Source organism: Haliotis rubra, unplaced genomic scaffold (genome assembly GCF_003918875.1).
Source record: "Haliotis rubra isolate DU_JTF1 unplaced genomic scaffold, ASM391887v1 Scf47, whole genome shotgun sequence".
NCBI lineage: Eukaryota > Metazoa > Mollusca > Gastropoda > Lepetellida > Haliotidae > Haliotis > Haliotis rubra.
In genome coordinates this window covers 3074194-3131274 of record NW_025767157.1, presented here as the reverse complement: position 1 = coordinate 3131274, position 57081 = coordinate 3074194, and the positions used below count along the sequence as shown (strand labels likewise).

The window sequence follows — 57081 nt, the reverse complement described above, 5'->3', positions numbered from 1 at the left end:
ACTGCCAGAGACAATGTAGGTCACTATGACCCAGAGATTATCAACATTGAAGTCAAGCTTCTATGTGGACGACTGTCTTGCATCTAAGCCTACAGAGGAAAAGGCAATCCAAGTTGTAAAACATGTAACTAGCCTCTGCAGCCAAGGTAACTTCCGACTGACGAAGTGGGTCAGTAGCAGCCTCGAAATACTTAAGTCTGTGCCAGTTAAAGAAAGAGCAAGTGTGTAAAACAACTGGACCTAGATCATGACATACTCCCTAACGAACGCGCCCTAGGTGTATTTTGGTCTGTAGACGAGGATATTCTCAGCTTCAACATCATCGAAAGTGATATGCCAAACACAAGAAGAAGCATCTTGTCATTGGTGGGCCAAGTCTATGATCCCCTGGGAATTGTATCGCCATTTGCGCTGCAAGCCAAAATTCTCCTCCAGGATCTATGTACAGAGTACAGCTGGGATGAGGTAATAGACAATCAATCTGCCAAATTGTGGAGTGATTGGCAATCAGGTCTGCCTGTTAAAAGACATTTGCCTAGAAAGATCTTACAAGCCCCGCCAGTTTGGAACAGTCAGCTCAAGTTCACTACATGCTTTCTCAGATGCAAGTGACGTAGGTTACGGGGTGGTGATTTACTTGACAAGTCAACGAAAACGGTGATGTCCATTATTCAATTGTGATGGCTGAATCCAGGGTGGCCCCAATCAAGAAAGGGACAGTACCTCGGATGGAGTTAGCAGCAGCCACACTTGCAGTGCGCCTCGTACACATGATCAAGAAAGAGCTTAACCTCCCCATCTCAAGCGTCACATTTTGGACTGACAGCATGTCAGTACTTCGTTACATTGCCAATGAGACAGCGAGATCGAGGTATGAAGATAGAGAAGCTCTTGTTAACTCAAACTTGGCTCCATGGTCCAGACTTCCTGTGGGAGAAAGATTACACTTGGTCACAGCCTCCCCTCTGCCTGGACGTTATCCCAGAGAACTACCCTGAAGTGAAGAACCTGTGAACACAGCTATGATCGACGCAGACAAATCTACCCCCCATGCTATTGACGTGTTGCTGAATCACTATTCAAGTTGGACGAAACTTAAGAAAGCTGTTGGATGGTTCCTGACGTTCATGAAATTCCTGCAGCAAAAGTGTAAAAGAAGTTTCAAAGTTACCACACGGAGTGCACACCAGAAAGAAAAGTTGACCCTAACAACTCAAGTTCTCGAGGCAGCAGAGCAAGTTCTTATTCGACGCAGTCAAAGGCAGTATTTTGCAAAGGAGCTTAAAGCTTCGAAGATACAGAAACAAGAATAAGCAAATCAAGCTCTCTATATCGTCTCAACCCCTTCCTTAAAGACCATCACATCAGAGTGGGTGGTCGGCTGACCAATGCCCACATGAACTTTGATGCCAAATATCAAATCATCATTCCAAGACACTCGCCGATTGCCAGACTTATCCTAGAAGAGACTCACAAGTCTGTTGGTCATCTCGGAAGAAACGCCATGTTGTCCAAACTAGGACAGAAGTATTGGATCACTGGAGCGAATGCTGCAATAAGAAGCCTGATCTCCAGATGCGTCATATGTAAAAGGTATCAAGCCCCACTATGTGAGCAGAAAATGGCGGATTTACCTGAAGATAGGTTGGCAAGTGACATTCCTCCATTCTCACTTGTTGGAATGGACTATTTTGGTCCATTTCTTGTGAAACGTGGCCGTGCCTCGGTCAAGCGTTATGGCGTCATCTTCACCTGCCTGAACATACGAGTAGTTCACCTGGAGCTCGCAAGCAGTTTAGAGACAGACTCCTGCATAAACGCCATTAGGAGGTTCATAGCACGACATGGTTCCCCGCCTCTTATCCGCTCAGACAATGGAACCAACTTTGTCGGCAGTGAACGAGAGCTCCGTGAAGAGTTACTGAAGATGAACGCTGAAAGAATTAAGAATGGTATGCTGAACAAGGGGATTATATGGGTGTTTAATTCGCCAGCTGCGTCCCAGTTTGGAGGTATCTGGAAGCGCTTGATCCGCTCAGTGAGAAAGATTCTTACGTCTCTGTTGAATGAGCAAACCGTAAGATTGGGCGATGAAGGACTGTACACTCTAATGTGTGAAGCTGAAGCCATCTTAAATGGCAGACCTCTAACTGAGGTATCTAGTGACTAATCACATTTCGCCTCTAACACCAAATCACCTGTTGCTGTGTCATGCTGGAGAGAAGATGCCCCCTGGACTATTCAGCAAGGATGACCAATACTGTCGTCGACGGTGGCGTCAGATCCAGTACCTTGCCGATATATTTTGGAAGAGATGGGTGAAGGAATATTTACCCAATCTGTAAGAGTGGCAAAGATGGACTTTAAAAAGAAGAAATCTGAAAGTTGGCGATATAGTGCTGCTCGCCGACAATACACCAAGAAACTGCTGGAGTCTTGGTAAAGTTACTGAGGCTATGACAGACAGAAAAGGCTATGAGAGTAGTCAAAGTGAAGACGGCCACGTCTGAGTTGTCGCGTCCTGTTGATAAGTTGTGCCTGATCATGGCAAATGAACTCTAAAGTGTTATCAAATGAACTTTAAACATGTTGTTGTCAATATGAACTTTCAGTGATCAAGACGTTTCGTTGAAGTTTACATTATTTCAAGTGAGTTAGTATTGTGTGATTAAGTTTCTTGTCATATTCTGTCCATAAGTTTAAGAGGAAGAATAATTGTTCACCTAAATGTCACAATTAGGAGGCCGGTATGTAATAGCCAAAATGGGATTTTTCATTTAGTTGTATCTGTATTAAGTCTTCAAGTTCATCAGCAAGTTAATTTTTCCAGTAAAGTAAATTTTTACATTATTTTTCTAAGTATAAGTTCATATAATATTATTTATTTATTCTTCATCTTAAGATATTAATATTTTTCTATTTCATTTTAAGCTTGAATAGGTTTGTGCATTTGTTCCTTAAAAGTTATTAGTTAAAGGGAGATAATTTCCTATCATTTCATTAATTTTAAGTATTCCATTATTAAGGGAGGTAATTCAGGGTGGATTCTATTTTAGCCGTTGCTTTGAGTTATTGGAACCCTGGTTATTTCTCATACCACATATGACAGATCACATGACAGGGTGCACATGGCAGTTTGTCAATGTCCATGAAGTTTGTCAAGTTGAAGTTGAAGTTAAAGTTATCTTTATGGGAATACAGTAATGGTGAGCTATTTCTATTTATTTTGTAATTTATCATTTTATGTATAATAATTTGCTAGGGTGTTTTTAGGTATGTAAATTAAACTGTTCCTCTGTTTGCAATTCTTGGAAGTAACTTTTGATATTACGCTGAAATAGGGTTTTATGTTATAAGTATTAAGCTCAAGTAGCAAGTGTATACATATTGTCAGTCTATTTGTCATAAGTATTATGTTTGCTATTTTACTATTTTGTCAGTCAATTTTTTAAGAGAGTTTCATTTTATTGTATTGCAGTTAATCTGCTAGTTCTGACTAAGGGAGAAAAGAAGAGAATAAAAGTCAATATTAAGTTTAAGTGAAGTTTGTTGGTCCTACAAAGGGTACCCTACGCAGACACGTTATTCTTAGGCCATGGGCCGAAATCTGTAGGGCCTCTAGAAATAGGAGAGTTCTTCAACATACTTGGTAAATACAAGAACTATATATCAAAATGATCCCCAGGATATGCTTGTTAAGAATCAAAACTTTTCTTGGAAAAATAGTTGCACATTAATGATTCACAGCTCCTGAAAAAAGGGTACCCCTTGGCAGGATTCTGATTACACGGCCTTGACCTTGGCCTGTTGGTAACAGCCTTTTATGATACTTGTGCACTAGTAATTTGTAGAAACATTAGAAATGTTTTCATAATTTCATAATTAGTAAATATTTGTTAAAATTCAAATTTCTTGAATTAAAAATTTCACCAACTAAACTTTGTTCAGGGTGTTGATCATTACACGACCAATCATGTAAATAAAAAAGAGTATTGTCAAAGAACTATATGAATCTCTGTGATTGCACAATGCCATTTAGAAAGTGGTCAAATATAACATATATTACATTTGGGATTACACTTTCTTAGTTAAGTACAGAGTCTAGTACTTCTATTGGGTTGAGTCCCATCCGGGATTCGAACCCACACCCTTAGAGTCAGGCACCTAATCGCCAGCGCACAAAGTCAGCCGCCCAACCCGCTCAGCCACCACACTCTATGGAATATCATACATTACATTCGTCTTTGCAACTGATTTAATTAATTACTTAAATTTAATTGATATATATGATACAAATAACTTTCATGTATATATCACATGAAACTATCAAATTTGAATGGTAACAGGCCCAAATTTCTATCAGTTTCAGCTTTCTGGAAACAGATTTCATCAGACAAATAATATGACAGTATTTATACTTTTGAAATATCTACAGAATGGAAAGTATGAGTCATTAATACACATTATGCTGATGATTTGAATGTCAGAGTCAGAGTTTATTTCCAGTAAAAGGCCATAGGCCCAAAATACATTTAAAAGTACAGTGTCTTCAGGGGCACAGTGATCTTTCAAGAGTGTTTATAATAATCCTTTTATCATTAAATAGACATAAAGCAACATATTTTACAAGTTAAATTTACGTTAGTATTCTCTAGAAGATTAACTAAAAAATATAAAGTGTAAGGCTTTTTAACAAATTTTGTAATATACCTCTCTCAGAGTTGTGAATAGGATTCACAAATAAACAATACATGGAATTCATCTTCAATATAGGTTAGACCTTTATTTACATGATGTACAGAATCTTTGATTATAGTCAGTGTTGATATAACGCCCTGTTTCTACAGCTATCTTACAGCTTACTACACCTAAATTGTGCTAAAGCAGTTCTTAAATGGGTAGAAAGGTTAGGTAAATAACATGCAACATTTAATACTGCCTTAAAATACTGATAATAATTGCATTTGGAGGAATTACTGAAGGAAGTGTACCAAGACTGCTTTAAATTATCTTATAATCTTTGTTTGAATAAGCTTATAAACATTTTTAAATCACGAACATCTGGGCTCAACCAAACATATCCAACACCAAAATTTAAAAGAATACTTTTACCTTTTGATGCCCATGTTGTTCTACTACTATCATCTAATGACTTAACCATAAGGTAACTGTGAAAGGGTAATCTGTCATGGGGAAGTTGTATTTCTCTACACCAATATATGATTACATGGGTCATATAAAGGCAATTTTATCAGTTAATCATTTTCAAAAGAAATTTGGAAACATTAATTGTACAGATTTATTCAAAAAAGATTTTTTCACTGATCACACCAATTTTATGCTATGGCTTAGAGATATTGGGAACTTCTTATTGTAAAAGTATTAAATCTGTACAGCTTGATTTTTGTAAAAAGTATCTTAAAATAAGTAGGTCATATTGCAATTCTATGGGCCTGACTGAATGTGGCAGATTGTCCCTGCAGCGTAATTCTGGCTTGAGATGCTAAACATAAGGGTGCTCTTGATCAAATAAGTTTTGGTGTACCGTATATTACCGTCTATAAGCCGAATTTTGAGGACCGAAAAAAGCAGTCTGTAGAAGGGGGTCGTCTTATCCATGGGTTACGCTTTCGTCAAACTTTTTTCCAGGGGTAAGAAAACAACATCGTATCACTTCGCGTGAACAAACAACAGAAGACGACTTTGTCAGTAGAGACGTCAAATTTGCAATTAAACATCACTAGACAAGATTATTTACCTTTTAAGTTATAAGTTGTTTTTGCTGGGCATTGTATTATTTGCAGGGATTAAGATTACCGTGTGCATTTGAGCCGGAAATAGCAATCAGCTGTGCACATGTTTCCCGGCGATCAAGTTCAAACATGCACAATAATATAACGGGACGAATTCTGACGCAGTCATCAGTAACATATAATACAGAATACTATTATTTAACCCAAAGAAATATATCCTAGCATTGTGTGACTTTAATTACAGTTTTTGCTCTATAAGTTAATTAAGATTAAGATTACCGTGTGTATTTGAGCCGTAAATAGCAATCAGCAGCGAAAAAGTTCAAACATGCACAATAATATAACGGGACAAATTCTGACGCAGTCATCAGTAAAATATAATACAGAATACTATTATTAAACCCAAAGAAATATAATTAAGATTAAGATTACCGTGTGTATTTGAGCCGGAAATAGCAATCAGCAGCGAACAAGTTCAAACATGCACAATAATATAACGGGACGAATTCTGACGCAGTCATCAGTAAAATATAATACAGAGTACTATTATTTAACCCAAAAAAATATAACCTAGCATTGTGTAATTTTAATTACAGTTTTTATGTAAAATATATATAATCAACACTAAGGTTATACGGACCCTCATGAACTTGGTAAGCAGAAGTTGTACGTACATGGAATGGGGTAAAATACGGAAATATAATGCCTTATATTTAAAAAAAGGACACAGTTTCCAATTATTCCCCATTAATATACTACCTTTCAAAAGATCTAGGCCCTCCATTTCTAAATATAACAGCTTTAGTTTTCTTAAGATTTACTTCCATTCCTGTTTCTTTACAAAATAATTCAAGGGCAGTCATCATTTGTCTGCACTTGAATACACATGTCTGAAAGAGCTGAAACATCATTAGCAAACATAAGGTCATACACATTATTATAAACAGTGGAAATAGATATTCCCTTACCACCTTCATGTTGCATACTTGTACATGAATGATTGATAAATATTATAAACTTTTGTGGGCTAAAAATGCATCCCTGACGGGTACCCACATTACAAGAAAATTGTTTAGAAAGTCTCTCAAGGGTACTGACACAGGCACAAAGTGAATAATACATACAAGTAATAATGTTTAAAAACTTCCCATCTAACCCAGCCTTACGGAGAGCATGTAAAAATTCATCATGTTTAAGTGTCTTGAAAGCTTTTGAAAAATCAATAAAATCTACCCTATTTCTTAAATGAATATTTCTGTATGATAGCCTGATGTGTAAAGATGTGGTCTATTTTAGAATAGTTTTCCCAGAAACCAGCCTGATATTCACAAATGATATTATTTAAATCGCACCATACTTTGATGTTTTATTTAGAATTGATGTAAATAATTTACAAAGGGAGTCAATGAGGGATAGACCATTGTAATTGTCGGGGGTAGCCAGATTTTAACAAAAGGCGTAAAATGCCCTTACCCCAAATGGGAGGGAAATATCCAAAGTCATAAATTTTATTAAAAGAACAGTGAGAGTTGGGACAATGAAACTTCTCGACTCTTTCAGAAATTCATGTGGAAATTCCGCATGGATCAGGGGTTTTACTATTTGGAAAACAGAAAATAATAGTTCTTGTTCGCAAAAAAGGTTGGTTTAAAAAAGAGAGTGTTGTTTGTAGGTTGTAAAGGTGATGGTAAATGTTCTTGTGTGCTTTGAGGAGTATTAATGCATAAAAGATTTGAGAAGTGATCTATCCATTGTTCAATTTGTTGACATGATTGTGATATTGTTTGAAAGTGTTTTCCAAAATAATTTAGGGTTAGTGCTTGCTGCTACTAATTTATCTGTATGTTTTGGAACCGTCATCTTTTTTTGTTTAAATGTACATTTGAAGAGTGTTTGTAACTGTCTGAAGATATTTAAGTCTACATTGTGATCTCTATGAGCTCTGAGTGCTGCATATTTGTCATGCTTTATGTTTTCTAATTCCTGATCCCACCAAGGTGGTTATGTTAGTTGAAGCAAATGTAGCATCATATATGTTTTTTGTGTGTGATCAGCTGACTTCAACACAATTCCTGAAAAGGCATTAAAGTATTATTCTATTCTATTCTGAAAAAGTGTTACCAAGTGTAAAGTTTGTAATGAATGCACTGTTTTCATAGACCTCCTGTGTATTAGAGGTATATGTGTTTGAATGAGCTTGAATGTGCATGACAGGGGAAAGTGACACGAGTTATCTAGTGTGCCTACATTAAACTGTGTGGTGCAAGGAAATAATGAAGAAGGTAACATGTAGTCAACAGCACTGCAACCGTTATGAGTAAAGCATATACATTGGCCACATAAATCATTACCTAATCTACCATTTAAGGCATGAATGCCAAAGTGCAACATAATTCTGCCTGTTCTTTTTGGAATAGAATCTACCCATCCTTTATGCAAACAACCCTTGTCTTTTCGTTTCAAAGCTCTCTCAATGCTAGTCTTACCAGTAAATGTTTGGTAACACTTTAGATGGAACTTAGCTGTGCTTTTAGAAGCTGTATTAACTTTCTCAGAGACAGATTTTTCAATGCCATCTAGTTATTTCCATATTGCAACACATTCACTCACTTTTGCTAATGTTATATCCGTAAATGGAAATAAATCACCGATTTTATTGTCAGTAATGAGACATAAACATACCACAGCCATGGCAGCGGCCATGTTGTAGCACTGCACACAATAGCTGTTTCCTGTATTCTGATTGGTCAAAAATACGTTGCAACCATGGTGAATCACTGCTTTAGAATTTTTCATTCAAGGGCTTCTAAATAATTAATGTGCAAGTGATTTAACAAGAAAAGTTTTTTAATATGCTTTATAAATAACAGCCTTAACTATAAAACACTAACTTTGTATTCACCAGATATGTTAAAGCACTTTGACACAATTTGGGGCTTCGGCCCACGGCCTATCTGACTCAGCAAAACTTTAAAGTAATATTAATGTAATAATAATGATATCATAAGTATGAATACATATTTACTCAGAACAAGAGAACTTGTGAAGGCAGCTATCCCACACACACTCGCCAGCGCCCTGAACGCCATGTACACGTACACGTTGGGGACAAAGGCCATGCTGATGGTGACAATCGCCTTGACCACTGAACTGATCAAAACGAGGGGACGTCGTCCGAATCTGAAAATGAGTATGGAAGTGAAGCTTAATTATCGCGTTTGATAAGAATGCTTATAGGCAACGTTCTGGACAGAGCTTGTATTCATGTGGGAAGCAATTGTGCAGCTTACAAATTATAGTACTCTTCAAATTCATTGGTTTGTTGTTTAAATTGCCGGAAATATCCGAACCTAGATATCCATTTTTAAGGACATGGTTTTGTTTGCCAATATTGGGACAATGTACGTGGCATATTTCAACATGACCTTTTGTCCTATTATTAATATGTATTACTATTTGTAAAGTCTAAAACATGCACGATACTAATTGCTAAGTATTTGATTAACCGGGTATCATCTGCAGTTTGTCACTATTTACACGACTGTTTGTTCTCGGGTGTAGTATAACCAACCGAAATAGGACACGGAAATGCAATTTGGAAGCATCACATCAACCTTTATTTCGGGAATTGCATTTTTTGCAACCTTGACATTGACAGTAAATTCCAAAGACCCAGCGTCACATGTGGTCGTTGTGGACGTTGCCCTCGCAGAGCCTTTATGACCGTTTTCTTCTGTGGCTTAGGAGGTTGCCCACCATCTCTTCTTGTTGCTCGCTAGCACGTTTGTACTCCCCGACTGCATTGTTTCTGTGCCGACTGGTTCGTGCGATCAACTGCTCATCCACCCCGTTGTTGAATAGTCGTGTTGTACATGTTGCCCTCAATGAATGGTTTGTGAAGAAACCTGAAAAATACAATGCATAAGTACATTAATCTTTTCATTCAGCAATATTTAAATAATTTCATTAAAACATTAAAAATGAAAACCTGACTTTAACCTTTTAGTCTTGCATATGTAGACACTATTTCTTAAACTTTAGCAAAACCTCTCACCTTCTTGACTCAGCCTTCTGACAACTTTAGCCAAGGTGTGCTGACCAACAGGTGCCACAGAGTACTGTTCTGTGCGATCATCTCTTCATGCGTTTTAGGATCAGCAAACCGGTCTAGAGAAGAAAGAAAATATAGTTATTAGCGGGAATATTGACAGAATTACTTTCAATTTCATTTTGTCTGCTTTCGTTACAGATCTAATAAATACTGTCGAAAATGCTAGAAACAGATTTTGTTTGCTTCACTCAAAAATAACCACTAGTTGTAAACAGCGTAGACCAAAATACTTTTGAAGCTGCTGATAGAGAGTTTAAATTATATCTGGAAAGTAGTCGATAGCATTCATTGAGAATAAAATACAGGAGGGTATTTCTTGTCTATTATTATTAACATATTAGACTTCATATAATATTTACATCTTTCGGGCTTGCGTGCAATTTTCATACTGTCATCTTCACAGTTGGTAGAAGCGATAACATCCTCGCCATCTGATTAAAAGTCATAGTTGTCGACAAACATTTGATCATCGGCAATGACTTGAGACGAAGATATCAGTTCATCATCATCTATAATATCTGACAGAGAAAGATACGTCTTCTTTTCCTCCATTTTACCTAAGGCAAATGTTTTCGTTGAATACTGGCCCAGAATGACAAAGTGGTCGACTGAAAATGACAACCGTGCACGGACGATAAATTCGGCACATGACTACATGTCTATGCCGTATTACCTCTGGTGTGCGATGATGTAAAACACTTAACACAGCAGAAACCCAATCCCACATTAGCGCTGAACAACAAGAAAGACAGAAAACTTTATATTCTGTTGTAATATGATGGCGACGAAACTCCGATACTTACTTTCAGTCATAACAAAGAAATTCAGAGAACTAGTTACATGACATATTGTCATGTGTTTAATATAGAAATTACGGTCCATTTTACACCCGCGCAAGCATTGTGACACAAAAAGGTATTTGTCAGCATTAGCTTTTATTGATATTTTTCACATTCACATTAAGTTCTTTCTTCATTGTCGCAGAGTAAGTAAGTTATACGACTCGTATGTGCAATTTAATCCACGTACTGCTTGGTTATACTACTCGCCGCTTCGTTGCACTTATATTAAAAACAGTTCGTGAATTATACTGCACATACTAGTCGTATAACTTATACTTATTAATGTATCTATATATCTTGTGACAATGTATGATCATTTACAGACATGAACAGGGCGTGTTAGAGTCGTACAAAGTTATTGTAATACCACGTATTCATGACATATGATATATTGGTGAAGTGAAGTGCTTGTACTCCCTTTGGTTGTACTCACAAGTCTGATAATAGTCCCATGATGAGAGTTCCGGCCATCTGCCCAGCAAACCCTGCCATGTTCGAGTGGGATCGCAGAACAAGGTCGTCACAGACTATACTGAACTATGGCACAAAAAAGAAGAAATTATTCGTTCAACTTACTAAAACATATCGTGAGGAGAAGACATTCTATGGGACTGACATGGCAGAAAGCGGTTATGCATGCATCTGGCATGTCATTCAAGGCCACCAAGGCGCCAGCTTGGTAACTGCCACTTTGTTATCAGTAGGCTTATCCGGCGCTGCCAGCGGATGATTGCACGTTACGTGAGGCGTGAACCCGTCGCCACGAGCGCTCGTTTGAAATAACTCTAGATGCGAAAAACATACATTTGTCAACCATGACCGTCCCATGTCGCTTGGTTTGAAGTCCCGAAGGGTCCTCAGGCATCCAACTCTGACTCATTACTGCCCTTCTAGAAGTATGAAAGGACTGACACAGATCTAGAACAGGAGGGCGCTTAATTAAGTACTATGTGTATATTACCTTTTCCGTCAGTGTCGATTCATACGTGGACCGATCAAACACCCATGAGCTGCACGGAGCTGTCATATTGTTTGGTTGGCTGCCGTTTTGAGGGTACTGGTACATTTTGCAGGAGGAGAGCACCTGCTTGTCCCTTTCTGTCTCCCAAGGGATGGACATGTTGATGAGGGAAGAGTGATGCTTGTCCTGTACCTGATAGGTGTCGTTAACGCCAAGGGAGCACCTATACAATTAGATTGCGTGGTCTAAATAGAAGCGACCAAAACCCTTTGCACATTCATGCGAAATGTCTGCCAAAAGAGATGACACGTTTGTTGGAATGCCGATATGCCGAAGTCGCCGTCTATGCATTTACGGATGGATAGAAATATATACGGGTTATACATACCGATGATTTGGTGTATCCAGCTGGAATATAACTACCTGGCTCTGCATGGCCACCATAAACGTGAGTATACATAATACAAAGTACAATCTCTTTTGATACCGTCCAAATTCTCCCAGGTGCAACAGAACCTCGTCAAACTTCATTTTATCTTCACGAACAGAGAGAGAGAGTTCCTTTCTGAAGCCACAAGAATGATAGAGTCAATAAGTAAATAAATGTGGGTTAACGGATATGGTTTTCAGCCATATTCACGCAATACTAGTGATATAGACAGCACGTGGACACATGTTAAAGGCATGTTTACTACTACATTCAATAACAACTCTATTTAAAACGTAGAGGATATTCCATTTTAGTGTGATTTTAATTGAGGAGGAAGTGGTATGATTGTCTATGGATTTAGAAATTATTATTACTATGGGAAAGGTGCAAACACGTTAAATGGGTTCGAACCAGAATTATATATATATATATACGCACAAAATGTCCAAAGTAGTACAGGTGTTCAGTCATAAATATTGCATAGATAAATAAAAACAGAATGCCTTTTTCTCCAACATGTTTCGTTCTTTACTCTTCAGGGAGATTGTAGCGGTTACAGTATGACGTCATTACATATATATTGTGACGTCATAATAGGGACAACATTCTAGAGCGACAAGGTCACAGCTTGCAATGGTTTAACATTGGTTTGTACTTGTCTATGAAGTAGTGTTCTTTTAAAATTCGTTTTACTTTGTCCGAATTTTGAACTTGATAAAAAGGAAATATTGTAAATTTAACATCGTTTCCTTTCGCACAGACATCTAGATGTTCACTCAGTGGGATACATCGGGTTTCAGGACACTTTATTTGTTGTTTGTGGACACGAACCCGGGCTCTTAAATTTTCTGATTGACCAATATACTGTTCATTACAGCCTGTGCATGTTATGACATATATTATGTTTTTGCAAGAGCAGTCAAAATTCTGTTTTACATAGAATTCTCCGTGTCTCGTGAAAGTTACAGAGTGTCCTTCAACAATATGTCGACACGTTCCACAGTTACCTCTGTTGCATCTAGACACAGTAGGATTTGATAAATTCTGTTTCTTTAAAATAAATTTGGCTTTTGTTAGTATCTTTTAAGATTCTGATTTTGTCTTTTTTGCTATTTATTATTTTTCTAGATTTCAGCATTGATTTCAGTTTTCATCTTGTTCTAAGATGCACATATTTGTTTTTATGTTCTGGAACACATTTGGGTTCAACGGATTATAAGTAGATACAAAAGCAATTACTTTTTCCTCATTGGTTTGTTTCATCGTTCCTGTCAAAAGATCGTCTCTATTAAGCTGTAAAGCTTTATATATTCCGTCTTCAACAAGAGATTTTGGATATTCCCGTAATAGTAAAACGTCCTAAGTTCATTCAGTCTTTGATTGCGGGTGTCTTGGTTTGAAACTATTGTACATATTCTTCGTGCCAGGTTATATGGAAGACTTCTTTTGGTGTGGCTCGGATGACAAGATTTGAAGTTTAAATATTGTTTCGTATCTGTAGGTTTGTAGAAGATATCTGTGTCCAATTTCCGCCCCGATTTGATGACCATTGTGTCTAAGAAAGCTGTTTTAGTTTCATCTGCCTCCATAGTGAAAACAAGATTTTCGTCCATGCTATTTAATAGTTCGTAAAATGTATTTAGTTTCTCCTCAGAAAATGGCCAAATTATGAAGCAGTCGTCTAGAAATCTTTTCCAATTTTCCATGAAATAATGGGCAACATCCTCTCCAAGAATTTGACTGATTTTATGCTTGAACTTTTCCTCCAGATATCCTAAGACAAGCGTCGCATAAGTCGGCGCCATTTTGGTTCCCATGGCTGTTCCTTTAATCTGTTTATAGTACTTATCGTCAAAAAAGAAAATATTGTTTTTTAAGATGAATTCAACGCTTTCCAAAATGAATGACTTTGAAATTCGCTCAGGTATGTGTTCTTCACAACGGTTTAACCAATAATCCAACGCTTTAATTCCTAGGCTATGTGGGATATTTGAATACAAATTTTTTTACATCAAAAGTTACAAGTTTGCTTGTTTCATTAACGTTTTTTGTGGTAAAGAGGAAAGGAAATGCATGGTGTCACGAGTAAAACTTTTAACATTTGATGAGATTGGTTTCAATAAAATATCAATGAAATTACTTAGTCTATGTGTAGCACACGCTGTGCCTGCAATTATAGGTCGGAGTTTCAAATCTCCCTGCGAAAGGAAACGATGTTAAATTAACAATATTTCCTTTTTATCAAGTTCAAAATTCGGACAAAGTAAAACGAATTTTAAAAGAACACTACTTCATAGACAAGTACAAACCAATGTTAAACCATTGCAAGCTGTGACCTTGTCGTTCTAGAATGTTGTCCCTATTATGACGTCACAATATATATGTAATGACGTCATACTGCAACCGCTACAATCTGCCTGAAGAGTAAAGAACGAAACATGTTGGAGAAAACGGCATTCTGTTTTTATTTATCTATGCAATATATATATATATATATATATATATACTATCCCAAAAAGTGAAACGCACAGACCAGAAATCTGTTGCGAAAATGTTGTATTTTCAAACATGTATAACTCGTCAACAAATAGACTTTAGTGCATGAATTTTTACACCAGTTTAGAAGAACGTAATGTCAATACAACCAAGTGGATACTTTTAGATAACGGAGACGTTGAGCGTGATGGTGACGACGTAGCACGGTCCCGACGTCGGGTCTCCTGGCTCTCAGACCAATCTCTTTCAACCTGTTCCGTACAGTTTGACCGGATATCCTCCGAAGTCCAGGCACCCTAGCTGCTGTGCTCTCAGTCGTAGCAGTACGATCACGCAAATGTAGTACCCGGATATACCGATCTTGGGCTGCAGTGGTAACTCGAGGTCTGCCTGTACGGGGACGGTCATGTGTTATACCTGTTTGGTTGTAACGAGCTGCAAGCCGTGATATCTTGCTCAGACTAACATTCAGACGCCTGGCAACAGAAGATTGGTAATCTCCAGCGTGCATTCTTTCAATGGCGATGTTGCGTGTCGCAGAGTCAAGTCGTGGCGTGGTGATTTGACCTTGAAACGCCTTCAAAACGAATGCCAGTTTCCCGAAAGTAATGTGGGGTTTTATTGCAAGACAGTGCATGCTCTTTGCTGCACAATTTCTGTTGCGTTGTGGTGATGTCTATCTAATCCTTGTAAGAAATCTCATCAAAATCAACATTTTCAGGTAAAATCGAATTTTTACTTGTGCAATTGTGTAAAATCATGTTGTCAACATTTCTGTTACATATTTTGACGATTGTTTGAACACAATAGGTAATTAATAGAATTTTCAAAATACAAATCGCCTATGCGTTTCTTTTTTGGGATAGTATATTTGTATTTGCTGAATTATTGAAGTACAAGAATAGGGATTAAAACAGCGGGGTATCTGGGATTAGAACGCAGACGTGTGTCTAACGAAATGTTATTCAAATTGTGTAGTTGGCAGCTGTCGTGTAGTGCTGTCACTGATTCGTTCAGGTAAGTTCATAACTTTTTGTACATTTGTATGCGCGGTCTGTATAATTTTCTGTTTGTATGCGCTGCAATCACCCAATGACTAGGCGCACCCAAATAAACAGTCACACGTGTCAAATGAATTATAATGCTGTCATAGCGACTGATTCAGGACAGCAATCACCCAAATATTCCCAAGGGCCAAGAACTATGTAGCCTAGACTTGTATGACTTTGTATGCAATTATTATATCACCTTAACATCCATTCTTAATGCTTATTGTACATTGACGCAGCGAACCCGTGCCACTCTGACGCTTTCATTAATTATTGTGTATGACATTCATTACCTTAATTGGTTATCCCCTTGGCCGTGTTTGACATCAGATCAATTAGTCCAAGCTATTGTTTTTTTATCTGTCTATTGCTGTCTCTTCGTCTGTCCATTGTTGTCTATAAGTATATCCATGTTCACAACGTATTCTTCGTCATTGGCAATGTGTAATACTGAGATAGTTCCCCTGTCGACATATATATGCTGACACTATCGTACTGTATGAAACTATGTCGCGCAAACGCTTGAAATCCTGAAAGTTTGCAGATAGCTATCCAAATTTGATATCATGGTTCATCTGTAACAAACGTGTTTGTGATCCCAGTGTATGCTATGTTAAATTACAAAGAAATTGAAACTAACCTTTCCAGCCGTGAGACAGAACTCAGAGTGACTCAGTGGAGAGCAACGTGTGTAACATGATGACGTTGAACCTTATAGCCAATCAGATGGAATTATATAGCCCAGTCATATGATAAACAGTTTCAACTCATAATCAAGAATGAAATAAACCGATCCGGAATCGCTAACCTGGAATGATTTTACTTTGCATAAAATAAAAGAGATGTACATGAGGTATGAGTTAAGATACCACTTAATGTAATGTACTCAACATTATTGATGTTGCAACCAGACCGCAAGAAAATAGTAAAACAACGTCAGAATACTTTATTTTGATATTTTTATTAACCCTTTTGAGCCTTCTTAATCGTTCTCATGAAAGAATGTGAAGCAATTATACCAACTTACATGTGTACGATGTTTTCTGATCATCATTATTCTTCGGCACACAACCTACCTTTTCACAAATGTAAACAAAGAAATCCACCATATACATTTGATAACATGAAACAGGAGTTCATAACCAGGTAATGGTAAGGTACAGTGCTACTCACTACTCACCTCTACTACAAGTGTTCTTAAATGTGCTTTAAACCAATCTATACACGCACCTGGTCCACGTAGTTTGAAATGCTGTTTTTCTACAAGGACATATTAAGATAGTATAGGACACAATACTATAACTACAGCCTCTAACTCGTTGTCTGCCTCATCTACATTTCCAACGACACAACGCAAATGTATTCCTCTATCCAATTACATCTATTATAACAGTAACATTAAGACTAAGAGTACTTTGAGTCCAAACTTCTTTAGTTGGTTACATAATACATCATAAACAAATCCAAAAGACAGCAATGAGCGGATTTTCTGGCTCAGGCATAAATGAGGTGAGCGGAGGTCAAGGTGATGCCTTACATTTAATGGCTTTAGCGTAGACATTTGACATAAATTATTGACACAAAGTCAAGTTTCATGAAAGCTGAAGCCTACTGGATTACATAATTGTGTTGGTAGTTCATGAATGTTCCCTTTAATCACTCTATTTATTAAGTATGTGAGGGGATATTTCCTTATCCATATCCTAGTCCATACTTGCAAAGTGGCACGAGCTCTTTTCAAACAAATTCAAAAGATGTGTACTTGATAGAAACATATGGACATCTTTACGAATTGTGAATGGTTTAGCTTCAGTTACACCTTGAATAAAAAGTAACGATACACTTTGTTCAACGGTTTTATTCAACTAGACCGTGATCACGGTCTCGGATCAGACCTATTCTTAATTAAGTAGAATACTTCACAGTTACATCAGCTAAATTTGGTTCATGCCGTTACATTGGCCAAAAAATAGCTTGATTCCCATGACCAAAAACATTGCTAAATGTCATTTTCGGAACTCTGTAACCTAGACCTATCTCATCTTCAAATATATCACAATCAGAATCAGATTCCCATAAACAAACAGTTGGATTCATAAATATCAGTTGATATATTAATTTCATTCAAAACCCACGAAGATAAGTATTTTAGAGAAAAATATATTCAAAAACACATGTGAAAGCATTGCAGGGAGAAACAAAGAAATTGAGACTTAATATTGTTTGTAACTAATGCATGCGGCCTTTTACGTTGATGATGTTGCATCTACAGTACTACCAAATGATAATGTCAGCTTCGGAAAACACTTGACGGGTAAAGAACTCAAATATACTGGGGCAATATAATAGATATTATCTATTACATATTAATGCAACACCTGGGAACTAACGTTGGCTTGTGCTCATATATCGTTGTTGTAATACATCATCTGAAATCCAACAACAATTAACTGTTTCTGAAACTGTGATGTACTGAGCTCAAAATCAGTAATGGATATTTTTGAACTTTTATTGTTATAAGATATTCTTCTTGCTTCTTCGCTCAGGTATGTGCATCAGTTGGGATATATGTGCTGTGTTTTCCAGTACGACTTCCCATCATCTATAGTTTTACGCCTACTGATCACATGGAAAACCAGTGACATCCGATATACGCACAGAATATATGATGGTTAGGTTTCTCAGCAGGATACAGGCAAGGATAAAAGGGTATCCATTGCGGTCAGTAACAGATAAATATGCAATGATTAAGGGCTGTGAGATGCTGATTTCAGTGTTTACATAAACACTTTGCCTATAGTGCAAATCCGTCCTGACACCACTGACAACAGGGGTTCGAAGCACAATGTCGGAACAATACTTATCCATACCAAAGTTATTATCATATAAAATTCCAAAAATAATGAGATGGATGAGGGTGGGAGGCAGGGACGTTTTGAAATTGAATCTGAAAGTCAGAAGCAATATTAGCAAGAAACCCACTACAAGTTGACTCCATGCTGACGTTACACGTGCAAAAGGCACAAAGTAGCTTCTCTTTCACAGAGAACAGATACTCCAGCGGCATCGCCGTGAAAGGAGATGACTGATTTTGAAATGTAATGTGTAGGCAATTGTTCTTTTGGCTATATTGTAGTTATGCCACTCCAAAAAATATGTTTTATTTAGAACTATACCAACTAATCTGTCTAATCATGATCTTTGTTACAATAGATTCATTTACGGAAACATGGGCGATGTTTAGGAACAGTGTGTTTTGTTTGTTGTTAAACGCTGCACTCAGCTGTATTCCAGCTATATGACAGCAGTTTGCAAATATTTGAATCTGCACCAGAGATTCCAGTCATGGACACCATGAGCACTGAACTACGATGACGGGTGTCATCTGATCATCTTACAACATCTTACAGTCATCTCTTACAACAAACATTGCTTGCTGAAGACCAGTTCTAACCCGGATCTTCACGGCTAAGGGATAGAGTGTTGGAGATGAGGATACTCATTTTCAAGCAAGCTGAATACATCGTTTATTCTTGATAAAGTATCCCGGTGTCAGGGGTTTTCGACGATGTAAGACAAAAACGTATTATTTATCTATAATATTATTTAAAGGTTTTTACTAACCTTGCGTGATAAAGGATATGTTCATCTATTTCACATAAAAATCAAGTGTTTCCAACAAAAATAGCGTTGATGAAACTGTAGCCGCTTGCCATATCCGGGGATTTTGTATGGGTTTTCGACGATGAGCCATACTGATAAAAGATATAAAAACATTTACGAGTTCATTTTAAGCAATTTTCATAGTGACAAGGGTAAGCTCGTAGAATATTCCCAAAGCCATATTCACCCTCCTTGTTCCAAAGGTAAATTATTTGTCAAACTGAGACCCAGATATTTTGTCTTAAAGAGAAACAAAGCAGTCGTAGTTTTCAGTATATAATGAACTATATTTCAATAACATCGAGCCTGTTTTTATATTGTATTGCCATTTATACTTAAGATTTTTTAGATTTAATTACTAGCTTTAAATTTATCTCTGTGATAATCTAGTTGTTTTACTTCCTTTGCAGACAGGTAAGTATATTATCTAAAATTAATTTGTTTTTATTCATTTATAAATGTACAACTTTCTTAGACAAGATATGGAAATACTGCCGATGTGGCTTTAAATTTCAACTCACTCACTAAATATCTGCGTCCCCCAGTATAAGCAGGATAATGAGTGAGTGAGTGAGTTTAGTTTTACACCGCACTCAGCAATATTCCAGCTATATGGTGGCTGTCTGTAAATAATCCAGTCTGGACCAGACAATGGGGAACATTCCTGGAGTTGCTCCCCCTTGCCCGCTTGGAGCGCTGCGGTAGTTACGGTCAAACAGTAGCTGTCACTCTGATACTGGCCTGCCTATCAGCCAAGCCTAAACTTAATCGACCTTAAACCTACTTTTAACTCTGTGGTTCTTATATTACGAATTACGGAATCTTGAAGTTGTCCCGACTGACGACTGTTGTCAAAGCACGAAAAATAATGCTAAAAGAACGGTACTGCAGTTATTGTAATATTGCCGTTTCTCGGAATTTCTTATTGAGTAGGTGCTTTGTAAATTCGTCAAACCATTTACTCCCCATTATGTCACATTACACAGAGCATTAATGCGGTCATAATAGTTGTTAGAACATAGGATTAGTGTACACTGAAATTAACGTTAGCGCTGACCCGATTATGCGCACAACATAAGTGCTTCAGTTTTCGTTCACGTAAACAATCTATTCTCACAGCCTATAACGCTTTGGGATGCAATGGAAAGAGGAAATGCTATGGCAACGGATCGTTTTCGAAAGGATTTGAAGCATAAATCATTTTCATCGAATTAACGACTCGCTGACAGTGTGTTCAACAAAATATATTACACCCATTCACACGATAAATAAGCTCACAACTTCCGGTTTATAGTTTCTACATACATATTTAAGAACCGTTCATAATAAATGGGGTGGGTGTTGGTGATGATTTTTATTGAGAAGCATGTACAAAGTAAGTGACACCCCCTTTGCATATGTCATATTCAAAAGCAATTAAACCCACCCCCACCCCATAATTTTAAGCATAATCTTTTTTATGTACAAATGTGCTTACCCCCTAGTACATGTGTACAAAATTGATGACCTCTACCTTTCCTGAACAAAATAGGCATATTGCTTGCACAATATATTTCATTTGGGACCCCACCCCAATCTGTACCATTTTTGAAGGCTGTCTCTTCTCAACACAAATAACCAGTATCTAAATGATAGATCACATTTTGTAAACACAAGAATATTTTTTGAAATTGTGTTTCAGGTGTTGTCAAATGATGTAACTAAGCATGAGTGAATTACTGAAATGTTATAAACACATTGAACCATTACTGGAGGTCTGAACTATCTGATGCCAGAAGCAAAGGGGTATCGGGTACATTGTCTTTTAAGGTGGGAGCCTTTAAATTTGAATACAAATATTTCACATTTGTTATTCCAGCATGTGTGAAGGGTTTGCAAATTACATCAAGGCTCATCACAATTATAATGGACTCACAGTGTCAGTGAACACAGTGTGTATTTGAAATACTGAAACAAGGAATAATTTAGCTTTTGAATGGTAGTCTAAATGGTACAATTGAGATTCTACAATACTTATGATTATTCTCATGTGTCAGTTATCATCAGACAAAAATGAACAAAGTCTGGGTTGTCATTTCAGTTTTTATTGTTCAACATATTATATTCTGCATGTATGGACATTCATAAATATAGACATACATACAGTAAAAAAATGATGGTCTCCTTTGAAGAACCTTGATTAACACTTACATCAGATGCATGTTGATGTTTTCCACACTGACAATCATACTGTCAATATTGCTGTACAGATAATTTAGGTGACATGCATATGCACCAAAAATGGAAGTACAACAGTGAAGTCTGAATATTTTGACAGTCCTGTGTAAATGAAAATTGCTGCAGCACTGAGCATAATAGTTAGCACTGGAAGCACTGCATATTTGTCTCTGTTTATATACAGTTACTTTCATATTCGGCCTGTGCCCACTCTGGAGAGAAAATGTTTGGCTCAATATTCTTGCCATCAAAATCATCATGGGTGATTGTTGCCTCCCCAGCGACCTCACTGATGTTACATTCAACATCACAAGTATCCACCAGCATTAAGTGGGTCAGCTGATACAGTCCAGGGAAAGAATTGGTCATACAACATCTGTGTCTCTCTGTTGCCTCAGATGTGTTCATCCTGGAAAACATCAGTGGAGTATTACTATCCAAACTGATATAGGGTAATATTATCTCATGACTGCCAGTTATAAGAAAATGTATCATTATCAGATTTAAGTTACTATTGTAGAGAAAGACATGTCACATAATGAACATATTCATTCCGATAGGTCAAAGGTGAAAAACATTATTCTTAACAAATGTTCAACTATGGAGAAGCATAATTTAAATATGCTGACATTTTTTCATTCTCTGAGTGGCATTTAGAAGTTGGTGTGATGAACAACAAGGAGAGTTCTATGGATATACGACTTCTTTAATATAAGATGAGCGACATTGTGGTGTAGCTACTAACACCGTTATCAAGCAAGTAACTCTCCTCGTTAATTTTTTTTCTGATACAAAGAAGTGTGTTCAACAAGTACACCAGACATTATTCAGACAAATGCATACCAAAAGGAAACAATCACTAACCTGTAGCATGTGTATTCTGGAATCACCTGGGCCTCATCTTAGTGGACAACAGGCACCTGTAGGGAGATGTAACATGATGCATTAAAGGGAAAAAGTCAATTGTGTATTAGCATTCTTGGTAAACTTTAATTCAACAATGAAGGGAGCAAAGGTATTATTGTCAAACATAAACAATTTGCTTGTGAAATGCCAATTACCTTAAAACATTGAAAATGATAAATTGGGGTTCCAATTTACTTGCCTACTCTACCTACCTGTCATCAGGAGATATAAGCATATGTGAAAATATCACATACATTAGAATTTTAAGTAAATTACTCAATGTAACTCAGTGTCAAACTGACAACTGTATTTAAGATGCATGACCAGGTGTTGTATGAGAGAAGACAAGCAGGTAAAATCAACAGGCCATATCAAGTGATGAATGCTTTGCTATTGAAATATAGTTGAAAATAAATTCAATAGATTAACCTGAAATTAGAATGCAATAGCTGTGTTCAAGTACGGTGGAAAATTTTGAAACAATGTTAACAATGAATAAAGCCTAACTACTACAGAAACTGTTTTATCATGTTTATAGCTAATCTTCACTGGGGTGCCGATTTCAGACGATAACATCAGTGGCATTCTACAGATGGTGACGCCTTGGGCTGCACCCTTGTAAAGCGAAAAGATTGTGTACTGTACGTTTTGATGATTACTACAGTTAGAGGCCCCTAATGTTTCGCGTGAAAAGTTTTGTACAGCATGTGTCCCTCTTAAGCAACACATTCTTTTTCCCTGAATCGATTCAAAACCCCTGCTCGTAATTTCGGTTGGCATGCACGTTAACTAAATTTGGCAAGGAGAATAACAATAACAACGTTTTCTTCAAACTGTAAAAGATACAAAATACGTGGTACTTACCATAATTAGTTACAGTAACGAAATCGCTCTGTAAGAAGTGGAAATGGCACACAACACTGAGAGTGAGACCAGCGAGAGCTGACGGCTACCTCGTCATGCTTTTGTTTCATTCGTCGCTACTTCGAATGATAGTCAACCACCACTTCAGCAAGTTTTGACCTCTCGGACACGTCGAACTTCTATTGCAGCATCCCGAGGCACGGCAGCACGTTTCAGGCATCGTAATATTGCTGCGCATTTGAAATCGACCGTGCAACAAACTTTGAACGCCATCATTATGCCGGAAGTATACTTAGGACCGTAGTGATTGGCGCCATCTATTGGCGAAGCTGTAAAGGGAGATAACTGAGGAATGTTCCCCAGTGTAACAATGTCAACAACACGTGCGTGACGTTTCCAATAACACACATATGTAACATTGTATGAAACAAAGATTCTTAACATTGTCAACAACACACGTGTACCGTTGTATGCAACATAGATGTTTAACATTATCAACAACACACATGTGTAACATTGTGTGCAACATAGATGTTTAACATTATCAACAACACACGTGTGTAACATTGTCAACATACTCTACCGTTTAGTATTATATCTTCATTCATGTTTAAGAAGTTCACCACTGTGTAATTTACGAAATGGGTCCTGAAATATATATTACCCCAAATCGTTGGTGCCCACAACAAATTGGAGCTGAAAATCAACGTCTGCGCGTCGTGCGTATTATTGCTCCAGATGAATGCCGCCTCGGCGTATTGTACGCATAAAAAGCAGTCAAATACTGACGACTTGCAACCTGCAACCTTATCAATTATGTGGGGAATCATTCTTTTCGCTTTAGCGGCTAATATGTACCGGACGTCGTCTCTTCTCAAAAACTTTCTTCAGTATAGCATGAACTATTTTCAGAGAGTGGCTCTTTGTCTCCTTTTCTCAGGTACGGGTTATGTCAGAGAAATTGTTAGGGTACATCACTGAACAATAACGTATGAAGCACACTTACTGTTTACGTTAGGATTGTTACATCTCGATTATCAACGGTTCATGGCAGTTCGATATGCAAGGAAAGGTCACCCCACCCCCACAATATATTGTTATCTATCTTGTCTACACATTGCCTGTAATAAATAATGTTTCAATAAGCTAATGTGTGTTCATTAAATAATATTATTTATATTATTTAGGGTTTTACTCAAATTGATATTAGCAAATATAAATGAGTTTAGAATGCTATGAATTCTGCTACTTCCTCAGTAACACCAATTGATTGGTCAAATACCTGTAAGCCCGGTAGTTTTGATGGACAAAATTCTGTGTAAAATTCCGTTTGTTGATTTTGTTCACTGTGTCAATGAAACCACATTACCGTAAGAACAAAATGTTTAATTGATTTCCCAGAAACAAACAGTTTTATTCATAAATATAAGTAAATATATTTTATAGAAAAAAAACATGCAAAAACATATGTGAAAGCATTGCTAGGAGAAACAAAGTAATTTAGACTAAATATTTTTTATAACTAATGTAAGAGATCTATAACGTTGATGAAGTTACATCTACAGTTCTACCAAATGATAATGTGAGCTTCGGAAAACACTTGACGGGGAAAGAACTCAAATGTACTGGGGCAGTATAATAGATATTTTCTGGTACGAATGCAACATCTAGGAAGTTAATATTGGCTTGTGCTCATATATCGTTGTTGAAATCCAACAACAATTGGAAATCTGTTTAAGACGAAATCAGGACTGGTATTCAATATTTATACATATACACTTCGTAATATTCCTATACTTTCTTTTCTCTAAAAGATGCGAACGATTCCAGCTTGACACCTGCCTTTCCCAAAGGTGGTTCCGTTGCATCCAGTTTGTAGTTCTCCTTCTTGGCCCTGAGAATATAACAAATGTAAGGGAGGTTACTCAGTCTCGCTACATCGTACATGGGGCCCACATAACATTTGAAACGTTATCAACAAGAAATCACAGATATCTGCCGAAATAAATACTCATAAATACAACCAAAGGGTCATAAATTTCCCATAACAATAATCACACTCAATTATAGTTACACTCATGACAGACGGTAGATTCATTGTTGTTTTCAAATTAGATGAAACAGAATTTCACTAAAAATGTATTTTTGACAATTGACGATAAGTGATTGATTTCACTGAAAAAATGAAATACAAAAGGTGATTTAAATAATTGCTACTGATGTCATTTGCCGAGTAACAGTTGTTCAGGGCCTTACACATGTTTTGGTAAAATAATATGCTGCATCTGTTTGTTTTGAATGAATAAAACCTGTACGCATGTGTTCTTTTTTTCTTACTTAAAATGTTTTTCAATTGTAATTTTGGAAGGTAAGAAGAGTATATTAACTCAGTCTAATTTTAAAAAGTGTATGTGACCTACCGATAAATCCCGAAACAGAAATATTAACACGTGGGCCCACATTTCTGTCTACAGGCTAGCTATTCTCGAAACATTCGTACACCTACGAACTTCTTAAGCTCATTCTTAATACACTGGCTACGATCAAAGTTAAGAATTCTTAGGGCTGCGAATGTTTCGAGAACAAAGGCCCAGATGCCTACAGTTTTTTTTTGGTGAGGTCGTTTTTCAATTTTGGGCATGCCTATAGTCAACACATTTTTATAAATGCTAAGACTTGTAGTTTTACTCTCTTTTTTTAAACAAAATGTGGGTCCACTCACAAAAAGTCCCCACAGATAAAATGATAAGTAGGCCCACATTTTTGTTTTCTCTTTAATGTATACAGTTTGGTTTTGGTCGTATGTTTTAAACGTTTTATATTTACAAAGAAAACCAATGATACTTTTCTTGTCTCACAAATCGGATACTTCAATATCAGATGATACTCTGGGATTCATTGATATTCGAATATAATGCGGGCCCACATCCGAAACCCTCTAACAACCAGCTTGTAAGTGATCCACAATTCAGTCATATTGACCAACATGTCTAAAAATCGTAAAGCAAAATGCTGCTATTCATATAGATGGAAATGACTTGCTCAATTGTATAGTTTTAATGATGATTCGAGTAACGCAGTTTATCACTTTCTGATCGTCATGCGTTTTCGGATACGAAACTAATCAGCATACCTCCAGTCTGTATCTAGAGTTAGCTCCCTTCCAAACTCGAAGAGGAAACATTTTTACACGCCATGATATCTTCATGTTTTATGTAGATCAACATATTGTCTTGTTGCACATTCTTACATAACTGCAGGTATTAAATCATGTTACACGATCGCCAGTTATTACACAGGAAGAACACACGCCAACAAAGGCGTTAGCATTACGATATCTAAAATTCATATGAAGGTAAGTTCATGTTATCTTGATATAATAACTTAAAGGCTCCCTGAATCACCAGTAAAAATACTGTTCTTTTTTACACACTTTAGTATAATACATTCTACATTGTGAGAAGTCACTTTCTGTTTGCCTAACAACGAAATGGCATAAAGAAATGCCGCTCACTTTCGCATATTCTTGGCGTCTTCTATAGTTTCAGGAAGCCTCCTTTTCAGCGTCTCTGGTAGGAACAGTGTCAAGAGACCTGCGGCAATGGACAGACCACCGAACACGATGAGAGGCAGCGCCACCTTCAGGTCACCGCCAAGTAATACACCCTGAAGAATATAATCATGCAAAGACTGAATCTACAAGGAAATTAAAATAACGATGTCTCTTTAAAAAACCCGTAGAGATAGTGACACTAACAGCACAGAGGCTATTCCGTAATAATAATATCAGGGTAATTGGTCGATGACAAACTGATAATAAAGATCATACCACAATGTTTTTGAGTTAATATATTCAGAGAATCTTGACCTTACCAGATCTGCAATGTAAGGGGAGACCATCCCACCGATCCTGGCAAAGAAGGAGCTGACTCCCACTCCCGAGTTTCGGACAACAGTCGGGAACAACTCAGCTGTGTACACGTACACAATGGCGAACGCCCCAGCAGCTCCGAACTTTCCCACCATGGACAGTGCGACTGTAACCCAGTCTATAGCTGGAAACGTAAATTGAGTTGAGTTATGTGAGGTTTTGCTGTATAAATGGGAAAAGAAAAACCCAAACAAACATACACACTGGATTACTAAGGTTCCTTTCTGTCTTCAACTTACACGAGGTTCCAAAGAGGACTGGGAAAATTGTGCAGACACAGGCTATCCCACCAAGGAGCATACAGCCGCATTGAAGGAACTTCCTGCCCAGTCGATCCAGCAGAGTCACACACATCACGTACGAGACGAACTCCACGATGTTGGCGATGGTGAAGTTGAGGTAGATGTCGCCACTCAGGTTCTGGACGTTCAAGCCCAGACCGTAGTAAACCATACTTGCCACAAACCTATGTAAAATGGACATCCACATCATAAAGAATGCTTTGAATAAGTGGCTGCCCCAGCTATATATCTGTACCATGATATTTAGACATGTTGCGAACATATGATAAATGATTCCTTTTGACACTTATTTCTGATGTTTAAGGAGGTGAACATAAAGAAAACACCATTATTAATTAGGTATAAGGAGCATTGGAATATTCTTACTGTTTTCTGAAACTGTGATGTACTGAACTGATAATTATGAATGAATATTCTTGAACATTTGTGCTTACAAGATATTCCTCATGCTTTTTTGTTCAGGTATGTGCTGTGTTTTCCAATGCAGCTTCCCTTCCTCTGACAGATCTACGTCTACTTTGATCACATTCCACATTCGATGTTATAAGATTGTTAAAAGATCATACAATGGGCAGGTTTTTCAGCATGATAGTGCCAAGGACAAAAAAGGCTTTACAGAATCCATACATAAGTGACGTCTAAAAGACTAACAGTAATTACCCTTTCACGGCGAGCAATTACTCCAGCTGGTGATACGATGGACTGCCGCGAAAGGAGATGACTCATATTGAAAATGTATGTGTGGGCAAGTGTTGTTTTGCCTATATTGCAGTTATGCCACTGCAAAAAGTTTTATTTGGAACTATACCAACTAATGTGTCTAATCATGGTCTTTGTTACAATGTATTCATGCACGGAAACATGGGTGGTGTTTGGGCACAGTTTGTTTAGTTTGTTTGTTGTTTAACACCGGACACAGCTGTATTCCATCTGCAAATATTTGAGTTTGGACCAGAGAATCCAGTGATAGACATCATGAGCATTGATCTACGTAAGTTGGATACGATGACGTGTGTCAACCATGTCAGCGAGCCTGACCATCCGATCCCGATAGTCATCTCTTACAACAAATATTGGTTGCAGAAGACCATTTCAAACCTGTAACTTCACGGGTCAAGGATAGTGTGTTGGAGATTAGAATTCTCTTTTTCAGGCTCCCTCAATGCATTGTTTATGTCTAATACACTACCACCACAAAACACAACCGTATAAATTCTTTATATATTCTCTTTTTTTACTATATCTGTTATATTTCGTCTCACCAGTTGAAGAAGATGATGACAGTGACCAACAGCAAGTACGGTGTTGTGAACATCTGCGTCACCCTCACGGCCTGCACGTTGTCGTTGTCTACTGTTATCTTCTCCAACATCTCTTCTGGAAGTTCGACACCATTCACAGACGCCATCTTCCGTATGATTACTTGAGCTTCCGGTATGCGACCACGTGATATGAGCCATCGAGGAGATTCAGGAATTACCCTGTGAAATGTGTCATGTTATATGTGTCTCACATGGAACATATGTAAACTACAGCGCAGTAGGGTTTACCGATGCTTTCGAATTGTATTGGACTTTTAAAATTTGGACCATCTCTTGACTGGGTTATAATTATAACATGTTAAAAATGTCGTAATTTTGTGAACAACAAACCAGTAAATGAAAATCGGGTTACAACATACCAATAGTTGAAAAGTCAGGTTAAAACATACCATTAGTTTTAAGGTCAGGGGACAACATACCATTAGTTGTAAGGTCAGTGGACAACATACCATTAGTTGTAAAGTCAGTGGACAACATACTATTCGTTGTAAGGTCAGTAGACAACATACCATTAGTTGTAAGGTCAGTAGACAACATACCATTAGTTGTAAAGTTAGTAGACAACATACCATTAGTTGTAAGGTTAGTGGACAACATACCATTAGTTGTAAGGTTAGTGGACAACATACCATTAGTTGTAAGGTCAGTGGACAACATACCATTAGTTGTAAGGTCAGTGGACAGCATACCATCAGTTGTAAGGTTAGTAGACATACCATTAGTTGTAAGGTCACTCGACAACATACCATTAGTTGTAAGGTCAGTGGACAACATACCATTAGTTGTAAGGTCAGTGGACAACATACCATTAGTTGTAAGGTCAGTGGACAACATACCATTAGTTGTAAGGTCAGTGGACAACATACTATTAGTTGTAAGGTTAGTGGACAACATACCATTAGTTGTAAGGTTAGTGGACAACATACCATTAGTTGTAAGGTTAGTGGACAACATACCATTAGTTGTAAGGTCAGTGGACAACATACCATTAGTTGTAAGGTCAGTGGACAGCATACCATTAGTTGTAAGGTCAGTAGACAACATACCAATAATACAGAATGTAGAGAGCTGTTGGAACAGATATACAAAGCTGGAGAGTTTGCCAACTTCGGATGAAGTAGGCAAGAAGACCCAAGGTAAACAGACCAATGGACCAGAATATCTCCACGATAATTCCCACAAACACTCTTCTGGATGGTCCCGTCATTTCCATCGCTGAAACAGAAAACCAACAGCAGGCTGCATCGCAGTATGAAATGTTATGACATCATTAAAAGTGGAAATAGCTCTTTAATTTTCTTTAACTTCTTTCATGGGAATGTATTATCTTATTACACATACACGTATAATCTATAACAGATAAATAGTTAGCTTAAGAGTACTCAGTGATCTATATCTTATCTAAACTTATATATATTTTGAAAAAAAACCCACAATATATATATGTGTGGTTTTTCTTCAAAATTTCCCGACTGATTGTGGCTCTGTTCCTCGAGTGAGTGAGTGAGTGAGTGTGAGAGAGAGTAAGGTTTTACGCCGCTTTTAGCAATATTTCAGCAATCCCACGGCGGGGGACACCATAAATGGATTTCACGCATTGTACCCATGTAGGGAATCGGACCCGGGTCTTCGGCGTGACGAGTGAGCGTTTCAACCACTAAGCTACCCCGCCGCCCCTTTCATGTGCCAACGTGTTGAGGTAGTACCTTATATATGAAAGAATATATATATTCATAAATATTTACTTAAAACAAAGGAAGTTGTGAAGGCAGCTACCCCGCACATACTCCCCAGCACCCGGAACGCAATGTACACGTAAACGTTGGGGACAAAAGCCATGCTGATGCTGATAATCGCCACGCCTACTGAATTGAGCAGGTAGAGAGGACGTCGCCCGAAACTAACAAATAAACAAAGTGTGTACATAAGAGTGTGTATGGTGCGCACGTAAAATATGCATACAGACAAAGTGCGACGAAATCATTTCCACATTCATACAAAACTCTGAGAGTACGAATATTATGTTATCGATCATTTTCAAGTGATGCTAGATGTTCGCGAAAAAGTGAGCAAATGAGCTCAGTTGTTTATCTAAAACACCTCGTAAGTCAAAGCAGGGAATTTCGATCGGAAACCCTTTTTGTCACTGGTGCCTCAAATTGCCTCAACGTGTCCACCATAATACATTTTGAAAGTTTGCCTGTTTCGATATCAAATGCATACAGAAATAACGAGTTCTCGGCAATTGCTTATTTTCTGAAGTTGTGAAATTGTAATATGGAACAGCTATTCAAACACAGGTTTTTGTGTGAACACAGTTTCTACTTCTGAAGACCATATTTGAATAAATGGTCACAAGATATTCCTCCAATGCTGTGTTGACACAAAGTTGTTGGATGACATTATAACTATGAAATTTACACATATACATTGAGGCGTTCCCCGTCTATACCACAGGTTGACACTGCAGAGGGCTCAGTAAGTTTGTCTCACAGTCCCTGAACCACATTATTTTCCCTACTGCCTAGCCCTCTCTGCAATGGTAAAGCCCTAAATGAAGTAAGTCTAGATTTCCTTAGGTTCAGGATCTCTGGTCTCCTTTTCAATTTAAACCGTTAGTCTAATGGTTCAGTATGCATGGGTCTATATGCTTAGGGATTCATTATACACTTACTACATTCCCCTATCTTTTTTAAGGTATGTTAACAGAGTAACAAAAACAGATATAATGCTTATACATTCATTTTCAGGAAATTTAGAATGAGACGCATAACATTAATTCTGTGATAGCACACACACTCACAGTTAAAAAACATCAGAAACATTGACATTGCGGAAAAATATGAAATCAGACTTGAAATAAGTGGTTTAAAAATCAACGCTAAGTCATTTTTCAAACCAGAAACATTTGATCACCATAATTCACTGATCAGGTGATTGGGAAGGTTGAGTATTGTTCATGTTAGGAAGGGTAACAATAAAGGGATGGACAACTTCTTCATTACATTGACAGCGACAGGAAAGATAAGACTTTATGGATGATCAACTTCTTTATTGTACAATAGCGACGTTTCGGTATAGATACTTATACCGTTTTCAAGCCGCTTTGATGAAGGGTATGGTACGGAGGGAGGGGGATTTGGGGGCGTCTTATAAATATAGTATAGCAAAGCACGAGACCTTATATATTTGGTTCAATGGTATTTGGTTTCTCTTGTCATTATTCAGCGATAGAAAGACTATGATAATATGCACAAAGGCGAAACTTTTTTCCTTCCCGAGAACATATTTCAAAAGCAGTCTTGCACTTAAAGGTCGTGTCTGGGGAAAATATGAAACAAATTAGCAATGCCTTATCTTATTTACCATGTTCAATACATACTGGCTATAACAGTATATACAGAAATAGGTGAGCAGCATGCATTGATTCAAATGGCATGCCAATGTGGCTGCCTTTGTTGCACTCGAATGGAAGCCATTTGTTATTACAAATTGTAACATCATGCAACAATGAATTATTTAATGAATAAATTCCTAAATGCAGTACACTACTTTGTTGTTGGCACTCACAAGTCTGACAATAGTCCCATGACGAGAGTTCCAGCCAGCTGCCCAGCAAACCCTGCCATGTTCGAGTGGGATCGCAGAACAAGGTCGTCACAGACTATACTGAACTGATGCAAGAAAAGAGAAGGTACGTACTATGCAAAAGGTAAAGAAAATACAAATTACAAGATTATTGTTCAATAAAGCGTCACCGTGAAGCAAAAACAGTTCTGCATCAACAAAACTTCACCATCAGACAATCTCTCCAATGTGTATTTGGGCTTCACAAAATGGGCTTCACCCAGTGGGGAATACAACCCAGGCGAGCGAACACTTGGCCACTCCGACGCTCCCACAATTGGGAAAGGTATCTTTCTTTGAAAATTTCATCCAATTTACAAGCCATTCATACAGGGTTTAGATACATATCCTGCACAACAAAACCTAGGGATCATGTATATTGGAGATACTTTTATAGTGAAGCTGAGCACAACATTTCATAAAATATCCACATATACCTGCATGACCCCTTGTGTTAAGTGTTGTTTGGTAAGTATATATCATAACCTTTGTAACTTTCGATAATTAAACAAAACATGCCATTCGCTTATTCCCTTCTGTTATCTTGAGCTTGTATCATTCATGACATTGGAACGGTTTGCAAAACAATAACAGTATCATTGACATTTACAAATGAAAATATTACCTTTTCTGTCAGTGTTGATTCATATGTGGACCGATCAAACACCCATGAGCTGCACGGAGCTGTCAGGTTGTTTGGTTGGCTGCCGTTTTGAGGGTACTGGAACATTTTACAGGAGGAGAGCACCTGCTTGTCTCTTTCTGTCTCCCAGGGGATAGACATGTTGATGAGGGAAGAGTGGTGATCATTCTGCGCCTGATAGGTGTCGTTAACTCCAAGGGAGCACCTTCACAATTACAGTGGAGTATCACCGAAAACCGGGTATACATATACACCATACAGAGTAATTGAACTTCAAAACTGCAGGGCATCGAGTGAAATATTAAGTAAACTATATGTACTTACCTGTGATCAGGTGTATCCAACAGGAATAATACCGAAAGCGACTGCATGGAACCAAAAAACGAAGGTATACAGATCAGTAAGTACAGTCTCTTTTGATACCATCCAAATTCTCCCAGATGCGCCAGAACCTCGTCAAACTTCATTTTACCTTCAAAGTAATACCACTCTTAAGTGACAGGGAGAAAACGGTCAATGTTGTCTTCCAGGTCCGTTGGACGGGGTATTTATTGGCTTATTTATTGACGTAACCTACTTTCACGAACCCACAAGGCTGAAATGCGTGACCATATGAACAGTTTGTAAATAATAAGAAAATTTCCAGTCTAAAAATACCATTATGCTATGTGACGCTACGTTCCACCTATTATGCACTTTATACGCTTTTCAGGTGTTAAACTATTGTGTGATAGTTTGGGTAGAACTTATGTGTGTTTAGATGCCGCAAAGCTGTCCCGACAACAGTCGTGTATACAAATGGTAATCTGAATGAATTAAATCTTTATTTTTTTCATCAGATGTGTTGTATTTTATAGGTTGCATAAAGCGCACCTCTTTTTCGGTTGACAATGTAAACGGAACGGTTTGGCGAAAACTCCTGTCAATACTTTCTTATTGCCTTGCGTCAGCAACGTGGCGAAAAAAAATAGAATTTTGATGACCTTTGCGAAAGAGTGAGTTAAAATTTCAAGTCACACTCTGCAAAAGACGCCACGAGAGGATCGAATTTCAGACCTTTCGATGTCTGGACAGACGAGATGTTTGAGAGCAAGGGGGTTATGATGACACTCGAGAAAAATGGGTAGCTGTGTTGACTTTACAAGACGCTTATCATTTTCACACAGGGCAGTCTTTGGAAGTGCTGAAGTCTCCTCTCTTCATTGTTCTTGAACAAGTTCGATATACCACGCCTTGATCATAGAGAGCTATAGGTATGCAGTCTGGTTCCTCGCAGCGTGTTTTGTTCGTCGATTCAACGTTCTTTAACGATCGTCACGCCGAAGACCCAGGTTCGATTGCCCACGTGTGTACAATGTGTAAAGCCCATTTCTGGTGTCCCCTGCCGTGATATTGCTGGAATATTGCTAAAAAGCGGCGTAATACCATACTCGCTAACTCGTTCGCTCAATGTTCATAGAAACACCATTTGGAAATCAAGTTATAGACGATCCCCGTAGTGGCCGCCCACCAGTAACGACCACATGTTAAGATGGGTTCGAACCACGCCAGTTTCACACCAGGCCGCAATTTGTGACGCCAGAACATCGACGTCGCAAGTAGAGTAGTGAACACATAAGTGGAGAATAGTTCATGAATTTCACCGCGCTAACCCGTGAAGATCCGGGTTAGAATTGATCTTCAGTAACCCATGCTTGTTGTAGGAGGTGACTAACGAGATCGGGTGGTCATACTCGCTGACTTGGCTGACAGATAGCATCGTATCCCAGTTGTGTAGATCGATGCTCATGTTGTTGATCACTGGATTGTCTGGTCCAGACTCGATTATTTACAGACCGCCGCCATATAGCTGGAATATTGCTGAATGCGGCGTAAAACTAAACTCACTCACTCTTCACCGAGCTGACAGCAGGACAGGCATCAGGTGAACGTTACATCTGGCCAAGTGTTCTGGAAGGAGATCGTTTGGAGACGAGGCTGTTACGATCTGGAGTGGGATAACAGCTGCACCAAGAAAGACAATGATTGTGATTGAGGGGAACTTGAATACTATGACGATTTTGTAAATGACCACTTTTTGAAATTGAACTGCCCTGGAGCGACGTTTCAACACGATAACGTCAGACCACACGTTCAGCAGTATCTTAACCAGAAAAATATTTATGTGTAACCCTAGCACATACGATTCCCTGATTTGTTACCCATTGAACACGTCTGGGATAAAATGGAGCGACGTTTACGATGCCATCCGAATCCTACAGTACTCCGCCTCTTCGGATATGGAATGATCTTCTCCAGGGATTTCATAGCCTCGAAAGTACCAATCCTGCACAAGGTGGACTACTGACCATGTGAACTTGCTTGTGAACCCCACTTTATTTCCATGTAATACCATTTCATTTGCGGAGTAAAGATTAACACTGATTCTGTTTGTCTTCTGCGTGCCACAATAACTTTGCCTGTGTTTATCGATATATGTGGTTGGGAAGACGTACGTTGGAAGATATGAACATAAGATTTTCAAAGGGATGTTTCCTTTTGAAGGTTTCAGTCATTGGATAAGTTTATAGGGGTGTATCTCTTCATCTAGGAGGATAAATATGTCAGCAAAAGAAAATGTTTATAAAAGATGGAGTTGGTTCCACAGGCCCTCGTGTCTTTTCGATTATTAAAGATTAAAAAAGTATTTTTTTAGATGACTCCCGACTCGAAATGCTTCACAGTACAATAAATGACAAGGCCGGACACTTCGGTGTACCCCACCTGTCTACTTTGCCGATCGCTACGCTACCACCGCATGCAATCGATTAAAACTTAATGTAAACATATTCATAGATGATTGGCCTATCGATCACCAATCATGTCACCTAACAATTCTTTATTGTTAGTTCTGTACGTCGGTTGAAAGCCAATTTTGACCCTCAACTAAACGATCTGGTCACAAATAGATGACGATAGGTCCTCACAAAACGGGTGTGTGGTAGAAGCAAGCCCTCTGATTGGTCAACCCTTGTAAATCTGCACATACGCGTTAATTGTGACTTTCATCGACTGCTTGACTTGGAAATGTAAGAATTTGTTTCTAGCAATGGCTTCAGAAAAGAAAGCATCAGCTGTAAATATCTCCTAACAAGCAGCGACCAGTCAGGGTCAACAATAGCCATTGAGCCTCAAGACACCTGCTAGCGAGCGGAATGAGGCCTGTAGTTTGGCTCTATGATTTGATTGATTGTCTGTCATCTACACTTTGGTCTGGTCGTGACACGGGTGTTAAGGGACCGTCGTTGTATAGCTGGAATATTCAACATCTATTCAGTATCTTTACTTTCACTCTCCATTTTCATCGATGGGACAATTGAAACATTTCGAAAATATGGAATCATCTCCAGTTTTAACAGTGATATGTGAATTTAAGGTTTCGAATTTGACTCTTCTAATTTGTTTTTCCCGTTGTCCTTGTTTTCAAAGATTCCAATTTGAAATACCTTACGGCTTGATTTCTAAAATATATCATATGTTGTGCCATCATTCTTTCTTGCAAGTAAATGTAACACATCATTAAAGGTATATACAACATTTGCATTCTGTGTTTTTAGTTATTTATAATTGCGAGGTATTTTGCGCAACTTCAGAATTTACTGTTTGAATCCCTTTGTTTAAGTCCACTTCTATCTCTAATTACTAAATTGCTTTTATGCAACGTTTTAATTCACATTCCCCGTATTGGGATGACACATTAGCACATGTTGCATGAACAATACAAAGTATGGACTATTGGTGGATGTCAGAGCAACCACAATAGATTGTTGCACATTTTTATGTTGTAATGTCCTAAATAGATATAATTTTAAGTTACATACTAGTTTTAAATCTATAACTGTGATATACTAGTTGTTTCACTCTCCTTTGGCGACAGATTTATCAAATAAAATTATAAAGTATTTACCGTTTTAGTCACGAAATTGTAACTCACCCACTCAATCATTTGTTCCTTTAGTTTATCTGAAGAAGTACAGCGGAACGAACATATGGTTCTAGTCAAAATGGGGAATTGCATCGGAGATAATTTTGTCATTGATGCGTACAGTTTGGGGATGTCCTCTACAAGTCTACACTAATGATACAGTAACAACAATAATTATGATGATACGATGACAATATCAAGATGTTCTGTACTATCTATTTGATTAGCATTTTAGAAGTTGATAACTTCTTGATTATATTATGATGCGGCGTTTCGGAACGAAAAGTCTCATCATAATATAATAAAGAAGTTGTTATCCATAAAGTATCGTACCTTTCTTATGACCTATAATGTTATAAAGGAATATTCGGTTTCCGAGCATTGGTCCGCAAATATCGGATAAAACTGGGACAATAGGTTGTGTGAAAGACATTGTAGGCAAGGTTAGTGGAACTAGAAATGTCCTGGACTTCATTGGTTGTTTGCACTCATAAATGTACTCGTACGTGAACCTAGCCTAAGGCATGACCTATTTTCTGTAAGTCGTAGAGTCAACATCTGAAGTGGTCAAAATGTAAATGTAAGTCGGTGTTTACCTGATCAGCATAACAATATAACGCTAGTATGGTCACATGGGTTTCAGTGGTCACATGCATGTGCTACGTTCCACGCTGTGACAAAGGATCTTATTGTCATTTAATTTGTCAGCACCGAACCCGTGCTTGTGGGTTTCATCATAGAATTAAACATCTGAGACCTGTATTGTTTCGGGCTCCCCCCCTCACATTCAGCTGACACGCTGTGATGTAACTGGAAAACGTTTAAACCTACTAGCGTCAAACCAAGCTAACTCACACTCAGGTGTTCCTCGGCAATATGCCTCTTTTCGACACTCACTTTCCATATTTGTTCATTCCAACGGTGCAAAATTATGAGACAAGCAGCCAGAGAATATACTACCATCGTCATAATATGTTTAATTTTGTCAATCAATTGGACAACAATACAACCATGTATCGCAAACTCTTTGTTTTGTGATAATAGCATATAACCATACCGATTATTTAGAGACTGCTTCCGCATACAACAATTATACATGTCATTACATATATGTGAAGACCCTAGCTAATGCATGTGACGTTGTTTTCTGGTTGAAATGTACAAAATAATTATATATACTGAGACACTAAAATCGCAAATTGATTAACTTTGAACTTGGCGGAAGTAGAACCAAGAATCTTTTACGGAGTCGGAGTTCGTATTAAGACACTTGTTGGCTGACATGATGTTCATTGTGCATATGTAAACCCTGTATAATCCATGTCCCGTGAGTGCGCAGAACTCACAAACAATCATAACGCCACTGGATTGCCATACGCAGGGATGTCTCAAAACCATTCCTGCTTGTCCTGTAGGAATGACGTGAAATGCAGAAATGGAAACAGCCCATGCTCGTCATCATAAGAGATACAGTTGTGGAACGTCGGCTTATCAGAATGACGTCCGTCCATGGCTGACCTATGGGAAAAACTCTTGCCATGTTCAACAACGTCCACAACTTGAGACTGCGGAGGTAACCAAACCTCTGTGTACCTGACATCCACACCACTATCTGCATTCACCGTTATGTTTGTCAGTGACATCCCATCTTGAAGCATACTCCAGAGCGTACACAGGTTAATGCCAGTCTCTCCTTTGAACCCACTGTAGAGGTAATCCACTAATATGTCTGTGACATATACTGTCAAAGTGACTCTTGAACGCTTGAATATTTGTCACGAAGCATTATGTCCCAGATTTTGAATTATATAACGAATTCAAATTACATTAAAGCTGTCAGTATACATGATATATATATCTGTGTCGGGGAGTCTACAAACTGTTTGCAGTTGATTTGAAGTTTTCCAGCTTCACATCCGCGGAGTTGGATTTTTCGGGCGTCATGCTAAGCGCGTAGTTTGTCTTCCTTGCTCTGTGAAGAAATCGACTTGTCTATTAAACAGATGAATTGTTGAAATAGAGAGCGTATATAAAGCAGGAGTTCATGGAAGTATCTAAATGGAAATACTACACACATGCACCTTCTCGCTAGACACCCGTTTACTGAACCAGTGAACGTTCCGTGTAGAATCTTTAATCACAAGTATATAAGATATGTCAGACATGGGAGCGGGGTGCTTGAGGGACGTGTGTTTCAAAGCTAAATTATATTTCTAGCTCGTAGGCTAAATCAGAGGGAGGTAGGTAGCTTATGGGCGATTATTGAATGGCATCAGCTCATCGATATACATGTAGTGGACAACAAAGATTCATTCAAACCCTCTCAATATTTGAGCATCCACATAGTATTAAGTTCTTTCTGTAAAGTCCTTCATTAGTTCATTAGAGATATGGTTCATCTTTGAGACAGAGATTTACGTGTTGCTATGGAGGTTTTGGAATCCAGAATGTTTTTCAGTTTTAGTGTCAAGTAAGAAGTTATTTCTGATGTAAAATTCGTCCCTCAGTAAATGTATGTGAACAGCTTGAAACAGTGGATGTGGCACAATAATTTAAGTAAATCTTTGAGTCTTGTTGAATCAGCATGATGTGAATTCAGCTTCTCTCAAGATAGGGAAACTTCTGCTTTGAAGACATCCCGTTTTAATTCCGTAAACCTATTGACTAAGAAACTCTTCTCGCTGTGGCTCGCCACGGCTAAGAATATTTACAACCCTACACATGCTCTTTTCATACACCATGGAAGAGGACATGCGCCGCCAATGGGCAGGCCAACAGTTGCTCCTTGCCATGCCAATGTGTGACACCGTTTCATATCCTCAAATACATGAATGTGTATCTATGAAACAAAATTAAACATAATTAACTAAATTCTACTTATTTATAGCGTTACTAAAAGACCTCGTGAAGAAATAAGTGGACTTATACGTACTTATACTTACTTGTACTTATATCTGGTGTTGTGATAACCAGGAAATGAGTTTTAAGGAAAGAAATTTTTGCTTGCCGAAGGTGAAATGTTTAATAATGTTCAAAAAAAGATGAATTATGTTTATAAGCATATTGAATTATGTGTCCTGATAATCTAGTTACACATTTGTGATTATGGTTTACCATGGGTCGATTTTCTTTATACAATGATAAAAGTATAAACAATACCAGCGCCTTGAGCATGCACTGGTGCATTGATATGTGCGCTGTATAAATATCCAATAATAGTAATAAAAAGTAAACTGAATCAAGTTAAATATATGTCAGGATACGTGTAAACACACCTTCATAACACGTGTCAGGATACGTGTAAACACCTTCATAACATAAGAACTGTTTTCATCCCCTGACGAAGTATTATACTAACGCTATAACATTGGTTGAGTTACGTTAAAACCGTTAAAATAGTTGAATTAGGTTCAGATGAGTTGAATAATACGTAAAATATCTATGTATATAAAAAAAGCAAAGCAAAACATTCTCGCCAGTCGGCCTGCCAATACAAATACCTTTCTTCAAGGTGTCCCGCACTTCCGAAAGTTTGAGGACAAATGGGTTTTCAGAAATATAATGGGAGGAGTATTTCATTGTATTAGGGATTGTGGCCAATCGCAAAAATAAGGATTTGCTGGTAACATTGGCCAGACCTAGAAATATATATATCTCTTGTAGAGTTATTTAAGGCAGCTATGGTACTACCAAATCAAAATCTGGTACATGCAATACTGACATGTGGTCTTGGCATATAGCTTGAAGCGAATATCTCGACAAGGTTGTGACAAAGATGGTACAGTGACCAATAACTATGTAGATTGTGAGAATGTTGTCAGTTTTCTGAAATCAAGGAGTTGGAATATACGCTAGTGGAAAAAGTAACTGTGCTTCAAAGTAAGTGTCACAATACTCGGCCAATAATCATCACCTCATCGACAAAGCCCATACTTGGTAACCTGAGATAGAGCGACACGCCCTCATGGAGGGATGGTGTAACAATTCAATTAACAATATCATTGCCATTAACAATAATGAGATGTATTCTTAAAAAAGTTGTGACGCCACCTCATGTTATTTACACCCTTCGAACTGACAACGTTGAGTAACGCAAGCGTTAGAGTGACATATTCAACATGGTCTTAGGTTAAATACCCTAGCAAACCGTAAAACACAACCTTGAGTAGCTGTTTTCATGAGTATGTTTTGAATTTGATTTCAGAATATATATTTTGAATTGGAATTTATATGAAGCACAGTTATTTTTTTTCATCTAGTATGCCTTATATTTTATGAATAGAATAAGTAAACTGTCTTACGAATTACATAAGTATACGGTCTTACGCAGTGCAATGATGTTTTCAATTTGTAAATATTATTTTCTGTTATTTAGATTTCTGATCCAGACATCAGTGTTACATGCGATCATTATCATAACTTAAAGGTACATACTTTCGCATGTTCTTTGCATCCTCTATTGTCTCCGGAAGTCTTCTTCTCAGAGTCTCTGGTAGGAACAGAGCCAGCACGCCTGCGGCAATGGACAGACCTCCAAACACGATGAGAGGCAGCGCCACCTTCAGGTCACCGCCAACTATTACACCCTATTCATTAAAAGAGAATAACTTCAGATATCACCGGAAACCCTTTTTTCAAAGACGAAAATTGAAGAGTATAAATATAGAACGTCCGTGCAAAAGTATACCCAGTCTTGACTAACCTCAGAAAGAAATACTTCCGTTTGGTGAATAGAGACTTATAGCAGTGAAAATGTTATGAATGGGGAACTGAAAGTCAGTAATGATACCAGGTGTTCGCGAAAAGGATAAGCATGTCCTGCTCTACCGAAAGCTCCCGCCAAACACCTTAGGCTAAATCTTTGAAGGGCATTTAGAAGTGGAATGCATAACAAAAGAAAGATTTATGGATTTCAACTTCTTTATTGTGAATAACACGACGTTTCGGAGTGAAGGCTTGCTCCTTCATCAGGTCACAACGACCCCGACCACCTGCGACAACATCTAAACGACCAGCATCCTAGAATCACGTTCACCATGGAAACAGAGAACGATCATCAACTCCCCTTCCTAGATGTCACCCTGCAAGCCACAGGCCATGGACTCAAAACTTCAGTCTACTTATATTCACCTGATAAAGGAGCAAGCATACACACCGAAACGTCGTGTTATTCACAATAAAGAAATTGACATCTATAAATCTTGTTTTTTACCATAGGCTAAGTTGCAAGCATGTCGTATTAGCAATGAGCACGCACGTTTATAATCGAGGTACTGTGTGCTGGATGTAAGTCTTGCTTTGCGAAAATGGTTTGATTTGAAATAGATTGTGGTGATGTACAAGATTTTAAGAGGCCTCCAGAAGTGTGCCCTTCATGTGGCAGGGCATTGATGAATCTGCACACACAAAATTCACATTTCTGAAGTCTCCCATTTTTTTCGAGAATACCATACGCATTTGTTTATGAATCGCTATCAGATTCATATTTTTCAAGCAAACTCACATCCCGCAAGTGTTGAATCATTGCATTGGCTTCCAGTTAAATCCTCCTTGGTTTTAAGCTTCTGTATATTGTATTGAATTGTATTCAGCACCAAGCACTAACATGTGTCTCTTAGATCTATATTGAGTACTTACTATTATAATCTTGACTAGTTATTATTATCGATCTTTATGACCAATGTATTTCGGCTTAAAAAAAGTTGGCTCGTGGCCGTATCTTACCAAATCTGCAATGTAAGGGGATACCGTCGCTCCAATCCTGGCGCAGAAGGAACTAACTCCAAGTCCGGAGTTTCGCACCATGGTAGGAAAGAGCTCAGTCGTGTATACGTAGACAATAGCGAATGATCCAGAGGCGCCGAACTTACCAATCATGGATAATGCGACTGTTACCCAGTCTAGTGCTGCAACGAAAAGCATTTATAGCAATAAAACACACTGCGTTATGCATAAGTGTGAGTGAGTTGCGTTATACGCCGCTTTTAGCAATATTCCAGCAATATCAGGGCGGGTTCTGCATAAAGGCTTAATCCTCAATTTCGTAACGTTACTATGGGATACGATTACATGTATCAATCAAGTGAGCGAGTCTAACCACCCGATTACGTTGGTTGCCTCATACGATTTACGTCCAGACACGATGTTTTGCGGACATGCGTCATACAGCTGGAAAATTGCTGAGTTAAACAACAAGCAAGCATACGGAAACTTATTACAATACTTATTACAAGCATACGGATACTTATTACAAGCATACGGATACTTATTACAATACTTATTACAAGCATACGGATACTTATTACAATGCTTATTACAAGCATACGGATACTTATTACAAGCATACGGATACTTACGGATACTTATTACAATACTTATTACAAGCATACGGATACTTATTACAAGCATACGGATACTTATTACAATACTTATTACAAGCATACGGATACTTATTACAAGCATACGGATACTTATTACAATACTTATTACAAGCAAAAGGATACTTATTACAATTCTTATTACAAGCATACGGATACTTATTACAAGCATACGGATACTTATTACAATACTTATTACAAGCATACGGATACTTATTACAAGCATACGGATACTTATTACAATTCTTATTACAATAGGATACTTATTACAATACTTATTACAAGCATACGGATACTTATTACTTATTACAAGCATACGGATACTTATTACAAGCATACGGATACTTATTACAATACTTATTACAAGCATACGGATACAAGCATACGGATAGATATTTATTACAATACCTATTACAAGCATACGGATTACAATACTTATTACAAGCACGGATACTTATTACAAGCATACGGATACTTATTACAATACTTATTACAAGCATACGGATACTTATTACAATACTTATTACAAGCATACGGATACTTATTACAAGCATACGGATACTTATTACAATACTTATTACAAGCATACGGATACTTATTACAATTCTTATTACAAGCATACGGATACTTATTACAAGCATATACTTATTACAATACTTATTACAAGCATACGGATACTTATTACAATACTTATTACAAGCATACGGATTACTTATTACACGGATACTTATTACAAGCTTATTACGGATACTTATTACAATACTTATTACAAGCATACGGATACTTATTACAATACAAGATTACATTACACGGATACTTATTACAATACTTATTACAAGCATACGGATACTTATTACAACTTATTACAAGCATACGGATACTTATTAGCAATACTTATTACAATACTTATACAAGCATACGGATACTTATTACAATACTTATTACAACGGATACTCTATTACATACGGATTATTACAAGCATACGGATACTTATTACAATACTTATTACAAGCATACGGATACTTATTACAATACTTATTACATACGGATACTTATTACATACTTATTACAAGCATACGGATACTTATTACAATTCTTATTACAAGCATACGGATACTTATTTATTACAATACTTATTACAAGCATACGGATACTTATTACAATACTTACTTATTACAAGCATACGGATACTTATTACAATACTTATTACAAGCATATACGGATACTTATTACAATACTTATTACAAGCATACGGATACTTATTTACTTATTACAAGCATACGGATACTTATTACAATACTTATTACAAGCATACGGATACTTATTACAATACTTATTACAAGCATATGGATACTTATTACAAGCATACGGATACTATTAGCATACGGATACTTATTACAAGCATATACGGATACTTATTACAAGCATACGGATACTTATTACAATACTTATTACAAGCATACGGATACTTATTACAATACTTATTACAAGCATACGGATACTTATTACAATTCTTATTACAAGCATACGGATACTTATTACAAGCATACGGATACTTATTACAATACTTATTACAAGCATACGGATACTTATTACAAGCATACGGATACTTATTACAATTCTTATTACAAGCATACGGATACTTATTACAAGCATACGGATACTTATTACAATACTTATTACAAGCATACGGATACTTATTACAATACTTATTACAAGCATACTTATTACAATACTTATTACAAGCATACGGATACTTATTACAAGCATACGGATACTTATTACAATACTTATTACAAGCATACGGATACCTATTACAAGCATACGGATACTTATTACAATACTTATTACAAGCATACGGATACTTATTACAAGCATACGGATACTTATTACAATACTTATTACAAGCATACGGATACTTATTACATTACAAGCATACGGATACTTATTACAATACTTATTACAAGCATACGGATACTTATTACAATTCTTATTACAAGCATACGGATACTTATTACAATACTTATTACAAGCATACGGATACTTATTACAAGCATACGGATACTTATTACAATAATTATTACAAGCATACGGATACTTATTACAATACTTATTACAAGCATACGGATACTTATTACAAGCATACGGATACTTATTACAATACGTATTACAAGCATACGGATACTTATTACAATTCTTATTACAAGCATACGATACTTATTACAAGCATACGGATACTTATTACAATACTTATTACAAGCATACGGATACTTATTACAATACTTATTACAAGCATACGGATACTTATTACAAGCATACGGATACTTATTACAATACCTATTACAAGCATACGGATACTTATTACAATACTTATTACAAGCATACGGATACTTATTACAAGCATAGGGATACTTATTACAATACTTATTACAAGCATACGGATACTTATTACAATACTTATTACAAGCATACGGATACTTATTACAAGCATACGGATACTTATTACAAGCATACGGATACTTATTACAATACTTATTACAAGCATACGGATACTTATTACAATACTTATTACAAGCATACGGATACTTATTACAATACTTATTACAAGCATACGGATACTTATTACAAGCATACGGATACTTATTACAATACTTATTACAAGCATACGGATACTTATTACAATACTTATTACAAGCATACGGATACTTATTACAATACGTATTACAAGCATACGGATACTTATTACAAGCATACGGATACTTTTTACAATACTTATTACAAGCATACGGATACTTATTACAATACTTATTAAAAGCATACGGATACTTATTACAGGCATACGGATACTTTTTACAAGCATACGGTTACTTTTAGAAGCCGCAGGCCCTACAGGTCAACCCAACCTTTCGAGGTTTATTCGACGTTACCAGCATTTGCGCAACTCACACGAATCTCCATAGATGACGGGGAACAATGTAGCCACACAGGCAATTCCGCCAATCAGCATGCAGCCACACTGAAGGAACTTCCTGCCGAGTCTGTCCAACATGCTGACACACATGATGTACGACAGGAGCTCCACGATGTTGGCGATGGTGAAGTTGACGTAAATGTCGCCGCTCAGGTTCTGGACGTTCAAGCCCAGACCGTAGTATACCATACTGACAACAAACCTGAAAATGGCATATTACAGACAAGATTCAAGATAAAACATGAATGGGATTTCGGTAATGTTCAAAAACAAGGTTCAGAGAATGTACTAATGTAATTATTCAGTAGCTCATCCTAGTCCGTTGCTCAGGGTAAAATTGAAGGTCAGTACACTGGAACTGATCAATACCTCAAGCATGAATCGTCCTCCTTTAAACCTTTTGACTTAAACATCGACATATGACGTTTAATACAATTATTTATATAAATTAAATTTGCCATAAGTAACTTACAAAAGTGTATTATTTATCAAATATAAATTATTAACACACATATCCAACAGAAAGGGATCATGAATATGTTTGCAGATTATTGTAATGAAATTATGTGGTTATTTCTTACTTAAGTATCAACAAAAATCATTAATCCTGAATTGTCTTACACAATATATATGACTGGAATACCATCTAAAGTCAATGCGATTTCCCTCACTGTTAAAGTACAGTGCTTTATTAAGGTTGATGAGTTGTTTACATCATACCAGTTGTAGAAGATGACGAGTGTAATGAACAGCAGGTACGGCGTTGTGAACATCTGTGTCACCCTCACGGACTTGTCCTCGTCCACTGTTAACTTCTCCAACATCCCGTCCGGAAGTTCAACGCCATTCGCGGACGCAATTTTCTTGATAACAACTTGAGCTTCTTCTATGCGACCACGTGATATCAGCCATCTTGGAGATTCAGGAAGAATCCTGTTTTAGAAATAGTACGTATATATAGATATGTTAAACAAGGTTGGTAGAGATAAGATGTGAATTGCGCAGGTGATTTCGACTGACGATCCTAATCCAGAGCTTGCTCAACTAAGTCAGCGTGGTCGTCCAGGGGAGGATACAGCTTTTCGAGAAATGGGGGTTGGGGTGTTGCACACTTTTGAAAAAGAGGGGATGCACACTTCATTTCCACGAGAGTATCAATGGTCTTTTAATAAACTTTCAGGAAAAGAGGGGGTGGGGGTGGGGGTGTGGGGCTATGTCGTCGGTCTATGCCATTGAAGTACACGTCTCCTTATCATGTCCCAGAACGGGGAAGAAGTTTGGACCTGTATCCATAGTCAACATTTTTGGTTTGTTGGTACCTTTTCTGTTGTCTGCAAATCATAGACTGTGAAATATCGAACGTGTTGGCTATGGAACGCGGACTGTCACCAGTGTTCATCAGGCCCATGTGGGCGGTGTTTTAGCCCAGTGGTCAAACCGTTTGCTCGTCACCTTGAAGGCCCGGGTTCCATTCCCCAAAGGGTACAATGTGTGGAGTCCATTTCTGGTCGCAACGGGCAGGGATATTGCTGGAATATTTCTAAAAGCGGCGTAAAACCCAACTCACTCACTCACTCACTCAGCAGGCCTATAGTCTATAGCTTGGAATGGCACATTCCGCACGTGTATAGCCATACATAGTGCGGCAGGTGCATTTTGACAGGGTTTGCATAGGAGCTTTGTTATAATGCTTGGAGAGTCATGTTTACTTTACGATCCCTTATCTACGTTTAGAGGAAACAACCTTACAACCGAAATAAGAGAGCTTACCAATAAAACAAAATGTAGAGAGCAGTGGGGCAAGCAACGATAAGCTGGAGATGTTGCCAGTTTCGGACAAAGTAGGCAAAAAGACTCAAGGCAAACAGACCAATGCACCAGAATATCTCCACGATGATTCCCACAAACACTCTTCTGGAAGGTCCCGTCAGTTCCATTACTAAAAAAATTAAACAAAGCATATGTGTCAGCTTCGATGATTAGACTTAACACATATTTTGTAAACAGTAATGGTAAATATATTTGCTGTCTTGTACTAATGAGAGCAGGTCATTTTCTTTAATACAAAACGTCAATGCCAGAGAACAACCAGTCTATACTATCCGATTCGATCGTGACAAATAGTATCTAAATATAGCCAAACTTACGATGAACGTTAACTTTCAGTAAAGGTATATTCTATTGATTAAGCATTTCATGCAGAATGTGCTGGTGACGTGTCCCGCTGGCGAAAGAGGACGCGCCTACATTTTTAGCGACCACCTGGTGTCTTTATTGATTTTCTGTGTTTCCTTTGTATAATTGTCTTTATGTTTGGCTCTTTACATAGAAAACCGAGACCGACTATTACTTGCTGTCGACGACTCATGGACATGGGTGTTAAAACTAGTGTTTAGATTCCACATGAGATATACTACCGACAAAAAATAAGGGAACTGATGAAATGACAGTGAATGTGTAATTGCTCTAAATGTCCACAAAATCAATTTCGGGCGTGAAGTTCAATATCTGGTGTGTCCACCATGTTGGGCGACACATACACGACACCTTGATGGCATACTGTTGATTAACCTCCGGATGGTTGCCCGTGGCATTGCCCGCCATTCCGCCTGAAGAGCTACCCCAAGCTGGGCTGGGATCTCTGGCGTACACCCTCCGGCCGAGAACGTCCCACAGATGCTCAATGGGGACATGTCTGGGGACTTAAAGGGCCAGTCCAATGTCGGAGATAAGCGGTGACGACTTGGGCACGATGTGGTCTGGCATTATCATCTTGGAATATAAAATTTTTCTGCAGATAATTTTAGCCAGTGCAGCCACGGCAGGACGCAAAATTTCGTCAACATATAACTGACCAGTCAATTGTCCATTAACGATGACCAGACCCGATCGCTTGTCATGTGTAATACCGCCCCACACCATGACACTGTGGTCAATAATTGCCGCTCTGGCATACTGCTTACCGCTACGGTGCCAACAATGTTTTCTGCCATCTGTGAATCAGAGGCCAAATCTTGACTCATGAATATGATGTAGCGCAAAGCCCGTCCCTGATGCTGCCCAGCCCACACCAATCTTTGGTGCCTATGGTGAGCTGTGAGGGTGACACGCTTCAAAGGCCGCCTGGCGTTCAGACGGGCTTGATAGAGTCGGTCCTTAACGGTTGATAATGAAATTCGTCGTCAAGTTGTACGGAATTTCCTATTGATAGCAGGTGCTGATTTGAACCTATTGCGTAGGGACATTAATGTAATGAGAAGATCCTGTCTAGGTGTCGTTGATTTTGGTCTACCACACCCAGGTCTCATTGCAACCCCACCCGTTTGACGGTACTTGTCCCACAGGCGTGCAATTACACTTTTAGATTTACCCAACATTCGGGCAACTTGGCACAGTGGTGTTCCCCCCTCTATCATACCCACAATTCTCCATTTTGTCTGTTCATTGAGATACTGCCTCAGAGGCATTTTTCAAGGTGTGTTCACCTCACTTGCATTAGTGATTGTGAGTTCTCCAATGGGTGGATACAGTTTAGCTTCTGTGTGCATGTGCATCACGTGTTGTTTATGCATCATGTGGAATTTCATTGTGATTGGATGTTGCGTTCAGCTGCAACGCCAGGGTATTTCACACGTGCACCTCAACGTTAGCTGCATTCAAATTCTTAGTTCCCTTATTTTTTGTCGGTAGTATATATTAGCAATTGCTATTACTGACTTGCATGTTCGGCTTTTCATAGATTGAACTCCAATTATAACTTTCTCACATAAAGTTGAAATAGGTCATGATTCTTAAATTCACTTCTGTTTTCTAGATACAGGAAAGAGGTGATATGTATAGCACATATTTACCCAGAACGAAGGAAATTGTGAAACAGGCTATCCTCGTCATATTGGACAGCGCTCGGAGAACCATGTAGACGTAGATGTTAGGAGAGTACGCAGTGCTGATACTCAGGATCGCCACACACACAGCATTGAACATGAAGACAGGTCGGCGCCCAAACCTGACAAATATAAACATCGTGGTTTTGTCGCATTCTTAAAATTATAGTAACTACTGCTTTTTTATAAATGCAAATACTGCGTTTCAATTGCATGTTTCGATTGAAACATAATAAAGATTTTGTTAATCACTGTATGTAGTTAATCCACATCCTCACGCTAACTCAGAATATAAAGTCCGATGTAGAATACCAAACAACTGACTAAGTTGCAATAGCTTAGAACATGCTTCAAACGATGTACCATGAAATCCGATTTGTAATTTGCTAACCTGTTACATGTACATAACAGTTCGTTGTGTGGTGAACTTGGATATAACAACCCGATGTGTAGGCATTTACACCCGCACTGTACACGTACTGTACATGTATGTACACGAAATCCTCGTTTTAATGCTAAGTTAAATGGCACCACTCACATGTCTGATAAAAGTCCCATAACGAGAGTTCCAGCCATCTGCCCCGCGAATGTCGCCATGTTTGCGTGTGACCTCAGAATACTGTCTTCACAGACTATGTTGAACTAATGAAACAAGACAGAGACATACACACGATATGTATCACACGGGCTTGTTAATGTCTCAGTTGATATAAATGCATTTCATTCTGGAGATGTTTCGAATATGTCACATACATTAGTACCATCACCGGCTCAGGAAAGAATATGATTTGTGAGGAGAGGTTAGTATACGAGGATTGTGATTATATATTTACGTACTATTCAAGAAATTGTAATGAAAAAACAGGACTCTTCCATTTTACTTTCAACAATCTGGGGATGTTCTGATTTCGGAAGTAAATAATCTCATAAAAAAATTGCCACTTCAAAGTTTTAGCTGCTTATCGTGTGTCTGCGTCATTCAGACTCAGTAACAACGTCTCACTCAATAATAGACCTACAAAAGTCCAAGCGAACAAAAGACATATTTTTGCTTTAAAGACATTACCTCCTCGATCAGCGTTGATTCATACGTGGACCGATCAAACACCCAAGCGCTGCACGGAGCTGTCTGGTTGTTTGGTTGGCTGCCATTTTGAGGGTACTGGTACATTTTACAGGAGGAGAGCACCTGCTTGTCTCTGTCTGTCTCCCAGGGGATGGACATGTTGATGAGGTAAGAATGATGAGCATCCTGCACCTGGTAGGTGTCGTTAACCCCAAGGGAGCACCTGTTTAAGTATTTGTTGACGTAATCATTGTCATCCTAAGCTGGTGTAGAATCTACCAAACTGTTTAAACTACCCGGCAACATTGTAGAAGAAATAGATGCATATGAATACACAAAGGCTCTATCTATAATGCAGTCATTACTCAATATATGATATGGATATCAATTCAATATAAACTTATATATCAAATTGAGTGAACCAGTTTGATTAACACCGTGTTAGTTTAGCTACATCATGGAGTCAGCTGGGCGTGGAGAAGAAGTCCAAAGTACGTGCGTCTGCCAGTTTGGCGTATGAAAAAAGAGACACATAATCAGGGCCAACCGGGAATCAAACCCAAATCATGGGTTCCTTCGGCCCCAAAGGGACGCAACAGCGTACGGCGAGCACGAACGACTTGGGCAAACATGACCCTGGACAGTAAACATCCTACAACGTGATCTGGTGTCAGGTTCGCTGAATTCTTCCTGCGTGTCATTGTGTCCCAGGTCGCCTTGTAATGTTACTCGACCCTGTTGTCCAGGCTAGCTTATTTATAGACCACCGCCATGCAACTGGAATATTACTGAATGTGGGTTTAAACAACAAACTTGATCACTATCCACCATCTTCATAATCTGCTCCCATTAAGCAGCTATTATGTTGAAGTGTATATGTTAACTTTCATATTTCGATCTGCTTCTGCGAGCAGAATATGTTACCCGGAGTAACGGCCGGGGACTTGGGCGTTACCTGAACTACTTTCATTCACGCCTGAAACATGAAACTCATCATAATGTCTGTGATGTGAGAATATGGATCTATATTTGTTAGTATCTTGATGAAAGGTTTACTTCGCATTCCGGTTATGCTGGTCAAGTGCCAGCACAAAGAACCAATAGTGTCACTTCCACCACCAATAATGCAGAGAAAAAGCAACTCGGAGAAGAAATCCAAACTCCCCATCCGCAACCACCAGGGTTAGAACTGATCTTCAGCAAACCATGCTTGTCGCAAGAGATCGAGGGGTCAGGACTGCTGATGCATATCACCCTGTTCTGAGAGCATAGACTGATGATGTCCAACACTGGATTGTCTGGTCCAGACTATACAGAACTTAGTCATATATTTGGAAAACTGTTGAGGGTTGTGTTTAAGAAGCCAGAAAACATACAATAAGAACTTGCCAGCCGAGCCAAAATCGTAGGAGATCGCTGGAGCAGGCATGTTTTATTAGAAGTTGAGAGTTGTTCGAGCAAACTAGCTGTACCTAGACACGAAATGTATTGCTGACACTGCAGTCAAAGATAAACGGTATTGTGGGCTGACATCATATCTGACAGTATGAGTACACCTTTGTGTACAAGATGACATCAGGTCACAGTATCTCTTATCAGGACACTCTCTGCTAATTAAGCTTTTTCGGATGTATTTAAGAAAAACCAAAAAAAAATAAAACATGAGTAGATTTGGCTCGCCCTAACGATTATAACGGACAATGACGTTCCATCCACGTAATTTCAACACCATGACGTACCATGTACGCACTGTCAGCACCATGACGTATCACCTACGTATAGTCAACACCATGACGTACCACCTGCATACAGACAACACCATGACGTACCACCTACGTACAGCCAACACCATGACGTACCACCTACATATAGTCAGCATCATGACGTATCATGTACGTAGTGTCAACACCATGACGTACCACCTACGTATAATCAAACCATGACGTACCACCTACGTATAATCAGCACCACGACGTACCACCTACGTATAGTCAGCACCATGATGTATCATCCACGATCTGTCAGCAACGTGAAATACCACCCACGTGCTTTCATCGACATAACCACCCACGTACAGTTATCACCACGAAGTACCCCCAATGTATTGTCAACACCATGACGTACCACCCTTCGTACAGTCAACACCATGACGTACCATTACGTACTAGCAACATGACGTACCATGAATTGTTATTGTAGAGAAAGAAGTCTTTAAATTTGTGAGATAAATCTATATATACTCTCGACTATACAGGTCATGTGAAATCCAGAACATTACTATATAACACAACCACAACTTGGAACTGCCTACCTACAGACTGTATGACGCACATCCAGAACAGTTATGCAATATAGTTTGCGTAGAGATCCGCCAAGGTCGAGGTTAAACAAGCATGTTTTACATCTCTGAATACACAGTTGTTTACAGACGCTTTCGCGTGGAAACACTGCTGTGCTTTGTCAGACAACAAACAACAACTTTTTGTGAAGAATGTGTGAGCAAAGACGACATGAGCTTCTTTAGGCGGACACCTGGTGTCACTACTGAGTTTCGGTGATCCCAAATAGTATGTTCATACCTATTTGCCTTGAAATCTGTTTTGACAGATGATCGACACTTATCATACTCTGGGGTCGACATTTCAAATATTGACATAACGTTGAGGAAGACACCTGATACAAATTTAAACTGCAAGACTAGTCGGGAAATGTTTGTCTGTGAAACGAAACACGTGGTGTTGTCATATGTAATGCTCGTGTAGCACCTTGTCATACTTTGTAGCCATGTGATGACATCCAGGAGGTGGCTGCCTTCTAAGTGCTATATCGCCTTTATCATGGCGAAACATGAGTACGTTGCCCTCCAACTGTGCCTGTAACAAATTGTCCCATAGTCCTACAGCAACATTGGGGTAGCCCCATGGTTAAAGCGTTCGCTCATCACGATGAAGACCCGGACTCCATTCTCCACGTAGGTACAATGGGATCCCCGCCGTGATATTGTTGGGATATTGCTAAAAGCGGCGAAGTGATATACTCACTCACTATAGCAAAGCGTTTTGGAGAGTTAAGACGTCTTACTGCATATATAACTGAATGGTTGGATTTGGAAATCAACCAGTGAATCAGTTAATACTCAATACAGAAAACACTCCACAGTCACACAAATCGTTTTTCGTTCCCAAAATGAACATGACCATCGAAACTGTACTTGAATCTATCATCTTCAAATAAAAAATATTCAGAACACGACAGACACGCAGTTACACGACCGTATGACACTCTTGTCAGTCGGGTCAAATTAAGCATAATTGCAACCAGGTCACATGGATGTTGTACACAACACAGGCGTGTACGTGAATACTCTATTGTGGCAATGAAAGAACGCCACGGTGAGACGGAAAAAAGACATCTGGGGCTTGACAACCTGTCCTCATCTGGGACAGCTTCATCTGGGGCTTGACAACCTGTCCCTTTCTGGGACAACTTCATCTGGGGCTTGAGAACCTGTTCCTATTTGGGAGAGCTTCACCTGGGGCTTGAGAACGTGTCCCCCCATGTGGGACAGCTTCATCTGGGGCTTGACAATCTATCCCCATTTGGGACAGCTTCATCTAGGGTTTGACAACCTAGTCCCCCATTTGGGACAGCTTCGTCTGGGGCTTGCCAGCTTGTTCCCTTGTGGGACAGCTTCACCTACAGCTTGACAACCTGTCCCCCCATTCGGGACAGCCTTGTCTAGGGCTTGACAACCTGTCCCCAATTTGGCAGATCATGAGTGATTCACTTCTGTTCTGAGTATAATCTAGTCATCACAGTGTTCCGTAGCAGGCCTCTTGCACTGTGTTAACACATGAAATGCTTCTTCTGTTGTTATTGTTCCGTTTTACTATGTATAATACATAAAAACAACAAAACCGTCTCGATAATACTCAATAGTCTAAGAGCCCTTGCGCAAGTCTGACTCTATCATTAGCATGCGTTCATGAATCACTATCAAATAGTTTCGATATTAAGTGTTTGAAACATCAGGTGTTATATGCATTCACAGGTTTAGGGACGTTAACATCGACGGGATTTTAACTTTATTCCACAACTGAAATGGGACATAGGTTCGCAGTTAGATCAAGAAACTGCAATTAATAGCATGAGTCAAAGTAAGTCATCAATGTCTTCATTAAATGATTTGTGTTAATCGATTTCGCTGGGTTTGTGAAATATATCAGACGTGTAAAGAATGCATACCTGTGATCTGGGATATCCAGCTGAAACACCACCGAAAGGGCTTGCAAACCACTCATGATTGCTGGTAAGCATATTAAAAAGTACAGTCTCTTTTGATACCAGCCAAAGTCGCCAAGATGCGCTAGAACTTCGTCAAACTTCATGCTGCCTTGTGGGATAGAGTAGTCCTGCCTACTGTCACCAGACACATCTATGTATACAAGCAGGTAGTAAGTAGCACAGCCTCTTCCCCTCAGCCTGTCACTGCTTAATATTCAGGTTGTGGAAACAGGTTCTATTAGAGTAACAGCAGAGGTCAGCAAAATATTCCTTTGATTAAACTATATAATCTTCCAAAACATGTAGATGAAGACATGTCCCGACTTAAAGGTCGTGATTTTCAGTTTGCACATGCATGTTTATGCATGGATGAAATTTTGAGCATGGTGTTCACACACGTGTTTTCTTAATATGAGCAATGATTTAGAAGAAAGACAATGGTAACGAGGAAACCGCCAAGCATCGGAAATGTATGTACGTGAATGTTTGAAGATTACAGCAAAGAATGTAGGAGCTACAGGTCCAGTATGCAACATATTATATAACCTTCCAGAAAGTTTTTCCAATACTTTAGGTCAACATTTCAAAGATCTGTGTGTGCGTAGCATGGAAAGTAGCTTTGATAATTGTTTTGCTCAAGAACCTAAGCGCCCAGTATAAAATATTGAATGTTTTGAGAAAAGTGAACAGAATTCAAAAGTTGACAAATGAAAATGTAAGATTTATACCTCTTTTCTAGTTTGGCATTTGAAACGATTTCAGTCAGCAGTTCTCTCACTTGTAGAAAGTATTGCATGCAATAACGAACACGATTCACCAGTCTGTTGTGCCTTTCTGGACAAGGAGAATGCACTTGACCGTGTTTGACCTCTCGAACCATTTTATGAATCATACAGTCAAGGAACTACTGGGAAACTCTGGAACATACCACGTTTCTCCTTGACTTCTATATAGTCAGGTATATGCTTTGCTGATTTAAAGTCTGATCTGTTTCAATTAAACAAGGGATGAGCCAAGGTCGTGTCGTGTATGCGTGTCTATTGTCTTTATATAAAACTGATCTATTTATGAACTTTCTGGTTGTGGTCTGTCTCGCTTGCAGAAAATACCCAAACCTAATTCCATGAAGTAACTGTCTACAATGTAGTTAGTAAATGCATAACAGACAAGATAATATCTCTACACATTTAACAAGATGAAACAGACTGTGGACTCTCGTTCCTGAGACACAACAGAGATTAACTGACATTGCCATAATAAAATATTCAGGTGTACGTCCTACAGAATCAAGGGACGTTTAATCATGACATTACCAGACATGTTTTATATCATGCACGATATCGTAACGTTCTTGACATAGATAGTTTTGTTGACGTGTGATGGAAGGCGGTGATATATTCTTGTTCTTTCTCCTTGGA

The 57081-nt window shown here is 38.2% G+C and overlaps 2 protein-coding genes across 2 annotated transcripts in view; both read right to left on the bottom strand.

Annotated features, from left to right (window-relative positions):
* LOC124290575 (organic cation transporter protein-like) overlaps positions 1–12198 on the bottom strand; it is a 20215-nt gene extending 8017 nt beyond the window's left edge. The window contains exons 1-4 of the mRNA XM_046727323.1: positions 12056–12198; positions 11511–11596; positions 9478–9658; positions 8779–8933 (exon numbers count right to left, since the gene is read on the bottom strand). Of these exons, the coding sequence (XP_046583279.1) occupies positions 8779–8933; positions 9478–9658; positions 11511–11596; positions 12056–12198 (565 nt within the window). The remainder of the gene's footprint in view (positions 1–8778; positions 8934–9477; positions 9659–11510; positions 11597–12055) is intronic.
* Positions 12199–24681: 12483 nt separating this feature from the next.
* LOC124290574 lies at positions 24682–55830 on the bottom strand. Its single transcript, XM_046727322.1, has 20 exons — positions 55625–55830; positions 51380–51602; positions 50852–50955; positions 50281–50435; positions 48200–48368; positions 47150–47362; positions 46405–46631; positions 42806–42987; positions 41516–41667; positions 38962–39053; positions 33442–33607; positions 33100–33322; positions 32418–32521; positions 30593–30747; positions 29894–30062; positions 28788–29006; positions 27463–27689; positions 27166–27347; positions 26807–26958; positions 24682–25186 (listed from the first exon to the last, which is right to left on the bottom strand). The coding sequence occupies exons 1-20, from the start codon at positions 55765–55767 to the stop codon at positions 25084–25086; spliced, it is 3360 nt and encodes a 1119-aa protein (XP_046583278.1). The 5' UTR covers positions 55768–55830; the 3' UTR covers positions 24682–25083.
* Between the last annotated feature and the right edge of the window lie 1251 nt (positions 55831–57081).

Bases quoted from the DNA above. Each gene is read 5' to 3' on its own strand.
- LOC124290574 (XM_046727322.1), bottom strand. From the start codon at position 55,767: ATGAAGTTTGACGAAGTTCTAGCGCATCTTGGCGACTTTGGCTGGTAT. The intron at 46,632-47,149 runs GTATGATGTAAA...TGCCATTTTCAG, and splicing joins CTCGTCATCTTCTACAACTG to GTTTGTTGTCAGTATGGTAT. The intron at 26,959-27,165 runs GTAAGGTCAAGA...TATATTCTTCAG, and splicing joins CCCCTTACATTGCAGATCTG to GGTGTATTACTTGGCGGTGA.